Consider the following 72,089-nt stretch of genomic DNA (forward strand, 5'->3'; position numbering starts at 1 on the left):
CTTTTAACCACTCAATGCTTGAATTGTCTATAACGTGGCTGTCCGCTGTAATACAAAATTGTTATGTCTTATGTGGTGAACAAAATGGCACTGTAAGGGAGAAGCAATTGGACCAACATCTAAAGTGAAACTTCACTTTGTAATAACATTTTTCACTCTACTTCATTTCATATAAATAAATAGATGGTTTTACAAAATAATAATGTGGGGCCTGATAATTCGCGGCCCAGGCCCATTCTACATTTGGGCCCAAGGACTAAGCCAATGAGAGCTATTGTCGAGGACGCCTAATGAAAGCCCAAGAAGGGCACGAGGGCATGGCCGAGGATGATCTTATGCTCAGCACCTCATAAAATGCCTGGAGAGAAGGGCAAACTCGGTACTGGGGCAGGACAAGAGAGAAAGTTGCCAACATAGTAATATAGAATCCTGCCTCTGACAAGCCCATGCCCCAAACCATGCCCTTATACTTTTCCAACGACCCCCAACCACCCTAGGTATGGGTCGACAGGACAGGCCTGCACCCCAGAAAGTAAAATTTACACGTGGACACTAAAAAGGGAAATGAACACGAGTATAAAAGGGAAAGAAAGCAAAGAAGAGGGGGATCCCCCCCCGGGAGGAGAAAAAATCCTGCAAAGAGGGAAAGGGAAGGGTACAATGCTCCTCGGACGTCTGCCCATGCATAAGCTCCCATAAAAACTACGACTAAATCTCTCACCTGGGTCCAAGGTCCTGCCTTTCAAGCCCACTCTCTACAAATCATATTGTCAGGACCCTTTATTTACGAGCCCAATGTCCTACTTGGGCCCCAAAATAATCGTGACCCTACAATTGGCGCTGTCTGTGGGAAGGCTTGCGCGTTGGCACAGGTGGCGATGCAGTTAAGCCTCTGTCGAGCAAAGGCCTGCGAAGGTTCCTCCATTTTCGGTGACATGCTGTTGTTGCCCCGACATAAATTTTCACTAGGGGCTACGCCTCGCAGTGCCAATGGCATGGGCAACTCTAGGGGTTTCTAACATCAAGCTAACTCCCCCCACCCTAGTCAAGGGGTTAACTTTCGAAAAACATATAAATGAATAGAAGAAAAACACAAGTTTTGGACAGAACCAAGGCCTTGTATGGTCCTCGAACTCAAGCCTTTGGGGAAACCAGCAACTTAGAAGAAAAACGCAAGTTTCGGACAGAACCAAGGCCTTGTAGGGTCCTCGGACTCAAGCCTCTGGGGAAATCAACTACTTCGAAAAAGAAACACAAGTTTTGGATAGAACCAAGGCCTTGTATGGTCCTCGGACTCAAGCCTTTGGGGAAACCAACTACTTAGAAGAAAAACGCAAGTTTTGGACAGAACCAAGGCCTTGTATGGTCCTCGGACTCAAGCCTCTGGGGAAACCAACTACTTTGAAAAAGAAACACAAGTTTTGGACAGAACCAAGGCCTTGTATGGTCCTCATACTCAATCCTTTGGGGAAACCAACTACTTCGAAAAAGAAACACAAGTTTTGGACAGAACCAAGGCCTTGTATGGTCCTCGGACTCAAGCCTTTGGGGAAACCAACTACTTAGAAGAAAAATACAAGTTTTGGACAAAACCAAGGCCTTGTATGGTCCTCAGACTCAAGCCTCTGGGGAAACCAACTACTTCGAAAAAGAAACACAAGTTTTGGACAGAACCAAGGCCTTGTATGGTCCTCGGACTCAAGCCTTTGAGGAAACCAACTACTTAGAAGAAAAACACAAGTTTTGAACAAAACCAAGGCCTTGTATGGTCCTCGGACTCAAGCCTCTGGGGAAACCAACTACTTAGAAGAAAAACACAAGTTTTGGACAGAACCAAAGCCTTGTATGGTCCTCGGACTCAAGCCTTTGGGGAAACCAACTACTTAGAAGAAAAACACAAGTTTTGGACAGAACCAAGGCCTTGTAGGGTCCTCGAAGTCAAGCCTCTGGGGAAACCAACTACTTCGAAAAAGAAACACAAGTTTTGGACAGAACCAAGGCCTTGTATGGTCCTCGGACTCAAGCCTTTGGGGAAACCAACTACTTCGAAAAAGAAACACAAGTTTTGGACAGAACCAAGGTCTTGTATGGTCCTCGGACTCAAGCCTCTGGGGAAACCAACTACTTCGAAAAAGAAACACAAGTTTTGGACAGAATCAAGGCCTTGTATGGTCCTCAGACTCAAGCCTTTGGGGAAACCAACTACTTAGAAGAAAAACACAAGTTTTGGACTAAACCAAGGCCTTGTATGGTCCTCGGACTCAAGCCTTTGGGGAAACCAACTACTTAGAAGAAAAACGCAAGTTTTGGACAGAACCAAGGCCTTTTAGGGTCCTCGAACTCAAATCTCTGGGGAAACCAACTACTTCGAAAAAGAAACACAAGTTTTGGACAAAACCAAGACCTTGTATAGTCCTCAGACTCAAGCCTCTGGAGAAACCAACTACTTAGAAGAAAAACACAAGTTTTGGACAAATCCAAGGCCTTGTATGGTCTTCGGACTCAAGCCCCTGGGGAAACCAACGACTTAGACGGAACAACACAAGTTCTGGACACAACCTGGACATTATAGGGACCTTGGACTCTACCCGGAAGGGAGTTACCCATTAATAGTTGGGCTAGTCCCTAGATTGAATGGAATCCCCAGCCTACCCTCGGATCCTCAATACCAGGGGAACTGATGCGGTTATGATAGGGCCAGGTATTATCAACAATACGGCAGAGGACTCACACTACTCGGCAACCCTCTTGGATGGTTTGCTTTGAGTTTATTATGCTCGGACGGCTGCCTCACACACATTACGGAGCATTCGGCCGTTATCTAGGCTAGTCTCATAACTTTAATATGCTACAAGTTGGCACAGTTATATACGATAGTGTCGGCAAGTTCAAGTCAATAGCTTTTCGTTCTAGGGTTCCCTGCCCTAAGTATCATTAAAGGAAAATACATATGTAGTACACCTATTCACAAAGTAATTGCTTCAGAATAGAAAAATACATAGAAAGAAACATATTCCTCTTTTATTAAAGTAAAGAAAGGAGTACAATGTACAATGAAAGAGCTTGAATAAGCTTATGCTAGAAACTGACTACATAAGGAAAAAGAAAAGATACAATGGGGTGAACAGAAAACAGAGGAGAGATGCAGCAGTTCTAAAATGACGACCACGAGAACCATTCCTCAATACTTTTACATGCCTATAACTTAGGCAGCAAAAGAACCCAACTTGGGGCTAGTACCGTCGAAGAAAAGGTGCAAGGAGCCGAAAGTTGAGGAGCCTCTGTATAACCACGCCTGCGATATAGCAGACGGCGCTGATGGAGGAAAACCTTACTTCTGACGCACCAAGAATCTGATGCGCCCAGTACCTGCTTCGGATTTTGACCGAAAGAGGTAGAGATACCATCCCCACCTTATCAAGATGGAAGATTATCTTGAGTCTGTGTCTCCCCCATCCAGACCGTACCACCTGGAGTCTCGGAAGGATCCGGTGCCTCTGTGGCGAGTGTAGTCCCTTTACCCCTACCCGTGCCTTAAACATCTTGCACTAAGGGTGGATAGCATTGGAAATGGGGACTGTGATTATGGTTGAAGGATTACGATTTTGAAGGGAGCCAAAGGGTTTGTGTGTAAAGGGAATAACCTCCTGTCCTACTTATTTAAAGGGCAAGGAGGTGGTATTTAATTTACGCAGAGTTCCAAGGAACGCTACGGATAAGATGGTTTAAGTTCGATTTCCAACGCCATCTACAACCATAAAATTAAAGGACCCTCGTGAAGGCGCGCCTCGAGCACTGTAGCTTCAAAGGACACCGCATGACTAAAAGCTTAAGGGACGCCTCTTAATTCGGTGCATCTCCTATGCAAATGGAAAGGCGCAAACAGCGATGAAGTACAGAATCTGAGTGAGTCATGATGTGGGTCCAACATAATCAAAACCCTCCTCCCCAACTAAGAGTCAGGCAGCAGGATTTTAAGGGGCTATTGTGGGGCCTGATAATTCGCGGCCCAGGCCCATTCTACATTTGGGCCCAAGGACTAAGCCGATGAGAGTTATTGTCGAGGACGCCTAATGAAAGCCCAAGAAGGGCACGAGGGCATGGCCGAGGATGATCTTATACTCAGCACCTCATAAAATGCCTGGAGAGAAGGGCAAACTCGGTACTGGGGCAGGACAAGAGAGAAAGCTGCCAACATAGTAATACAGAATCCTGCCTTTGACAAGCCCATGCCCCAAACCATGCCCTTATACTTTTCCAACGACCCCCAACCACCCTAGGTATGGGTCGACAGGACAGGCCTGCACCCCAGAAAGTAAAATTTACACGTGGACACTAAGAAGAGAAATGAACACGAGTATAAAAGGGAAAGAAAGCAAAGAAGAGGGGGATCCCCCCCCCCCCCCCGGGAGGAGAAAAAATCCTGCAAAGAGGGAAAGGGAAGGGTACAATGCTCCTCGGACGCTACCCAAGGACGTAGAGCCTACAACCCGCAATAAGGTAGGGCTTGGCTAGTCAAGTTAAGTCCGCCCATGCATAAGCTCCCATAAAAACTACGACTAAATCTCTCACCTGGGTCCAAGGTCCTGTCTTTCAAGCCCATTTTCTACAAATCATATTGTTAGGGCCCTTTATTTAAGAGCCCAATGTCCTACATAGGCCCCAAAATAATCGTGACCCTACAAATAATAACATTCAAATTCAAAAGAAATCCATCTTTATTAAGATTTATTCAAATACTACCTTAACGATTTATTCCACAATTAACTATTTGACTCACCCCGAATAACAGAAAATACAATCTTCAAATGATAAATAACACAACGACTGGAAATTGCCACTAATCATCAAAAGGACTGCCATCTTAGTTATCAACGAGCTTCCGTTTCTTCTTTTGGATTTTCTCTTTAACTTCTCTCTCAGTTTCACCATCGTGTTTCCTCTTGAGAGAAGGTGATGGACTATTGGAGCGTGCTCTTGAATGGTATCGAGCTTTGCTTGTAGCCTGCGTTTCAGAGATTTTTTCGGGAGTTGGAAGCTCTGGGGAATCTTCCTTTTTGAAAACAGAATTTTCTGGGCTACCAACATTCTGTTTACTAGTGGACTGTTTTGTTTCCTTGTCATTGAGGCAAGTGCTTGATTTCTTGTATAGGCATTTTCCAGTAGCATTATCTTCATTTGGATTCATGCTGTCCGATTGTTTGCGTTTTCCATTTGTTTGACTCATGTATGTCTGGCCAGAAGTTATTGGATGTGCCTTGGTCTGAACATTTGTTGTGCGTAACTTTTGGTTACTTCTTCTTCCTGATGATGCAGAGTGTTTTCCACTCTTGGTTGATTTGCGTCCTTTTGGAGAATCTGAACGACCCATTGTGAACTTGGGTGGATTAATCTCCCCCGTCACTCCCCGAAAAAATGCTACCTTATGCATATCAACCTTGCCTTGCCCTTCCAAAATCAATAAGTCCAATTAGTCTAGCACAAACGACCAACGACACCGATGTTACGGGAGATTTCTCAAGAAATCAATAGAGACTGAATTCCCATCATCCCATGATGTCCTTTTGGAGTGGATTAAATTAAATCAATGGAAAAAATGTCCTATAAGCCCCTAAATTTTAGGATTTTAGCTAATTTACCTTTTGAACTTAAACACATGTGCCAAATTTATACTTTTAATCTAGCTTAGTCACATTTTCACATGTTTGAAGAGCAAACAGTTATTTTTTTCTTTTACGTACTTATCTTTTCAAATATACTTTCCAACCTATTCTGTATTATTTTTCTATCTCATTTAAATATTATTTATCAAATCTATGTTAGTTTTGAAATTGATCAAATCTAGGTTATTTGGAATTGGAATGAATTAATTCTTTAATTCTATAATTTTTGCTAGTTTTTATTTTTTATTGTTTAGATGATGATGATTATTATTATTATTATTATCATCATTATTATCTGTATATATTAAGAGGATTTAGAAAGTTAGTTATTGCTTTTTTTCCTGTTAAAAATATCCCTAAATTAATTAACCAACAACTTAAAAATAGGGTTGAAATAGTAAATTGGCAAAAGAAAGTTAGTTATTGCTTTTTTTTTACTATCAAAAATACTCCTACCTAAAACTTAAAAATGGGGTTAAAATAGTAAATTGACAAAAATAATAAATTCCTACTTCTACATTGAAATGCCTTCATGCTTCTAATAAACTCATACTTTTACGTTGATTTAAATTCCTTCTTCTACTCACTAACTTCCTACAAAATAGGATCACTCTTTTGTTAGTTTTAAAACTCTTCTAATCTAACCACCGCACACCCTTGGTGCGATGGTCACTCCATAAGTATAAGTACTTGTAGGGTGTGGGGGGCAAGGGCCGGGATTTAAGTCTCCAGGAGGGAGCTTCACACATATATACACTTAGATTAGGCTAGAATAGAATTTTGTCTTGTATTAAAAAAAAAAAAAAAAAAAACTCCTCTAATCTGCAAAACTCACCCCATGTATTTTTTTATGATTGGAAAAAGTAGAAATCCTAAATTATAATAAATGTAAATTATTAATCTTTACCAAAATAAAAATAAAAAAGCCTCTGAGCACACGCGTGAGTGCATGCTCAGAGGCTAGTTATTACTAGCCTCATCACACGCGCTTCGCACGTGCGATGAGGCTTTTTTTTTTAATGGTCCTATTTTGTAAAAAAAACTGTGTTTTTATATTATTTTTTTTATATATATAATTTTTATTTTGAAAATCTAATTTATAAGTGAATAAATCAATTTGAAAATTAATAGGAGGGTGGTCCTATTTTTTAGGCAATATTTTAGTAGGAGTTAGAGTTGCATTTTTACTGGATTGTCCTTTAATTTTGTCTCTACTTAAACATAAGGGTTTAGGGGCATTTTTGAACTAAAAAAATGAGGAATCCAAACAGAAAAAGCCCCTTAAATAATAGTATAGATATAGAAGATGATTCAGAAAGTTAGTTACTGCATTTTTCACTTCCAAAAATACCTATAATTTAATTAATTTATCCTTATTCCTAAATAAAAAAATGAGATTAAAATCGTAAATAGATAAAAATTAAAAGAAAAAAACCTAATGCTTACTGACTCCCCACTAAATAGTCATCGTTGATAAAAAGGAAAAAAAAAAAAAAAAAAAAAATTCTTCCCACTACCCATGTTTGAAAAAAAACAATTACCCCTCCCATAAAATAAGGAAAAATTATCCCACACTTAAAAAAAAAAAAGAAAAAAAAGAAAGAAAGAGTGTCAGATTAAACTATCGCACGTTACTTTTTTAAACTATTACATTATCTTTTTTTTTTTTTTTTTTTTTTTTAAGGATTTAGTACACACTACTATTATTATTATTTTTTATATAAGTATTACATTAACGATTGGATTTGGATAAACACGCAAAAGCTTCTAATTGAAAAATGAATCCTATGTATCAAAAAAAAAAAAAAAATGAATCCTATTCTCATCAAAAAAAAAATCCTATCTATTTTTTCAAATTGTGATGAAAACAAAATTATGATACTAAAAAAAAAGAAAAAAAAAGAGCCTTATCGCATGCGTGAAACACGTGTGATGAGGCTAGTTATTACTCCATCATTATTATTATTAGTCACTAACCCGTGTGATGCACAGGAAAGCTACCAATTTTTTCCAAATGATGTGACATTAACTATTGGAATTCAGCATCGATTCTCTGATAGCACATTCTTATTTTTCAATTTCATTTATTTGATGTCTTCCACTAAATATTCAATGCATTCATTATATTTAAAAAAACGTTGAAGTTTAGATATTGTTTTTCAATTCCTCTTGACACACAATGATACTATCTAAACTTCTCTTGAAGTAGTAAAAAAACTCTCGACACACAATGATACTATTTGATTTTTTTTTATTAAAAAAATATGGATTGGTATTTGGTACTACTTGAGACTATTATAGATTCAAAAGTAAAATGAAAATAGAACATTGGATCATGAATGTCTTGTTCTTCTTCATCACAAACGCAAATTACTTAGGACACAAATTCACTCAACCTCATTAATTTAAGACACATATTCTCCATACTCTATCCATTCAATAGATGGTTAATTCAATTTTACAACTCCTACTAAACCATACTAACTAAAAAAGAAAAAGGAAAAAATCCTATTGAAGTCTAAACATATATGCATTTTTTTAACCCATGACATACGTACCAACCAAAAAACTACACAAAGCATATTGTTTATAAACCAAATTATTAGTTGTATGTTAAAGGACAAAGAAAATGCTAATTTTGACTAAAAGCACAAATTTTGAAGAAAGAATCTTGTGCTCAATTTGAGCTCCACATCACAATGGTTTCCCCCTTAAAGCCATAGTGGTTCATACTTCTCTTTACACAGTTCCCATAGTTGCTTACCATGGGAGCAATCAACAAATTCATATGAAGTCCCCTAAAAAAGGATATAAAAGAGCTAGACTACAAAAAAAATTAATTTATACTAGCATGTGGAAGCATTTTCACTTATTTCAGAAAACTCTCTTGGTGGGAAGCAAACAATCTACCTGTGATTATAAATGCATACTTATAATTGAATGCCATAAGAGAGGAAAGACCATGGCTTATTAACCTTAGAAGATTTTACAGAAGAAAAAGCTATTAATATTGGATTAGAAATATATATTTTTTGATATGTTTGGCATGACCAACATGAAGATTTATTGAGTTTTTTTTATGCGTCTTAGAAGTGTTAAATATCCACTCTTAATATCAGTGCTTCTCCACCAAAAGTCTACGCATAGGCATATCCTAATAAATTCCTTAATGTATACCTGTACCAACTTGCCCAAGTTTAGAATTCACAGAAATATAGAGGACAAAACAAGGGTATGTTAAAGTTGTTGGTGATGGATAATGTCTATATTCTCATGTAAATTTTTTAAAAGTTCCTTTGACCCTTAAATGTGAAGAGAAAACAATTGAAGAGCAGTAATTGTCGTTGAACATTCCACTTGACAAAAGACAATTAATCCTATCCATGAAGAATAGATGATCATTCCACTTGACAAAAGACAATTAAACTTGAAGAATATATATATTACCTACCAATCACTCAACTCTTCTACAAAAATTCAACTTTCTTATCTAAGTTTTATTTGAATAAATTTTCATTGCTCCATTTAATTGTATACTTTGAAATAGATTTTCTATTTGCATTGAATGAAGGCCAAACACGACAAACATAATCTTTTGTGACTGAACAAATGATACTACAATTCCATTATCAAATTCCTCCCATTTCCTAAATTATTAAAGCAAAATTTAACAATTATTCAAGTTTTGAGATAAATTAAGGAGGGAATCCTAGAAAACAACATGAATGGACAACTAAGATCTATATAAATAGTAATCACAAACCTAATTGAAGAATCAAAGTCATGGATTTCACTTCCGAGATTTATTGGCAAAAAAATTCATATTATGACCATCCATTATAAGCCCATCATATTCATGGGCAGTAAAAGTAAAGAAATAATTTTTTTTAAGAACAAAGAAACCATAACGAATTAATAGCTTTATTGAAGTATTCACCTCATACCTCAAAGAATGTTCACAAATTCTTCACTTAGTTATCTCAGGCCTTGTGAAGAAGTAGAATGTTGAATGGAGGGAGAGGTATAGTGCAAAAGGCAAGAGTAAGTAATAAGCTCCACCACCACAGATGGAGACAAAGTTTCAAAGAATAATTGCATGATTTGGCAAGGTGAGATTTTATAAGGACACTTTAGTAGGACATATAAACATGACCATGTTCCTATAATTGAACTGAAAGATATATAAAACAATCCCTACAGTAACTAAATTTTATTTTATTTTATTTTAAAAAAAACCCATTAAAATAAATTGCATTGTTCAAACGTATTATGGTGCAAAGTCCTGCATCATACATACACATGCATTTATTTGTTGTTGAAAATGTAACTTGATCTAAAATATAACTCAGTTAAATATGATTATGCAGGATGAGAATGGTATTAGATATTATCTTAAAATAAGTAAGATTGCAAGATTAAATAATTTCTACTTGGCTCAAGACATACCAGCAATATTTCAAGATCAAAGAAGGTATTGTCGTTCATCTATTTGTAAGCTTATAAGATTCAAAGATAAAGTATGTATAGTGAGGCTAAACTGTCTACAATACAAAAATAAATATGAACATAGTGGCATAACTTTCATGAAAAAAAATAGGCTAATGCCTGAGCCTATCTAATGTATATCAAAAAGAGAAAAACATTTTGTTGTGGCATAAGAATGTCAACAAAGAAATCAATGACTCATGCTAGGTAATTAGCAAAACTGGGGAAAAAAAAAATAGTTATTTCACCAATATGAATTTCAGTCTCATACTATATGGTAGTTTTCCTCAGCCTTATTGAAAATAGATAGATACCCAAACCAATTTAATCCAAATACCCAAAAGGGGAAAGAGAGAGTTATTTTAGCAATATAAACTTAAGTCTCATTTCACTGCATAATTTGAACATGGTGGAAGAGAGTTCACTATTCTAATATGTTTTAACATCGTAGTAATTCTTTTAATGATATTACTCAAGAGTTGATCTTTTGTCTTAATGAATCTTATGTAAAGGTTTGGAATTTTGAAATAAGGAACCATACAATTCAACATGATCCAAAATCTACAAACTAAAAATGGCAATTGATGATTTAAACTATAAAATAATCATTATTTTATATATCCATGAAGAATATATAAACAAACAGGAATTAATCTCTTATATTAATTTTGGATGGCTGTAGGTAATATGTTGAATTTCAGTGATAAAAAAAAGTGAATTTCTCAAAAACTCTTCTCATGAAATAAAAAGGAAAAAGTTACTTTCCCACCAACAATGAAAACCCAACAGGAACTCAATATGCCACCAAAAAAAAAAGAAAAAAAGAAAAAAGAATCTTCATAACTATCAATGATGAAACAGAATAATAACAGAGCAAAACCACAACAACATTAAAACATTTTGTATTGCTTGCCTAATACATTAGGCATTCAGAATTCAACTATTAAGTTTTTGTTGACATTTTTCCCTAAGAATAACTTTTCTTTGATAAAGAGGTTGCAAACATTATCAATGTCGAAAATCCAAATGAAAACATGCACTCCAAAAATTAATATAAAAAACTAAAAGCATACCTTGCTCAGAAACTTCAAACATCAAAGAGTCTCAAGTATATAGAGTCCCTAAAACAATAGAGGTAAAAAACTATTATTGAGAGCATAATATATTCTTAGTTCCTTTCATAAATTAAAATAATGACCAAAATAACATAAAAATCACAATAACAAACCACAAAATTTGGACTAAAATTATAAACTTTGACACTTTCAAGAATATTAATAATAAATTACAAACTTACTATACGTGCAATAATTTATTAGTTGTGACGTTAAGAAAACATGCCTTCAAATTCCAATCTGCATAAAGCAATAATTTTTTCCAAAAAGATCTTCACCACTTATGTAATAAACAGCAACCATAAAACTCATTAATAGAAGACAAATATATATACAGCAACTTCTTCATCACAATGATAAAAGCAGATTTAAAATAGCAACCTTATGAACACTGTTTAGGAATTCTATCAAACTCTTGTGCGAAGCCAATAACAAAAACATATGTACAGCCAACAAACATCATTATTATGTACACATATATATAGCCAACCAAAAAAAAAAAAAAAAAAAAAAAACTCTTGACACACAATGATACTATTTGATTTAAAAAAAAAAATTCAAAAATTCAGTATGAACAATGTAATGAATAACTAACCTCAATGTACTCCACACCAATTTCGCTAAGATTATCAGGAAGCAAGTAGATAACTCCATATCGCTCAGTTTCCACTAAACAAATTCAAACCTGTGGCTCAGTTTCCACACAAAAACAATTCAAATTGACCAATAGAACTAAAATTCAAAAAAAAGTTAAATTGATTATCTAAGTGTGTGCACAAAAATTACAATTCAATCAACTATAGAATACAAAATAGGCTGGGGTAAGAAAATAATCTATAGCTCAGTTTCCACACAAATTGAATAGCCGTGAAAAAAAAAAAACATACCTAGAAATTGAATAGCCGTGAAAAAAAAAAAAAACATACCTAGAAACCGTGAATCTTGAAAGGTTTATATATATAATTATAGACTCCTAATCTATATAGAGTTCGGATTCAGAAAAAAAAAAAAAATATAAATATATATATATATATATATATATATAGGTTTATAAGATAATACCTTTGGGCCGGTCTCGACGGGCTAGGTCGGTTGCATTGCTGACCGACATAGTTGTTGGGCCATGGGCTATGGGTATGGTGGGATCTGTGGCCATGGGCTTGCCGTGGAAAGGAAGAGGCAGAGGATCGGTCTGTTGGGTTGGATCGGTATCGGGCTGTTGGGTCTTGTCGTGGAAAGGGAGAGGCAGAGGATCGGTCTGTTGGGTCGGATCGTTGGGTCTTGCCGTGGAAAGGAAGAGGCAGAGGATTGGTTTGTTGGGTCAGATCGTTGGGTCTTGTCGTGGAAAAGAAATGGCAGAGAATCGGCCTCGGTCTGTTGGGTAGGATTGTTGGGTCTTGCCGTGGAAAGGAAGGTAATGGCAGAGTATTCGTATGGGAGGAAGGTTTGGTATTGCTGTGGAATTGGGTCGGATTGTTGGGTCTTGCCGTGGAAAAGAAATGGTAGAGAATCGGCCTCGGTCTGTTGGGTTGTTGGGTCGGATTGTTGGGTCGGATTGTTGGGTCTTGCCATGGAAAAGAAATGGCAGAGAATCGGCCTCGGTCTGTTGGGTCAGATCGTTGGGTCTTGCCGTGGAAAGAAAGGTAATAGCAGAGTATTTGTGTGGGAGGAAGGTCTGGTATTGCCGTGGAAAGGAAAAGGTAGAGAAGAGCTCGTAGAGGAGGAATGGTATTCGTGAAAGGGAAAGGTATTCGTGAAAGGGAAAGAGAAGGAATTGTTTTATTTTGGCAGAGAAGAGCTCGTAGAGGAGGGATGGTATTCATGAAAGGGAAAGGTAATCGTGAAAGGGAAAGAGAAGGAATGGTTTTATTTTTTGTGTTTTATTATTTTTTATTATTTTTTTTGTTTTATTATTTGTTATTATTTTGTTAATTATTTTGTTATTATTTTTTTTTAATGATGTGCTGACATTGAAAATTGTGGAAGCTTGAAAAGCTTCGGTTTTTATACATATATATATATATATATATATATATATATATATATATATATATAGATTATTATTATATTCATTAACTTATCATTACCCTTTTTTAAAAAAAAAAAAAAAAAAAAAAAAAAAAAAAAAAAAAAAACCTTGTCATTATCCTTCCTATTTTTTCTATAAAAAATTTATATATTTACTCTAAGCATAGAACAATTTGTATCTAAACATTAAAATAGCTTGAATTTCTTATTAAAATAAAAAAGCTTCAATTCAATCTTGGAGTCCAATTAATTCCTTTTGATTACATTGTAAAACATATAAAAACAAAAGTTGTCATAAAAATAAATCTTTTCGTAATGTTAATATGATTATTTATAATCTTTTTAGTATTATGAGGTTTGAATACTCACTTAAACTTATTTATGTGCCTTGGATAAATTTTTAATAAATATTATGAGTTATTTTATTTTTGCTTTATTTTTTAAATTATTTAATTATTAATTGGTTTGACCGATGGCACCATACGAAAACCCTCTATGCCCTTTCTTTTGTTTCTACAAACTCTTTGTCTTCTAGGTATGTAAATTTCTCTTCGTAGCTTTTCTTTCTTTTGTCTTTTTTATTTTTACTTTTATAGCCCATGTGTTTGTTTGTGTTCTTTCTTTCATATAGTTAAATGATCATGATGATGAGTTTTGTTCATATTAATTTCAGAGATTATTTCATTAGCTATTTCTTGGCTTATATATATATATAATAAATTATAACTTTGTAATATGTAATTATATTAAAAATTTTGTATTTATATATTTCTCTCTTATTCACTTTTTTAAAAAAAATCTTTTTGGTGATTGATTTTATTTTTATCTTTATCGAAGGCAAGTAATCAAAAATAAAAACATAAACTTCTTCTAAAGAGACTTTCTAATAAATCTTTATATCTCTATAGCTTGCATGCTACATATCTTCCATCATTATTGCCTTGCGTTTAGGTATGTCATGCAACAAAATCACAATAATTGTTGAAAAAACAAATTGTTATTTTAACAATGCAACATCTATTGGATAATTGAGGATACTAAGGACTAGAATCATAATTTTTATTAATTGATATTTTTTGTTTAGCAACTGAATTTTTTATATTGAGGTTAGGAATTTTTGAGATTGAAATCCTACTTTGCAATCAAAGAGGAAGAAAAAAAATTAATTGTTTAAATATTCTTACAAAAATCAGCGAAAGTAATGTTTGCAAAAAATTCATATACGTCTTAGAAAAATAAATTAAAAATTGTGCTCACTTAACGTTCATTCCCACAAAAGTTACAATATTTGCCGGATAGTACTTAAAGAGTTAAAATATTTGCTAGATAGAAATTAATTTATTATATGAAATTTTATAAAATAATTATATAAAATAATTTGTATATTATTAATGTTACCTCATGTTTCTAAGTATACTATGCATTTATGATATTATGATTGTTGTAAATAAACCAAAATTAAAAAATATTTCATATACTCAATAGTTTTCCCGTGCTTTGCATGGGTCAGCGACTAGTGATTATTATTATTATTCATTAACTTATCATTACCCTTTTTTAAAAGTTAAAAAAAAAAAAAAAAAAAAAACCTTGTCATTATCCTTCCTATTTTTTCTATATCGGATCATTATCCACTAAGTTTCAACAGAGCAACCTCATTTTATAGATATATCATTGAAATTAACTTTTATTATTTACCTATTACCTACAAAGATGGAAAAAAAAAAAAAAATTGTGTCACTCAAAAAGCAAACGTCACCCGTTTACAAGTGGTATAAAGACCACATTTTTAACTTTAAAAAAAAAAAAAAGCCACACATTTTATATTGGACATGTAGGGGTATTGGGTCTGAGGCCCAATCCGGACGAGAGGTTGTCCAAAGAGGGGCAGACATTGACAAGGGAATTCATATTAGTAAATGAAGAAGTTAGTTTCGGTCATAATTGCCTTGGAGGGTGGGTTGAGGATGAATGTTTCCTCGGCTAATCAAGGCCGAGGTCAGAAGAAGTGGTCTACTATTCAGGGGAACGCTCCAAAAGGTTTTGCCAGTATGGATAGGCATTGCAAGAACATAGGGAAGGGGAAGTCCTAAAATATCTAAAGAGAAAGCTGCTACCTCCGCATTAAATGCACTGCAACTAACTCTCTAGCCGCATCAATGTGGAGGTGATACCTGAACAGTGGACGTCAGCCTTACAGCTACTATGTGAAGACTTATAGGAGGTGTTGATAGGACAAGTATCAACACCAATCACCCGACATGCACATGGAGGAAAAAGATGAAAGGGGAAGAGAATATAAAAGAAGGAGGAAGCGATGAAAGGGGGGGGGGTCGAGAAATCAAGAAAGAAATACTGTAGCAATCAGGAACTAAACTTGTAATCAAACTCAAGAGCAATATATAAGAACGGTTCTCGTTGGACTATGCTGAGAATGATTTTCTGTAGTCAAAACTTGTCCATCTTCGTTTTCTTGTAATTTGAATCCATCTTATTCGTTTTCCTACTCGTTTTAGTCCAGCTTTCCAACCTACTCTCTACAAATTCATTGTTTTGGGCTCTTTGGGAATAAGTCCATCTATCCTTTGGGCTAGGGACTTAAATCTGGTCCTTACAGGACAAATTACATAATTGGTTCATATCCTTTATGTCATGTGTCAATTTAGTTTTTGACCTTTTAATTTGGTCAATTTGTTCACTAACCTTTCAGTGCAGCGTCAATTTAGCCTCTGCTCTTATGTCTTGGATAGAAATATCTAATGTGTCTAATGAACTAATAAAAAAAAAATTATTTTCTACCACATCAATTACCAACGGTACAGTCACGCCATACTAAAATAAAAAAACAGAAAAACAAAAACAGAGAACAAACTTATGTTCTCATGTGAGTTAGATTGGGGAAAATTAAATCCCAAACTCCACTTCTTAAATTTTCATTTTCAGCATCTTCTTCTTTTAAAAATTCTACTGGGATATAGGGTAGGCTTCAGCTTCAACACTACAACAAAAGCACTACCACCATCATGAACAACAACAACAATGTCAAGAACATGAAAAGCTTCACTGGTTTCAAAGACATTATCGTCAAATGCACCATGGCACAACAAACACCAAATTAGAAGAAAAACAACAAGAAGAACAAGAAGCAGTTGGTTTTGATTATGAGGAGTTAGGGCAGGACTAATAAAGTCGTTGCTCTCTTAGATGAAAATTCTAAAGAAGGGCTAGTAGAATTAATTAGTGTGGGAATGGGCAGTGGTAGTTTCGTCACTCTTCTTCTGGGGTACAACTATGGTGGCCATGAAAGAAGTGAGAGTGAAAGTTAGGGATTTGATTTTCCCTTAATCTGGCTCACGTGAGAATAGAAGTTTGTTCTCTTTCTTTCTTTTCTTTTATTTATTTATTTTATTTTATAAATTTTAGTATATGATGTGGTTGTACAATTAGCAATTGATGTAGCAGAAAAAAAAAATTTATTAGTTTGTTAGACATGTTAGATATTTTCATTCTTTTTGAGTAGCAGGACCAGCAAACAATGATCCGAAACCGACATTGATACATTGTGAACCTTTGCTTCAGGAAAAATCTTCATCCATTCCTCATTTACAACCATTCTGTCCAGCCGAAGCAGCGTGCGCTGATCACCAAAACGCCCATTACACCAGGTAAACCTCGGACCAACAAAACCTAAATCAATCAAACCGCATCTGCTAAGTGACTCCCTAAAGTCCCTCATCTGATCCGCATCCCTTTCCTTCCACCCCATCTTCTCGTCTGGATGCAAGATTTCATTAAAGTCCCCGCAAACCAACCACGGCATCTTGCATTGGCCATACAGGGATTCTATCAATTGCCAGGAGCTTTGCCTCATACTTGTGGCGGGGTGACCATAAAACCCAGTGGTCCTCCACGGGCCTCCACTGCCTTCACCGTGAACCACCACATCGATATGGGAGTGAGAGCAACTCTTGAAACGGACATCTACGCCTTCCTTCCACAGCATTGCAAGGCCACTGCTTTTACCATCGCAAGGAACAATAATCCCTTGAGTAAAACCCAACTTATATTGAAATCCTTTCATCCTCTCCGTTGTTGCTTTTGTTTCTGCCAAGAACACCAAAATGGGATTTTTTTCTTTCACCTCTTCGGTGAGTGTACGAACTGCCGGAGGAGTCCCCAACCCCCCTCAATTCCATGCTAAGACGCTCATTGAGCTCGGCGGTGCTGCACAGCAGCCACCGCCTCTCCGCCATCCATATTCTTGTCTTCATCAATTTTTTCCCCTGTCTGAGTCTTACCTTTCTTCCGTTTGGTATTTAGAGCATTAGGATCCAACTCTTGTAAAGGGACCGGACCACTTCTTTTTAATTTTTCTGGGCTGTCTCTTTTAACTGGGCTGGGCTTATTATTTTGTCTTGCAAGCCTTTTCCAATGCCCACTTGTAGGGCCCAAAGTTTCAGCAACCCACCCCTTCTCTTTGTTAAAGCTCATTGCTAACGGGCTAGACACTTCTTCGGCCCATGGGATGGTCTGTAAAGTCTCCAGGCCCAATACATTCCCAGCATCGGTGTGCCCTTCCTTCTCTTTTTGTTTGCTGTCTTCCACCTTACTCTTTGTTTTCTCCCACTGCATATCTCTCTCAATTTCTGCTGTGGGAAGGTTGCTTGTCAGAGAGTTCATGCCTCTCATGTCTAATCCCCCATTCCCCTTTTCTTGTGGCAGGCTTGACTTTCCATTTTCATGATTGAATTCCTCATCTTCACACGCCACCCTCTTTTCCTCTGACTTGTAACACTGACTAGACCTTTGACTGGTCCTGCTCCCACTCACGTGACCTCCACCTGCTTCCTCCCTCACCTCTTGCCGGACCGCTTCTTGCACAAACATCCCAGCCGTCGACTCCTCCCTATTCTGCTTGAAGCTCATTTTATTAGAGCCTTCCGGTCTTCCCTGATCATTCCCCATCCGTCTTCCTGGTTCACCCCTTAACCACGCCCCGTATTGCATACAACCCCCATCCTCTCCATTCTCCAACCCCTATTTTTCTGCACATTCCTTTTCTCCATGATCCAGCTTTCCACACCGGTAGCAGAAGTTCGGCAGCCGCTCATATCTAAAAAATACCCATCTGCTCTCTCCGCCTTCAATCGAAACCCTTTTTCCCCTAACCAGTTTTCTAGTGGCATCAAACTGAATTCGTACCCTTAAACATTTTCCCCATTGTACTCCTTTTTCAGGCACATCAATGTCTAAAACTGTTCCGATCTTTGCCCCGATTTCCATCCCAGTTTCGCGTGTCATGCTCTTTAGCGGAAGGTTGTATATTTGAACCCAAAAAGGGGTCCATTTCAGGACTATTTCTTTTGGGACCAGCTCACCTTCAAATTCCTGCAAAAGTATAAGTTGCTTTTCAAAGCACCAAGGGCTCATCTCCATTACCCGTTTCTTATCTCTTCCATCGCCAAACTCCACAAGAAACATGTCATTTTCAATTTCAGAGATTTGGAGGCCCCTGTTTGGTTTCCACAACATTCTCATGTTCTTTCTTAAAGCTTCCAGAAAAATTATGCGTTTTGTAAGAATCTTCATCACCACACAATTTTTTCCAATCTCCCTCGCTAACTTCGTACTACTACTCCCTAACACAATATCTTCACCTTCTTCTTCTGTAAAACTTAGTTTACTCCACATAGCTTCCAGTTCATCCGCCATACTGCTATAACCCCACTCTCCCTTCCCCAGAGAAAGAGGTTACCAAGACTGACCTCACCTCACCAGGAGGTCACCAAAACTCTTGCAAGACTAAACTGCAAGACCAACACTGCTTCTACACGCACCAGGGCATGAGAGCACTAGTGGCTGTCGCCAGGGCACTAGAGACTAAATTAATATCATACTGAAAAGTATGAGATCAAATTAATACAATTGAAAGGTCGAAGACTTGTTGGCACAATATGTAAAAAATAAGGACCAATAATGTAATTTACCCATTTATATTTCATGAGAGACAGCTCTGTTTTTCAGTGATGCCATTAAGGAAGACCTGCCTCACTCAAGCTAGGATCATCTATTGCGAAAAACGGTGGAGATCATCCTCCTCTCCACCCCCAAGTGCATGTGGCCTAGATTGGGTAAGATTGGCTTCTCCTTCCCCATCTCTTTTTGTTCTTCCCTTGCTGTTTTGATTCCGTTTTGTTGTTCCAATTTGCTTGCTTTTACGAGAACAAGATTATGTTTTGTGTTTTGATTGTGACATTATATATATCTCTGTTTAGAGACATTTGGAGCATTTTGTGGTTTTAGAGAGACTGTTGTAAGTGTTAATTAAAATAAAGAATTAGTATTTTTAGGCAAAACAGGAAAAAAAAAATTCATTAAACAGATTTTTAGGCAAAACAGCATATTGAATTATAAGTGTTAATTAAAATAAAGAATTAGTATTTTTACATTGGGAAACAAGCTAGAACCTTCGCGTGAAGATGATCTTTTGGTAGCTCAAGCATGTAGTAATAGAGTTGGCTTTGAACTTTGAATTGATACATCTTGAAGAAAATTGCTATATGGCTCTCAACTCTAAAAACAAACCTAGATTGACGGCGGTTTAGATTTACTCATAATCCTCACTCTGTGTCCTAGGTTTTTCTCTCTCCCTCTAAACTAAACAGGTTTCTCTCTGTTCTTTCCACCGGTTTCTGTAGAGTTCATTAATTTTTGAGTTTCATACTTTCACGTGCTCTTCATGTGAATAATCCGTTAATTTATTAACGAAAAACTAATTGAAATACTAATTTAGCACATGTGTGAAGTTTAAGGACTAAATTGAATAAAATAAAAGTTTAGAGAGTATAATGATCCCTATTCTAAAATTTACAATGTGTCAAAGCATTTTTCCTTAAATTGTAAATCAATACATTTTTTTTCTTTTTTTGGGATAGAATTATATTGTATCCTAATCTAAGCGCGTGTGTGTGAAAATCTCTCTTAAAGACTTAAATTCTAGCCCTAACCCTAATCCTTGTCCCTTACACCCTACAAGTACTTATATTTGTGGAGTGTTCATCATGTTAAGAGTGCAAGGTGATTAAATCAATACATTTTAGACTTGTCTGAAAAATAAATAAACATTTTAGATAAAGAACTTCTATCATAAAATTAAAATATACAATTATGGAAATTGTTGCAACTATATCATAGAATATAATATTTTTGGGTAAATTATGCTTTACCTATATGATGCTTGAGTCATTTTAATATTCTTTATTGGTAGTTTAAAAAATGTTACTTTGCACGCTTAAGGTTGATTCCGTTGTGCAATGTTTAAAAAAAAAAAGAAAAAAAAAAGAAAAAAAAACCATTTAAAAAAAAATAAATAAAGAATAAGATTTGAGAGTAGTATTACTATAAATTGTGAAACTTTCATCAGAGCGGACGTCATAGCTTGAAACTCTCTCCAAAAAAAAAAAAAAAAAAAAAAAAAAAAAAGAACAAAACCCAGACCGGTCCAAGCATAAGCAAGTGAAATGAAAGACTCCTCATTTGGTCTTTATGTTAAAACATCCTCTCATTTCAATAAATAAATAATAAAAAAAGCAAGTAATTTTTTACAAAGCCAATTAAACACCGTGTGTGTCTATATATATATATATTTCCAGAACCCATCTTATTGAATGGCGCAAACCAACCCTTTGAGTGAAATGCTGCAAAAGAAATGAAAATTCATGGATTGACCCCATCATCTCCACCCCTTAAGTTATGAGATTACCCTAAGGACATTCAGCATCAAAGGGTTGAAATGCTACAAAAGAAATGAAAATTCATGGATTGACCCCATCATCTCCACCCCATAAGTTATGAGATTACCCTAAGGACACCTTCAACATCAAAGGGTTGCAAATCAACCATTGAACCTTGTTCAATAAGTGGAACGCATTAATTGACGGTCTGTTCCAAGGTTGGACAGTATGGGTCAAAGAAGAGGAATCACTCATTCTTAAAACCAACATTCTTAAGACCAAAGAATCAGAGAAAAGGATGGAGTTTTCCATCCACCAAACCAATATCACATATCTCCGTTGGGGACCTTGGCTTGTGGCACCCCCTATCTCTTAAAAGTTGTTCAAAAGTAATATCTTTTTCTTTCTTCTCCACACACACACATTTTGACTAACTCGACATTGTTTGCAATGGAATTAGAGCCTTCTTCAAAAAGATTGAAACCACATGTGGGTAAGTAAAGTATAAAAATCACATAACAGAGCCAATTTTAGGTAGGTAATGTCACACTTTTAAACCGCAAGTAATCAAAGTTAAAAAGTCTCAAACCACATTTGGGTAAAGTATATTCTAATATTTAAACTTAATTTTTTTTCATTTCTTCTCAAAATTTTTTTTTTTTTTTTTTCATTTCTTACTTTAATATAAATCTTTTTTTTTTTTTTTTTTTCCAGACAAATTGCCAAACTATTAATAAAAGCATTCTAAAAAGGTAGATAAGTAATTATGGGTATGGGAAGGAGCCTGAGCGTTTTTAGAAATGCTGTCCAGGTTAGACATTTAAAAAAAAAAAAAAAAAAAAAAAAAAAGACATTCACAGAAAACCTGCTAGATTTTTATTTTTTAGTTTTTCATATTTTTATAATTACAATGGGTAAGAGAAGATTCGAACCACGAAGTTTGGTGGCAAAGGCAAACCCACTAGATTTGATTATATTTTACGGCATCATATATATATATATATATATATATATATATATATATATGTTCTGATTAAAGTCTTAGATCGGTTTATCAGTTCATCGATTTGACAAGCTAGATCATTCTTGATTTAATAACTAGTAAGCCTAACTAATTCAGTCAATATATTAGTATAATATCTCGTCTGACTTCTTCTTCTTCCTTTATTTTTTATTTTTGTTGAGAAGATTTTTTTAAGTAAGTTAAGTCTTTATAATTCTCTTCTATGTTGTTATTAAAATTAATTGAAATAGAAAACTATAAACAATTTCTAAATAGTTTAATATAATAATTAATATAATAATATATCAAAGTAGAAGCTAAAGAAATGTTACGAAATATATTTTGATTACATTCGAGTTTTGTGCCAATTGTCATTCTAAATATAGATTTTGTATTATCTAATTTTGTGCAAATTATTCCTCCAAATTCAAACCACTTTTAAGTACATTTAAAATTACTTTGAATCTATGTAAAAGACTAAAACAACTTTCAGTTCATTGACTGCATTCCCCTTAGAACCTATTCAACCCATTAGAAATCAACCTAATTTTCTTATCAAAACTTATTATCAATTCGATCCAGTATAAATTTCATTAAACAATTTTATCAACTCCTGCAAAATTTCTTATTTCTTTTAATACTTTTTTCATAATAATTTAATTTTAATAACTTATTTGGAAATTTTAAACTTGAAATATATACATTATAGAACATTTATCGAAATAGAATTAGAAGTAAAAATTAAAAGCAAACACTGATATTTAAACTGCCACAATTAAAAGCACAACCACCATTCAAAATTTGAGAGATAATTAGGATAATTAATCTATATTTAGTTATAATAAAAAAGAAGACGAAATAGAAGAAGAGTTTGAAGAAGTTACCCATGACTGGATTAGACTATGTTGAGGTCTAGAAAAGATCACAGTGAGAGAAGCCCAAAAGAATAAGCCAAGCCCAAAAGAAGAACAAGCCAAGTCCAAAGAAGCAGGTACAAGGGGACCACGAAAGAAAAAAAGGCCTAGGAGGCTTGAAGCCCAAACGAAGAAACATCAAGAAGGAAAAAAAACCCACGGCAAGAGATTAAGTAGCCAGGATCCTCAGCAACCATCAAGGGGCGCGGATCCTTCCAGGCGCACAGTCAAAGAAGATTAAGACAGTTTGAAAGAAAAGGACAGGAAAAGAAAATAAGAAACAAAGCAAAGAAACATAAGCGCCAAAAGACCCAGCGACCTCTCATGACACAAGCAAGAAGCGTCTCGGGGAACCAGAACAGAGAAATACGAAAAAGAGAATGGCAACAGGCGACTTTCAAGTTGGCAGAATGGGATTCCGCCCAGATGGGAAAAAAGGGCAAACGGGGAATTGACAAATGGTGAGACCAAGAAGGGCATATCTCAGCACATCCCGAAGAAGGTAACCAACCAGATACTTTCAAAGGAATCAAAGCTGAAAGAAGGAAAGAATGAGAAAAACAGGAAACAGAACCTGCCGAGTGATAGGCACAGAATGGGCTTTGTTCAACATAAGACAAAACAGGGGAACCAATGGTTCCCCTAGGATGCCAGAACTTCATTATTAAAGGAAGGAGTAGGTTATGAAGATTGGGGGGGGGGGGGGAGGAGATTCTTAGAGAAAAGAACTATCAGTAAAGTTGCGGTGAAAAGAAAGGAAACACTAAGAGAAAAGTTAATATTGCTTCTCGGTATCCCTGTAAAAGCCACTATTGCACATACTCGGATTCAAAGAGAATCAAACTTTGCAAGTTTTGAAGACTGAAATAGCCATTCAAGACTGTAATTTTTGAGTTTGATTGAACCTTGTATTACGTCCCAGTGAGCCTTCTGTAACTTAACAAAGAACATATTAATGAAATATGTCTCAATAATTCAAGGATCCCTTTAACATTATTTTGTACCTCTTTGTTGATCCTGTTTTTTCCGAATTTACCTTGTTGTTTTGACATGTCTTTCAATACGAATATCCTTGCTTATCATTTTACTTGTATTGTAGGAAGCATTCCCTGTGCATCACTTCAATCTTAAACAGTCTGTTAGCTACGGTGAGTCAAGACTCGGTTCACCAAACCACTTATCAGCCCCAGGATCCTTGGGCCTGAGTGTCATGAAAAAAGGCACTCTCACAGACTATAACTAAATCAAGCGAAGAATGAACTTTGCCCATACACACAAATCATCTTAAAGTCCAATGTATCAAACACTTTCATCAAAGTCACACAAATTATATTATGATTTATATAGGACCTCAATAAACCTTTGTCTCACATAATTACATAAAGTTCAAGTGTCACTCCCACTGGTGAGCGTGTTTGTGCATATCTCCTTCTTGGTTGTACTAGGCGTGTAGGGGTTGTCCAGTCCCTTCCTATGCATTTTTTTCTTCCAAAAAAAAAAATCTTTTTTTATAAATTGGTAGTTGTTTTTATATTTCTTATGTTCAAGCAAAATAAAATTTCTGATATTTAAAATTTTCCTTATATAATTAAAAAACTTTATTGAAATGCATGTGCAAATAAATTAGTGTGTATATACACACACAATATTTTATATGGTTATAACTGGTGCTTACACATGAAAATATTCAATGGTAGTAATGATAAGGTGGTCATACCTTGGCAAGTGAAGTGGTCAACTCAACTTCAATTTGAATTCATCACTTGGCATCAAACCGAATTCAAATTAACTTTTAATTATAGTCTAATTTTATGCCAAGTGACTCATTACTAATACTTAGCATGAAAACCAAGATAACCACCTCACTCACTTACGTAAGACCATCTTATCATTACTATTGTTGAATGTTTTCATGCGTAAATTACAACCTAGTTATCTATTAAATTCTTGAACAAATTTTTATATGTAATTTTAGTGTCAAAGAAATATTCCATATTAAATAGGCGCTTCCATAACTACCTCCCTAGTTAAAGATTTTTTTTTTTCTTCTATTGATAAAAATTATTTAAAGAGTAATAAATTTTAGAGTCCATGATAGCTTTCCACTCTAAATTGTGAGATTTTAATTCGAGATTAATTTAAAATGTCTGCCACACCGTCCAAAATATGTGTCAATATAAGAAAATTAGTTAGCTATTTTTTTTTAAATAATTAAAAACAATAGTGTGTTGTATTAATACATATAGTGAGGTGTATCAGTATATAGTTAGCTAGTTGGATATATAGTAAGGTGTAATAATATGTCAAAATCAACCATGGCCATGATATATATATTTTTCCAAGAGTTTTGAGATTAATTGAAATCTTATAGGGTTTCTAACGAATACGTTTAGGGTTCAAATCTTCATCCCTCAAATATTGAATTGTCAAAAAAAAAAGTCAAAATTTACAAATTACCTCCCATCAATTTATAAATTAACACATCATAAATAATATGTTAAAGTTGAAGCACAATCATGATTTAGCTCGAATCCAAATTAACCTTGTCTAATTTTGCATCAAATATCCATCCTTATTTTTTTAATTAGTTTTGGTGTCAAGTGATTCATTCATAATACTCAAAATGAAAATTGAGATGACCACCTCACTCACCTAGTGAGACCACTTTATCATCACTACAGTTGAATATTTCCTTGCACAAGAACATGTTACAACTTCGTATAATATATAAAAACAGAAACTAAGAGAAAGTTCAATCAACTCTAAAATACTTTTAATTGCACTCAAATTTTGTGTCAAAAAGTATCATTCTCATTGCCCTAATATTTTATGCCAAATGTCTCTAGATTTTAAATGTATTTCAATCTCATGTCAAGAGTCCTTTTAATTATGCTTTGATTGTGTGTTAATTATGTTTCCATGCAAATTCATATATCTAAACTTAGAAAATATAAAAAGACTGAATTCGAATTTATTATAGTTATATGTGATACTATGAACGTGTACAATGTGTTCAGTCTATTAGTTATTAAGTAGAAATGCTATATATATGTATCACAACCCTGTATTTGAAATGGTTATAAACTAATTAGTTTGTCAATTTTAATACTAGTTTTAGGTGGTGGATGGAGATTGCAAATTTGGAGTAGAAGATGAATGAACACAGAGCAGCAGAGAAATGACGAGAATATGAGACAAACAAATACCTGGATGGTCAGACATGTTTGATAAGGATAATGATCAGCCAAGAATAAATAATAGGCTCACCAGAGAGGGAGACCCTTAACCTATCTATCCAAGCTTGAAGAATGGATTGCTGATTGTAATCGGATTTTGGGGATTTATAACATTTGCACATGCTTGCCCTGCCATAAGTTAAAATAAAATAAAACCATTACTTGTCTTGATGTGAAACTAAGTCAATAGGTGTGAATGAGTCAGTGGCGGTTCTAAGAATTTTTTCTAATGTGGTCGTTAAAATTTTTAAATTAAAAAATATAATAAAATAAGAACTTGAATATATGGACATTACAAAAATAAAAAATTACAAAAATAAAAAATAAAATAAAACACAAATACATGAAGATTTACAATGTCCTACTAGCAAAATTAGAAAGCAAAAAGGGGCCGAGGAGAGATAAAGTGAGAATTAATAATTATGAGATGAGAGTAATAAAGTGAGAGAATCTGAAATGATAATAGAGAAGAGAAAACTAGAGAGAGAGAGAGAGAGAGAAAGAAATAACAGATGAAACCTGTGTGACTATGAGTTGAATTTTTGAGGAGAGCAAAGCTATTGCGATTGCAAAAGCCAAGAAAAGCAGAGCTGCCAGTGCCATTGAAGAGAAATCACGGCCAAGGTATCTCTCTTGATACAATTTTTTTAAGAAAAATGAAATTAGGTGTTATTTTTACAAAATGAATTCAATGAATTACAAATCTGAATAATTAGGAGTTTTTATTTTTTGTTTTTCAAAGGGTTTTTTGTCGTTGAATATTTTGTTAATTTGTTCCTATTTGGGCTTATATTTAATTATTATTATTATTATTTTTTTTTTGTTTAAGGGGTTAATGATTATGTTTGGGAGGCCAAACTTATTTTTATAAGCAATGCCTAGGACACAAAAAATTGTCATAAGAATTTCATAACTTTCCTAAATTAGTGTACTAAAGAATTTAAATTAGAGATTGTGGTGGGTTCATATGTAAATTGACACAAATTTATGAATGTTGTAAAATTGTTATGACATTTTGTTGTATCTTTAGCATTATTCTTATTTTTGTTGAATCAAAATTCTTAAAATTATCAAGTCAGGATGTTTAATTTTTTATTAATTGGACAAAATAAATGTAAATATATAACAAGTTGATATTGATTTATAACAATTAGCAAGAGAGTCATATACCCTAATATTTGGGAACAATGTCATTCTGATAAACCTCAAGCGTGGGTGGTGTAGTTTACTCATTAAAATATATCCTAAAATTCATAAAGATGGTGATCAAACATTAACAAAGCCATAATGAATCTACATAAAATATGGTATCTGTCAAATTCCAAGGATTCATTAACATGAAATTCCTTCTTATTCGTGTGCTAATGAGTCCAATTCCATACCAATAAAAAAAAAAAAAATTGTAATTCAAGATTTTTAAAATATTAATCGAATAAAAAACTATTAAGTGATATGATGTTAGTTAACTTTAACCCAATTCTTTGGGTAATTGCATGTGATATGCTGCCAACTAATTAAGTCAACAGGTGTGAACTGAGTACATGAATGCTGGCCACCCAGGAACAATAATCAACCAAGAACAAATGAGGGTCACCGAAGAGGAAAAGCTTAACCAATCGGTCCAAATTTTTTTTTTTTTTTGGATAGAGAACATGAACTGTTCATTCAACTGAAAAGAGATACAACAAGGAAAGCAAACAAATAACTGGGAGAATACACCACAGACAACTACACCCCGCCCCCCCTAATGAACCCAAGAGTCCAGAGGTATCCTTGTGCTTGCCTATTAAAATTTTGGAATTTCTTTTCCTGGGCTCTAGCGACCCTTTTTAAAATCCCTCTCATTGGGCATAAAGGGATACTGATGGGCTCATATTTAGGGGAGTGCTTACTTGTGGGTTTCGGGCTTGATAATTTTCGAGCCACGGGGGATAGCAGTTGAAAGCCCAAACCCATCATTGAGAATCTTTGGGAAATACAAGAGTGCACAACAGAGGAGGGCACTGGGCTCAAGGGGCGAACCACTGACAGCATCTCTGACTAGCCACCTAGCCCTCGGTGATTTGATGAATCAATTGAGTGCTCCGTACCCAGACTCGCCAGACAAGCACCCATTGGAGCGTGTTGGACACCGGCGACTTCTTCCCTTCTTTTCTCCACCGACCCACCTCTGCAATCAGCTCCATGTTTCTCAAAAACCCCCAAAGGACCACTATTTTCACCGGTCCAGTCCCCAAAATGCCAATGACAATCAGACTTACTTTTAATCCCAGCACAATGATTCACACCAAGACCCAAAGCACCACAAATAAAGCAAAAGAAAGAAAGCCACTCCATTTGAAAAAAAGAACAGAACTTAAAATGGAAGACCCTTATTCTCAAATCTACAAACCTTAAAACCGGACCCATCTTCCAGGCAGTTCTTAGAGATGACTTGAAGGCTCGCATGCACTCCTCTGAAAGGTCCAATCTCCTGGTTGAAATGGAGAGATTTTAACTTCCTCCACTGAAGTGAGTTGAAGATACAAAAAACCACCAGTATCTGCTTGATCCATGTTGCTGAGAGGATTTAACCAAACCTTTGTAGGCTACAAAAACTTAGAGAGACCCGAAAATGGAAGAGGGAGAAGGACTTGCACAAAGCAAGAGAGAAAAACTCCTACTGAGGGAGAGAAAAACTCCTCCAGAGGGTCTCAAGTCTTGAGGGGCCTCCTGTTCGATCCAAAAATTAATGAATGCTTAGATCGATTGGTTAATTTATTGTACAGTACACTTGTGGTGCCACCTGTCATAAAGTGAAATCAATTAAGCCAGTGTCAACAAATTGCGCGAATACTGGCCCCGTAAGGACAGTAATAAATAATAGGGCCACCTAGCTTGGTGGAGACCCTAAACCAATCAATCCAAGCTTGTAGAATGGATTGTGATTGTATTCGGTGAATAATGTAATTATTGAAGTCTGCATTGTGAAAAAAAAAAAAAAAAAATTGTTAATATTCAAACTTTCCACATGCCTAGATAGTAATCGTGATTTGGAATAGTCACGGACATGGGATAAAAGGATACTCAATTACAATAGGCATTACAACAAACAACTCGGCTGAATTGTGGGCATGGATTAAATTTAGCGTGGTAGTTGGTTATAAAAAAAACATTAAATTTAGCATCTGATCCTCAACCTTAGATTAAAAAACGTGTTTTTAAAAGATTAAAAAAAGAAAAGAAAAAAAAAGGCTCCAATCGCCATCTCTTTTTTCAAATAAAGGAAATATGCACAATATGGATATGTTTTCAGGACAATAGTAGACGTTTTTCAAGACTTCCATTTCCCAACATGGAAAAAACCCTTAAGCTTGGACGCGAAAAAGTTAGGATTTATTTAAGAGAATCCCCACCCCACACCCCCCCAACTCCCGCACCACCAACCCCCCCCCCCCCCCCCCCAACACAAAAAAAAAAGAAAAAAAAAAGAAGATTCTTTTAACTACACTTTTATATTTATGTTTTTAAGATGAAGAAAAAAACTATGGATTTTTAAACTTAAAACCCCTTTTAAGAGAAAACTCATGGAAACCATTTTCTTAAAAATTGTTAAATTATTGATTGTCCTAAAAGTTTAACCTATTGAGATATTGTAAATTTAATAATTTAATCACATACTTCTAACACTTTCCTCACGTGTGAGTTGAAACTACCTTTTTATAGGTGAGGCTCAATACATGGGAATTTAAATGACAAGTAGAGTAGAGGAGACAACGATTGAACTCACGATCTCATGCTCTGATACCATGTCAAATTATGGATTGTCCTAAAAGTTTAAATTATTGGTATATGATAAATTTAATCATTTAACCATATACTTCTAACACTCCCTCTCACGTGTGGGTCGAAACTACCTATTAATAGGTAAGATCCAATAAGTGGGAATTTAAATGGAAGGTAGAGAGGAAGAGACAAAGATTAAACTCAGGATCTTATGTTTTGATATCATGTTAAATTACCGATTGGCCTAAATCTTAAACTATTAGGATATGGTAAATTTAATCATTTAACCATACAAAAATCAAATCCTTTTCTCTTGTTTTCACTAAGGTTCTAAAAATATTTTTTCCAAAAAAAAAAAAAAGTTTATTTCCCTTTGTTTTGAACTTTCGTTATTACAAATGATTTTTAAGCTTAAACTTTGCTTTCATGAAATCCTGTGGCTGCCCCATTTTTATAAAAAGAAACACAGTTTTTTCTTTTGAAACCTGGATAAAAAACCACAGCTTTGACTAAAACCATGGAAAACTTTTTCCTAAAATAAAATGGTGTTTAAATGTTTAAGCCATTCATCCTTTTAAAATACCTTTTTCTCAAAAAAAAAAAAAAAAAAAAATCCTTTTAAAACACCTTTTAACCAAGTTCTTTATATCGTAAAATATGAAGAAAACCTTAGTTTTTATTAAAACTAGTCGCTAACCCGTGCGATGCACGGGAAAGCACAAAGAATATCTACAAAATCTATATAACATTATTGTTATATTTGTTAGGTTCAAACACCCTCTTCTTGAATTATCAAATTATTAAAAAAAAATTAATCCTCTTCTTCACTTTTTACTCAAACTTGTTTTCATAGCTCATATTTAAACAATCGTAGTAGGAAATTTTCTATTAATAGTAAAATTTGTGTAAAAACAAATTACAGTTTCATGTAAAGTGTACATACCCATACTCTATACCTCTAAGGAAGGAAACATCACAAACTCTTTACATATGTAGGTTAGATTTAAAACAAACTACATATATTCCAAGTCTGATAAGCCAACTCAATGGTAGAAAAATGTTCTTTATAAAATTAGATAGTAACATATTTTACAAAAGGGGGCAATTTTTTGTAACTCTATCTTGCTACTCATATTCTGTAGTATATAACAAAGTAATTTATATATCTAGGTACAATGGGCAATAGCATTGGCTGTTCTTAAGCACAATTCAATATAGACAAATGAGATAGAAAAGAAAAAAAGTAACATAACAAATACAAAAAGTACCACTGTTCCAGCCCTCTATAACTCCATAAACAGAATCTTTTCCTAACCCAAAAAGACCACCAACAACTCTCCACAACAGTCAAACCAACCTCTCAAAGAAACCCAAGGAAAGCACGACCAAAAACGTATAAAGCTTCCTCCTTTTTCTTATTGAACCAAGAAACCCAACAAAGGTAGCTCCTTTTCCCATTCACCCTGCACAACCAACGGGAAGAACATATACAACAAAGCAAGCAGCAAGACATGGGAGCAAAATATAGAAAATAACTCTATCTCTACCTTTCCCAACATCCTTGATTGTAGGTCCTTACTTTCTCTTAGCTTCTGTTTTAACATATATATTATTAGATTAGATATTGATTTGAAATCACGTGAATAAACTGCTAGTTTTCCATCATTCTTTGGACAATATTCTCCCCCCTCCTTGCAATAGGATTTCCCAAAGAGCAATTAAGAATTTTGATTGAATGATTAAATTTATTAGTTTCTAACAATTTACAATTTTTAGATAAGTGGTAATTTATTTATAGTATCAAGGCAGATGGAATTGAGTATGAAATATCTTAAAATTTAAAGCCACACCATTGCCTGAAGGAAAAATGTTATACAGGTCTTGCATAATGAACTTATTTACTTCTTTGGATTACCAAAGCATGGTTGAAAAGAAATAATATTCATGATGGCTTATACGGTCTCAAAAGATAAATAAATTCATGATGGCTTATAATTGCCTAAAAAGTAGATCTTGGTACATAGTCTCAAGAGATGAGATTAAAAGGCTTAATTATATTATAAATTTCAATACCAGAAGACTTGAAAAAATAACCTGAAAAAATTAGCAAGGAGGAGAATCTTTCCAAACTTAGAATTTAAAAGTTTAGGGAACTGGAGGTAGAAAGCTCTAGTATGGATCTAGGAACTAAGTTATGTGGGAAAATAGATAACCAAAAATTAAAGAAAGAATCTTCCACCTCTAGAGGAAGAAGCTAGAGTTTGAAAACCCACTAAACTGTTCGAGTTCTACCACAATAAAACCAAAACAAAAAAAGCAAATACTTTACCGGTTACGGGGATACGGCCTATCTCTCTTTGCTTGTGGTTCCGACAAACCTTAACTGAACAATAGACCTAACTAAGATTAAAAAAGAAACGCAAATATCAGCACAACATTCAATCCTACACTTATTTGATCCCCAGGATTTCATTAAGATTAGTTACAGAAAATTGTTTTTACTTTGAAAAAAATTGTCAATAAGTCTAAACAATAAACCCATCTATTGTGACCAAAGCATCCAAATTAAATTACTAAACCCAGTTCCAAAGCAATAAATTCAACTTGTCACCATTTAGAGAGAACTGCGATTCCAAAGGAGCTTCAATTAGAAAGAAAAAAATAGAATAGGAAATATTTCCAAATTAAAAAATCCAGGCCCAATTGTCCACTGCCCTTTGCTCTTTGCCCTTTGCATCGTGTGTGTGGGTTTTGAGTTTGACTTGTGGTGATAGAGTCCTAAACCAAAACACGATGCAATTCCACAATAGTATACCCATCAATTAGCACTGTTTCTGGCAGGGATAGAATGGAAAAAATAAATTAAAAAAATTAAAAAAAAATCCAAGGGAAAAAAAAAAAACAATAAAGTCATCTATTTTTTAATAAGGGTGAAAGAAGAACCCTAGACAATTCAGAAGGGGAAATTTCTTTTAAAATATATACAGACGACTTTAAATTCAATTTTGAATTATAAAAAGAACCTCCCTACAGAAAATTTTAAAACGTTGCAATTACCTACATGAATAGTTATGTGTTTTTCTAAGCACCGATAAGAAGTTCCAGGGAAAAATTCATAACACATTGATAGATTTAACAGTAATAAACAATTAGAGTGAAAGATTTACAGAGAAAACAGCAAAGATCGTAACGTACCTCAGCGGAGCAACCACGAACCTCGCGGAGAATGACCTTAGGGAAGCCATTGACGTTTTCATCATCTTCTCTCTCTCGCTCTTTTCTTTTTTCCTGATTCTGGAATAGGGTAGGGACGGCCAGGTTTTGTTTTAGGTTTTGTTGTTTTTTTTTTTTTAATATATATATATATATATTTTTAAAGATAAGTATCCGGTGTTTTTGAGTGAATAGAGTTTTTAACGGAGTGAAAAGAGTTTTTAATTTTATTATTTAAATATTGTGCTGAAAAAATTATTATTTAATTTTTTAAATATTATGCTGACGTGGAAAATTGTGGGAGCTTCAAAGGCTTCGGTTTTATATATATATATAGATTATGGAAACCCTCTTATTGAAAAACCAATTTTTTTTTCCATATATAAATAATCTTGGTGTTAATTTATTTTCTCAAAAAAGTTTGGATTTTTTTTTTGAAATCCGTTTACTTAAAAAAAAAAAAAACATTTTCATGTAAATTCAAGGGAAGCCCCTTTTCCAAAAAAAAAAAGAGGTAAACATTAGTTTCAAAATAAAACTTTCCCAAAAGTCATGAGTATTCCCCAAATAAATTGCTCATCTTTCCAAAGGTAAGTTCTCTTTTTGTATATGCTTTGTTTTGAACCTTTTGAAATTGTTTTCTTTTTGAGGTTTGTGTCTATGGTTCATTTCCATTGAACCAATAGACACCAATCAAGCTAACATATTCCCCCCACCCCTTTGCGCTAATGTTTTGGTTCATTATGTTTGTGCAAGAGAATGAGATATTGAGGGATAAATTTACTAAAAGACGATTTCTCTCCTTCTCTCTCTTTTATTTTTTCTGTATGTATTCAAATGTCAAATATATAATAAATAATACTCACATGTTAAATTATATCTAATATTTTTGCAACTTAATAAACTCGCATATGTTATGTACATAGATCTCACATGCTTTGCTTGTGAATAATTCTTGGTAAAAAATATTCACATGATATATTATATGTAAATTAATATTCACATGTATATATAATGATTGTGCAAAATCTTTTTTTTTTTTTTTTCAAAAAAACCAAATGCCAGGTATCTATTCTTTTCACCAAAACATTAACATTGAAATTAAAATTAAAATAGAGTATTATCCTTGGGATAAGTAGTGTGGAGTGCTTAATACCTTCCCCACCCTTAACCGAACTTCCAAGTCCTAGATCTTTGGTTCAAGACTTTGGTTTACCTTAATTAATAAATTAACCTTGAATTGGTTTTAGTTAATTAGGTAATTAAAAAACAATTAGACAAATAAGTGACCAATTACACTTAATACAAAACTGATAGTTTGTGATGACTCTTAAAAATCAAATAAGTATGAGAGATTCATACACACAGCTCACTCTAGAAAAACATACACAAAAAAGAGTCACGTGACCGTGGATCCAATGTGCGGCATGCTTAGAATGAAAAAGCCATAAAAGCCTTCATTTTTTAAGCATCCACAGAGCAAGAGCGTCATATACACAAATATTTGCGAACAATGCCATTCTGATAAACTTCAAGGGTGGATGGTGTAGTTTTCTCATATTAAAATATATCCTAATATTCAGAAAGATGGTGATCACACATTCACAAATCAATAATAATGAATCTACATAAAATATGGACTCTGTCAAATTGCAAGGATTCATCAACATGCAATTCCTTCTTATTCATGTGCTAATGAGTCCAATTCCATACCAATAAAAAGAAATCATGTAATTCAAGATTTTTAAAATATTAATCTAATAAAAACTTATAAGTGATATGGTGTTAGTTAACTTTATCTCATTCTTTTTGGTAATTGCATGTGATATGCTGCCAAATAATTAAGTAAACAGGTGTGAACTAAGTACATGAATGCTGGGCACCTAGGAATAATAATCAGCAAAGAATAAATGAGGGTTGCCAAAGTGGAAAAGCTTAACCAATCGATCCAAAAATTAATGAAGGCTCAGATCGATTGATTAATTTGTTGTAAAGTACACTTGTGGTGCCATCTGTTATAAAGTTAAACCAATTAAGTCGGAGTCAACAAATTGCATGAATGCTGGCCCCATGAGGACAATAATTAGCCAGGAATAGACAAAAGGGTCACCTAGCTTGGTGGAGACCCTTAAAAAATCAATCCAAAAATTAATGAATGAACAGATTGATTGGTTAATTTGTAGTATAGTACACTTGTGCCATCTGTCACAAAGTGAAACCAATTAAGTCGGGGTCAAAGTTTTGCTTCTTTTGAAAGTTGGATAAAAAACCACAGCTTTGACTAAAACCATGGAAAACTTTTTCCTAAAATAAAATGGTTTTTAAATGTTTAAGCCTTTCATCCTTTTAAAATATCTTTTAACCAAGTTCTTTCTATCGTAATATATGAAGAAAAACTTTAGTTTTCATTAAAATTATCGAAAGCCTTTTATTGAAAAACCAATTTTTTTTTTCTATATATAAATAATCTTGGTGTTAATTTATTTTCTCAAAAAAGTTTGGATTTTTTTTTTTTGGAAATCCATTTACTTAAAAAAAAAAAAAATCATTTTTCATGTAAATTCAAGAGAAGCCCTTTTTCAACCAAAAAAAAAAAAAAAAAAGGTAAACCTTAGTTTCAAAATAAAACTTTCCCAAAAGTCATGAGTATTCCTAAAAGAAATTGCTCATCCTTCCGGTGGTAAATTTTCATTTTGTATATGCTTTGTTTTGAACCTTTTGAAATTGCATTCTTTTTGAGGTTTGTGTCTATGGTTCATTTCCATTGAACCAATACACAACAATCAAGCTAACATACTCCGCCCTCCCCTCTATGCTAATGATTTGGTTCATCATGTTTGTGCATAAGAATGAGATATTGGAGGATAAATTTGCTAAAAGATGATATCTCTACTTCTCTCTCTTTTATTTTTTATGTACGTATTTACATGTTAAATTTGTAATAAATAATACTCACATGTTAAATTATATTTATTATTTTTGAAACGTAATAAACACTCGTATGTTATGTACATAGATCTCACATGCTTTGCTTGTGAATAATTCTTGGTAAAAAATATTCACATGATATAGCATATGTAAATTAATGTTCACATGCATATATAATGACTGCGCAAAATCATGAATGCTCAGATCGATTGATTAATTTGTTGTAAAGTACGCCTGTGGTGCCATCCGTTATAAAGTTAAATCAATTAAGTCGGTGTCAACAAATTGCATGAATGCTGGCCCCATAAGGACAATAATCAGCCAGGAATAGACAAAATAGTCACCTAGCTTGGTGGAGACCCTTAAATGATCAATCCAAAAAATTAATGAATGCTCAGATTGATTGGTTAATTTGTAGTATAGTACACTTGTGGTGCCATCTGTCACAAAGTGAAACCAATTAAGTCGGGGTCAAAGTTTTGTTTCTTTTGAAAGTTGGATAAAAACAACAGCTTTGACTAAAACCATGGAAATCTTTTTCCTAACATAATTCTTTTGTCCATACTTACGTAGGTTTACTGGCATGAAAATCAAAATCTTCTGATTTTGATAAATAAAAAGATAACGAAAACCGAGTTCCAAAGACTCCGAACCCAATTGCTATAATTAAAAAAGAAAAAAAAAAACCCACTTGCTAGAATTGCATATATAATTACATCTCTTAGAGCATTCACAGCAGTAATACTAAATAGTTATATTGCTAAAAATATAGCTATTAATCACAAAAGGAGAGTTGCAGCATTAGAGGCAAAGCTAAAAAATTTAGCTTCTCAGCTACTTTAGATTTGCACTGTAACTCAAAGGTTAAAAAAAAAAAATTATATTTTAATTGATTTATTTCCCCTCTTTTATTAAATTAAGCTTTTATCTTTCTTGTTCACATTGACTCTTTCTTCTTCACCGAACCAAACCCAGCACTTCTCCCTTTCAATTTTTTTTTTGGGTTCCTTCCTCCAGCCATTTTTTCTCTACTTTTTCTTACTACTTCACCTTTCTTCTTCACTGAACCCAGCCCTTCTCTTCTCCACCTTCATTTTTTTATTTCTTTCTTCCTCCAACTCCTCACCACTCCTTAGCCACTGCCCGCCAAGCTGCCAACGACCCAAGTCCTAAGCCGTTGCTGACACAAGTCCCAAGTCGTCGGCGACCCAAACTTGGTGGTGGTGGTTTTTTTTTTTTTTTAATCAGAGTTGTGGGTGGTGGTTGTTGAGGTGGGTTTGTGGTGGTGGTGGTGGTGGGTTGTGTTTGTGGTTTGTGTTTGTCGTGGTGGTGGGTTGTCCCAAGCCATTACTGTGGGCAGTTGTTATTGACTGTGGCGGTCGTGTGGGTTTTTTTTGTTGGTTGTCCCTAGGTTTTGTTGTAGCTGGATTTGTGGGTTTGTTGAATTTTGGTTGTTTTTATGTGTGATTTTGGTTGGTTTTTGAGATGATTTTGTTGCAAATTTGATGGATTTAGGTTGTGTTAATGGTGGCCTGTGGACAGTGGAGGTGGTTGTGGGTTGTGGGTGGCAATGGAGGTGGCGAGGGTTTTGGGTTTGCTTGCTGTTCATTAGAATCTTCAGATGATTGGTTTTTTTTTTTTTTTTTTTTTTTTTTTTTTTTTTTTGGGGTGTATTATTTTATTGTGATGTTTGTATTATTTTATTGTGTTGAAAGCTAAAATAGATCCACTTGCTAGAATTGCATATATAATTACATCTCTTCTTTGTATAGTACTTTGCATTCTCTAATTTCATTTCCTTGGCAATTGGCATCCACCAAAATTGTTCTTCTGACATATCTATTTGTTTTGTGTTTTGATGGCTCTAGGTCTAAGTCTCCAACTTTTAGAAATTGGTCAATTTTTTTTTTTAAAGAAATTTAGGAAATTGTTATTGCTTATATTATAAATTTCCCATTAGTCAATCTGTTACCTACTTGGGGCCCACAAAAAAACTTAACCAGACTAGCTTATCACCCACTGCCAGACTTCTGTCAAAACTGTTGAACAAGTCAACACTCTAGCGCATCTACATAGCCATCCATAATCTTATCAACATGACCTTGCCCATGAATTATGCTAGGGACACAACTTTTGACATAATTTTATAACACAACTCACCACATGACGAGTTGTGATTGGTAAGGATATGTCCCCATATTACCCACTGATATACCTTTACCAGTCAGAACTCACTATGTGGTGAGTTGCGACACAAATTTGTGTCAAAAGTTGTGTCCCTAACCAAATTTCTTTGTCCATACTTACGTAGGTTTATTGACATGAGAATCAAAATCTTTAGATTTTGAAAAATTAAAAGATAATGAAAACCGAGGTCCAAAGAATCCGAACCCAATTGCTATAATTCAAAAAAAAAAAAAAAAAAAAACCACTTGCTAGAATTGCATATATATTTGCATCTCCTATTAGTATAGTACTTTGCATTCTCTAATTTCATCTCCTTGGCAATTGGCATGCACCTAAAATGTTCTTTCGACGTATCTGTTTGTTCTTTATGTTGATGGCTCTAGGTCTAGGTCTCCAACTTGTAGAAATTGGTTAAATTTTTTTTTTTTGATGAAATTTGGGAAATTGTTATTGCTTATATTATAAATTCCCCATTATTCAATCAATTTCCTACTTAGGGCCCACTTAAAAACTTAAGCAAACTTGCTTACCACCCACTTCCAGACTTCTGTGAAAACTGTTGAACAAGTCTACACTCTAGTGCATCTACATAGCCATCCATAATCTTATCGACATGACTTTGTCCATGAATTATGCTAGGGACACAACTTTTGACATAATTTTGTACCACAACTCGCCACATGACGAGTTGTGATTGGTAAGGATATGTCCCCACATAGCCCGCTGACATACCTTTACCGATCACCACCCACCATGTGGTGAGTTGTGGCACAAATTTGTGCCAAAAGTTGTGTCCCTAACATAATTCCTTTGTCCATACATACATAGGTTTATTGACACGAAAATCAAGGTCTTCTGATTTTGATAAATTAAAAGATAATGAAAACCGAGGTCTAAAGAGTCCAATCCCAATTGCTTTAGTTCCCCCCCCCCCAAAAAAAAAAAAAAAAAAAAAAAAAAAAAAAAAAAAAAACCACTTTCTAGATTTGCATATATAGTTGCATCTCTTCTTAGTATAGTACTTTGCATTCTCTAATTTCATGTCCATGGCAATTGGCATGCACCTAAAATGTTCTTCTGACGTATCTGTTTGTTCTTTGTTTTGATGGCTCTAGGTCTAAGTCCCCAACTTGTAGAAATTGGTTAAATTTTTTTTGAAGAAATTTGGGAAATTGTTATTGCTTATATTATAAATTGCCCATTAGTCAATCAATTACCTACTCAGGGCCCACTTAAAAACTTAACCAGACTTGCTTATCATCCACTTCCAGACTTTTACCAAAACTGTTGAACAATTCTACACTCTCGCGCATCTACATTGCCATCCATAATCTTATCAACATGACTTTGTTCATGAATTATGCTAGGGACACAAGCTTTGACATGATTTTGTACCATAACTCGCCACATGACGAGTTGTGATTAGTAAGGATATTTCCCCACATAGTTCATTGACATACCTTTACCAATCACAACTCACCATGTGGTGAGTTGTGGCACAAATTTGTGCCAAAAGTTGTGTCCCTAATATAATTCCTTTATCCATACTTACGTAGGTTTATTGGCCAGAAAATCAAAGTCTTTTGATTTTGATAAATTAAAAGATAATGAAAACCGAGGTCCGAAGACTCTGAACCCAATTGCTGTAATTCCAAAAAAAAAAAAAAAAAAAAAAAAAACACTTGCTGGAATTGCATGTTTAATTACATCTCTTCTTAGTATAGTACTTTGCATTCTCTAATTTCATCTCCTTGGCAATTGGCATCCCCCTAAATTGTTCTTCCGACATATCTGTTTGTTCTTTTTTTTGATGGCCCTAGGTCTAAGTCTCCAACTTGTAGAAATTGGTTAAATTTTTTTTGAAGAAATTTGGGAAATTGTTATTGCTTATTTTATAAATTGCCCATTAGTCAATCAATTACCTACTTAGGGCCCACTTAAAAACTTAGCCAGACTTGCTTATCACCCACTTCCAGATTTCTGTCAAAACTGTCGAACAATTCTACACTCTAGCGCATCTACATTGCCATCCATAATCTTATCAACTTGACTTTGTCCATGAACTGTTGAACAATTCTACACTCTAGCGCATCTACATTGCCATCCATAATCTTATCAACATGACTTTGTTCATGAATTATGCTAGGGACACAAGCTTTGAAATGATTTTGTACCGTAACTCGCCACATGACGAGTTGTGATTGGTAAGAATATGTCCCCACATAGTTCATTGACATACCTTTACCAATCACAACTCGCCATGTGGTGAGTTGTGATACAAAGTTGTGCCAAAAGTTATGGTCCTAACATAATTCCTTTGTCCATACTTATGTTTGTTTACTGCCACGAAAATTAAAGTCTTTAGATTTTGATAAATTAAAAGATAATGAAAACCAAGGTCCTAAGACTCCGAACCCAATTGCTATAATTAAAAAAAAAAAAAATCCACTTGCTAGAATTGCATATATATTAACATCTCTTATTAGTATAGTACTTTGCATTCTCTAATTTCTTCTCCTTGGCAATTGGTATCCACCTAAAATGTTCTTCCGACGTATCTGTTTGCTCTTTGTTTTGATGTTTCTAGGTCTAAGTCTCCAACTACCAAACCTGAATTCTGAGACACTGACATGCAATCCAGATGACTTGAGAGCCTTGAATGGTTTCTCCAATTGTTTAGTATCAACAATTCCAGGGTGGAACGGCACTGACTCTCCTGGTTGCTGCACTTGGACTGGTGTCACCTGTGATAATTCCACTGGTTTTGACAGAAGGGTAGTTGGCTTGGAACTTGGCAGCAAAATACTTTCTGGGAAGATTTGTGGATCCTTGGTAGGCTTGAATCAATTGAGAGTTCTAAACTTCTCTCATAATTTCCTTCAGGGTTCACTTCCTGATGAGTTGTTTAGTCTGCCAAACATAGAGATCATAGACATAAGCAACAATGGTTTTGTTGGGTCCATCAACAAAGGTATGTGTACAATATCTACAAAAATTCGAGTGCTTAATTTCTCTAATAACTATTTTTCTGGACAAGTTCCACAAGATTTGGCTAATTGTACTTCCTTGCAACATCTCTCTTTTGATGAAAATATTTTGTCAGGGAGTTTGCCTGAGAGTTTCTTCCAGCTAAAAAATCTTAGTGAACTGAATCTTCGGGGTAATAGCATATCTGGGTCACTAAGTAATGGAATTGGTAACCTCTCTAACCTTGTTAAACTGGAGATCTCCTCTAATTTGTTCTCTGGAGTTCTTCCAGACATTTTTATGAGACTAGCAAGGCTTAAGCTATTCTCAGCCAGGTCAAATTTATTCTCTGGTCATTTGCCTACTTCTTTGGTAAACTCCCCATCACTTCAAATGTTATATTTGAACAACAACTCTCTAAGTGGTCCAATCAACCTCAACTGTTCTGCAATGAAAAATCTTGTCTCCTTAGGTCTTGGTTCGAATCTGTTCCACAGCCCAATTCCTGATAGTCTTTTCTCCTGCAGAGGATTGAAAGCACTGGATCTTGCGCGCAACAACCTTGGCGGTGAACTCCCTAATAACTTCAAGAATTTGAAGTCTCTAACACAGCTCTCACTGTCAAACACTAGCCTTAGTAATATATTATCAGCTCTTACGATTCTACAACATTGTAGCAATTTAAGTATGTTGGTACTTTCAATGAATTTTCATGATGAACAAATGCCGAATGATGAGAATCTGCATTTCGAAAACCTCAACAGTCTACTTCTTTCCAATTGTCAACTCAGAGGTCCAATCCCGCAATGGTTGAGTCGTTGCCACAAGTTGCAGTTTTTGGAATTGTCTTGGAATCATTTGGGTGGAAACATACCATCATGGGTTGGAAAGTTTGACTCTCTCTTTTACTTGGATTTGTCAAATAACTCTCTCAAAGGTGAAATTCCAAAGAGTTTGACTGAACTTCAGAGCCTAATAAGTGGGAAGGTCACAATAGAAGGGCCTATCTCAGCCTTTGAATTTTACACTCGACAAGGTGGAAGTGTTTTGATTTATAGGCAACTTTCTAGTTTTCGACCAACTATAGACCTGAGTTGCAACATTCTCCATGGCCCAATCTGGCCAGGTTTTGGGAATTTGAAAAGGCTCCATGTTTTGAATCTTAATGAGAATAAATTTTCTGGCCCTATTCCAAATAATTTATCATGCATGACAGACTTGGAAAAACTTGATTTGTCTCACAATAAACTATCAGGAGAGATACCTTATTCCTTGATAAATCTTTGCTTTCTTTCAAATTTCAACATATCCTATAATCAGCTGTGGGGGGAAATTCCTCAAGGAGGCCAGTTCGATACTTTTCCAAACACGAGCTTTGAGGGAAACAATGGTCTTCATTATGCACAGTGTGCTTGCCAGTCTGAACAAATTCCCGTCCTTTCTATAACGGAGAGAAAAAGGACAATCATTGGTCTACCATTTAAAATTGGAGCTGCAACAGGTTTTGTTCTTACTGTCATATGTTGCTTCATGTCCGGATTGGCACTGCCAAAGCCGCACAAAAGGAAGTACATAAGATTTGTTACCTCTTAAGTGACAGTGAGACCAGATTTCCTTGTGTTCATATGGAAATTGGATGGGTACAGTAATATTTCTTTTTTAATCATACAGTTATATGTAGCTTCAATTGTGGCTGGAGCTTTAATTGTACTCTTTTGTTTAATCATACAGTTATATGTTTTCTTATTTTCTATGATATGAAAATGAATGTGTTTACTCTTTTATTAATAACTAGCTTGTAACTCGTGCATACGCACGAGAATTTGAACAATATTGAAAAAAAAAAAAAAAAAAAAAACATTGAAGAATTTTATCAGTTTTCTCTATGTCCTCATCAACTTAAAAAATTCTTGGAAATAATGTTCATTTGATGTGATATCATAATACCATTTTCGTCTTCCTACACATTTATATCTATGTTCATATCAACTTCAAATATGAGGATTTTAACACCTCAGCACAATCACCTAAATGTACAACCTGCCCTCAATATGAAAGATTTAAATAATTAAAAAAAACAACAAACAAACAAAAATTAGTGTCACGGTTTTCTTGAGAGAGAGAGAGAGAGAGAGAGAGAGAATGGGCTTCTGTTTATACTTAACATGTTTTAACTATTGCAAAATATTGAAACATATATTATATATAAGGAGAAAGAATCGATAAATCACAACCCAATCATGGATTTTGGCATTATTATTTTTATTTAGTCCTATGTGTTACAGTGGCTAAAACATTAAAACTCCACAGATCCTTAACAACATAAATTTGTTTACAATCAGGTTATAGAAGTATAGCTCTTATACTTCCAAATATGTGTCATGGAACTAAGGCATGGTGTTGCAAATATCACCTATGATGGAAAATTAGTAACAACAGAAAATATTATGGTCCGTAGATGCAGTTGCACATATTTAAGAGATTAAATTCTAAAAGGATGTGGTGTAAAACTCAAGTTTTACACCCTCCAATCCCAACATGCCACATCATCTATCACATATTAAACAATAGGCACAACCATACTCAATTAATTCAAATACCTATAAGAAAATCCAACTCAAGTAGGAGTTAATTGAGATGTTATTTAATGTGGCAGAATATATTGAGTTTTAAGTAAATAGTAAATGTAGCAATCTCTAATTGGATGTGTAAAACATGGATTTTACACCTCATTCTTATCAAATTCGGATTCATTCTTCAAACTACACGGTAAAAATAAGCTTTGTTTCCTTAAGAATGCATCGTGTTGTTACACTTTGGGTAAAGCAAGAGAAACATGATAGATATAATTAGATTGGATTACTAATTAGTAGATGGTGGAAATAGTCTAATAAGAGTTCCACTTTAAAATAAGTAAAAAGAGACAAAATAAAACAGTACTCACCTCATTGTCCTTCACTTTTAGCCCATTATTTCGGTTGAGATAGACTAATTAATGTCATGTTCTCCTTTGATATTAAAGACTTGAATCCAATTACTTTGTCCAACCCAATATATACTTATATTGGTACTCGCATTTAACATAATTTTTATTCTTCTTAATTCAAGCCAGCTTCAAATCCGAGACATCATTGATCATTCATTCCTTATTCTCCAACTTTAGCATGCTTGATGGGGATCAATTAACAGAAGTGAGCATTTGGAAATTTTCTATAGCTAGATTGATCTCTAATTGAAAATAAATGGAGACCCTAAATTAAGGGTTTGTTTGAGATTTGATTATTTAACTGAAACTGAAAATTTTTTGCTAAGAGTATCGTAAATAAAAGTAAAAGTTAGCTAAAATAGTATAGTGGAATTCATGAATAGTACCAAAAAGTGCAGTAAGACCCATGAATAGTAGCAAAAATAAACTGCATAGTAAAATAAGCTGGCTTTTTAATCTGGAGCCAAACGCACACTAAATGAATGGAGCAAAAGTAGCACTTGATCTTAGCATATTTAGAATTAGTTCTAAAGTTCTCTTCTAATGTCAAGAGAAGGGCTATCTAGTGCAACTTATAATTTTATAATCTTGCCACCATTCCTTTCCTAAGTTTCTTCTTGCAAGACTTTTGAGGCTTCTCTTCCTAGGAATTTGTAATTTTTCTGTCATATACCTAATTATATATTAAAGAATACACCCCAAATAAGAGTTTGGCAAAGACCAAGAAGTACTCATTCTTAGGGCATTCTCATCAGCTGTTTCATAAAAAATGTCATTTTAACACACTAAAAATCTACTTTATTATTTTACCACATCATTTTACAATATCCCATTCATCAGATGTTTTATCTTCCAATTCTGTACATTAAAATAATATTTACTACACATTAAAATAATATTTACTGCACATTAAAATAATATATTGACTCCTCCCTATCATCATCATCATCATCAACAACAACAACAGTATAACCACCACTGCTGCAACACCACCAACAATCACTGCCGCAACAACATCGACAACCACCACCGGTACAAACCCATATCCAACAACACCACCTTAAAAAAATAAAAAATAAAAAATAAATAAAAATAAAAATCCACAATAACCCACCACATTCACAAACCTCAAAACCCATCCCAAATCAAACAAACCCACAACCGCCACTACCGTAACAATGGCCACCAACAACCACTGGCACAACAACACCCACCAACAACCATTGCCACAACAACACCGACAACCACCACTGGCACAAACCCACATCCACCAACAACACCTTATAAAAAAATAATAATAATAAAACCACAACCAAAAAAAAAAAAAAAAATCCACAACAACCCAAAAAAACTCCACCACCCATAAAAGAGAGAGAGAGAGAGAGGCGCAAAGAAAGTGATTAAAAAAAAAAAAAAAAAACTAGAGAGGTGAAGCTTTTGGAGAAAGAAGAAGAAAAAAGGAAGAAGAAAAGAGGAAAAGAGAGTGACAAAGATGGAGGAGTGGCGGAGAAAGAAAGAAGAAAAAGAAAAAGAAAGAGAGAGAAGAGAGAGTCATAAAAGATGAAAGAGAAAATGAATAAAAAACTATATTTTTTTAGCATTTCAATCCGTACCGTTCCATCTTTGGAATGGTACTGTTCACATGTGGTAAAAATTATGGCATTTGAAACATCTCATAAAAGGGATTTTTTGGTGTTTGATGTGTCAAATGCCAAATATTTGGCATTTGACACACTTGATGAGAATGCTCTTAGCATGCTGGCAGCCGGCCCTTGTGTGACTATAGAGAATGTTCTAAAGTCATCTTCAGTAGGAGCTGTTAGTTAACAATTCAACCATGGATACCTTTATTTAAATTTTTTATGAACACATGGAAAAATAACAATTGATGCAGCCAAATGACAAACCAATTGAAACTTCTGGTTTTGTTGCTGATGCTGTAGTTAATGATTGTGGCTTCGATATTATGATGGTTTTATTATTCTAAAATGCTATGAAATTCACATGAAATAAAACAGAATTGTGATACAGTCCTCCACTCTATTTAGAGTTCTAGCTATCCAAAACAATTCCATTAAAATTTTATGGGTAGGAATAAAATAGACAATCTACCAATCCTAATCCATTTCAAAACACTCCAATAACACAGTGACTCAGTGTTCACTATTTCTGGTAGTTCCAATATTATGACACCAATAATTTGAATTACCACCACCCTTTTACCACTTTAGTACCAAATCCCAGACACAAATTTTATATTACCTCAATATAAATAAAAATAAACCATTGAAGTTGCAAAGATCAATAATTGAGACAAACTCATCACTATTTCAAATTGAGGGGATGAAAACTAAATGAGAGAAAGAGAGAGAGAGAGAGAGAGAGAGAGAGAGAGATGAACCTTAGTGAGAATGATATCGAAAAGATCCATCCTTGCTTTTGAACCCCCAATCATTGTTTGGTGCCTGAAATTTTCATAGGAAAAAAAAAAAAAAAGAGTTTGTAATGGTATGGCAGGGAATTGGGTAAGATGATGGACCGTTTGAGTGAGGAAAAAAAACCTACTTTGATTATGTATGGCTAGTCTACAAACTCTATCTATCTCTGTTTTTATTGTGGCTAATAAGAGTAACATATAGGAGAGAGAGAGAGAGAGAGAGAGAGAGAGAGAGAGAGAGAGAGAGAGAGAGAGAGAGAGAGGATTTACACTTACATGATGGACCACCAAAGCTTGTTTGATGATGTATCTCTCTATTCTTTGAATAGAATCTTGTCAAAGGATGGTTAGTCAAGTCATTATTAGCGTCTATGGAAGTGAAATTTAGTATTTTGTGATATTTGGAAGAAACAAATATTGCATAAAAGATTAAGTTTGAACCCAAAGTTTAGAGAGAGAGGAGTACCAGTGGAGTTGAAATTTGTTACTGCGTTCATCATTATCTGCTACTATCTGTTGTTGTGTTGATCATTAACAGATGGTTCCATAGTTGTAGGACTTTTAATTTGTAGATGAGGTCTATCCTTGACACATTGCCATTAATTTCCTCTACATTGAGTTTCCTTTTGTGTGGAAATAAAGGGTGGGAAGCCAAGGCAGAGGGGGAGTGGGTCGACCATCTCTCTTATCCCTCTCTGTTTCTTCCCTCCAGAATTTTCTCTCTTCTTTAGAGCACCATTTAACGCTTGCTTCATTTGACTCCTCAGTATTTGCATTGCTGTAAATACAATGAATATTTGGATGGATATTTATAATGTGATTTTAGTTTTGGCACCAAAATTATGAAATTTTTTGAAACATATGGCACAAAATTGGACTCTAATTTCATATTTGAATTGAACAATTGGAAGGATAATTATGATGTGGTCCTCATATAAATCTAGACACATGGCAAAAAATTGAAACTCTAATTTAGAATTTTAATTTGAGTTTCTCTCAGTTTCACCTATTATTATTACTAGGGGTCATGCTAGCGAGTGCCCTTAGGGCACTCATTAGTAATCCATTTTAAGAAAGTTTTGGTACCACTTTTATGGGAAATGAAAAAACTGTCAAAATATTAATTGCTCTATTTTCATTTCCTATAAAAACTTTCTTTAAATAGATTATTAATCAGTGCCCTAAGGGCACTCGTTAGCATTTCCCTATTACTAATATGTAACCCATACTACTGCATGGAAATGGTTAATTGTAGTGATGCTATTGGTATTTTTTTTTATGGGTTTATCACACGAAGGATAGAATTAGATAAAACAATGAAAAGAAATATTGCATTTTATTATTTAAGTGATGCTATTGGTCTTTTCTTTTTCTATTTCTTTTTTTTGGTTTATCTTATGGAGGATAGCATTAGATAAAACAATAAATAAAAAAAGAGAATATTGCGTTTTATTATTTAAGTGATGCTACAATGGAAAAAGAAAGAGAATACTGCATTTATTATTAAAAATATATAAAGGGACATTAATATATATATATATATATATTTTTATGTTTGTCAAACTTAAAAAACCCTATTCACCAACTTAAACATTTCAAGGTTGATGGAGCATCTCTTGCACATAACCACAAATTCTTCATAACGATAAGGATAAGGTTCATCACGGTTCCAATGTCCCATTCTAGTTTTTTGGCAAGCTTGAAAGTTTGGACTTTGATACATGGCAGTTCCTGTAGAAAGTGGTCAAAGTATTCTTTGTCATTTTAGAAGCCTATGCTTCCCATGTTCATCATTCAAAACTTTCAAAAAGTTACCTTTGCCTGTAGGATTTGATTGACAAAGTAGCATGACTCCATGAATAAGCATTGCAATAAAATCGCCACATGCAACAGCTTCTTCAATCAATATTTTTCCTTCAATGACTTCTTCATTCAAGAAGTATTTGTATGTTCCCATTATGAGTACTGCATGGGGATTCTTTGCTTCATAACATGAAAAAATCTTTTTTTTTTTTTTTTTGCTTTGTCATCTAGTAGGGCTGGGTGACTGAAATATGGAGTGAGTCGAATTCTTTTGAGGACCAATCTATTTTCTATTAATTCGTTGAAGCTTTTGCAATTGATTAAGAAAAAGGAAAGAATTGAATTTAAAGATTTCATAACTTATATAAAGGGAAATAATTTAGTGTATATACATTGAAAAAGTTGTTTTGTTATACCTTAACTTGATTTTTCTCAATTATAGTGTTGCTAAATCATTTCCCACCTTTGAAAATATTTCCACCAACATGTCATTAGGAAGATTTTGTAAAGTATTCATAATTTTTTTTTGTTGTTGAAATAGTGTTCTAATATTTCATTCGCTAGCTATTTATAATAAAATGATTTTTAAAGATTCATAGGATCATATTAAATTACAATAAATGATAATAATGTGTTTTTAGACTTTTTAAATGAATATACATGAATTTTGATAGTCAAATGGTTAAACTTATCTAGATTCTTGTGTTGAAAATGGTTCTTAATGAATTTGGACATGTGAAGTGTTTGGTTAGATCAAATCGTGGAATTGAATTGTGGTGATGCTATTAATGTTAAGCTTGAGTTATTTAATAATTTTCATGATATTATTTCGCATGGAAATATTCAATTGCTCCTATTCATGTTAAGAATGGATTATTAAACATATAGGATATTAGTTTTTGTCCTATGGGTAATTATGTTTTATAACAAAATATGAGAATGTACTTAAAAAGATTAAAAAATATTTTTAATTACATATGTACACAACGAAAGTAATTCATTATCTTGTTTCTTTGATAATTCTTCTCAATCCTTTAAAAGATTAAATCCGTAAATAAAACTTAATTATTATTTTACCTTTTTTTAGCGGAAAAAATTGGCCTTTGCCCTTTTTAAAAAAAAGTTTCAACATTTTGCCCCCTTTCTTAAACTAATTAGGGAAATGCCCTTATTTTGAAACTTGATTTTCTCAAAATCGAGTTAAGCCCTACAGTAGCGTTTTTAAGGAGCCTATAGTGATGTTTTAAGGACCTATAGTGGCATTTTTAATTGAGCTCCTTGAACTTGAGTTATAGATAAAAAAAAAATCGCATGTAACTCAACTTCATGGAGCTCGAGTTACAAAATGCCACTATAGGTCCTTAAAACGTTACAATAGGCTCCTTAAAACGCCACTATAGGGCTCCAGAATTTTTTTATTTTTTTTAAACTCGATTTTGAGAAAATCGAGTTTCAAAGGAAGGGCATTTCCCTAATTAGTTTGGGAAATGGGGCAAAATGCTAGATTTTTTTATTTTTTATTTTTAAAAAGGGGCATTTGCCTATTTTCTCCTTTTTTTTAGCTGTTAATTGTTTGACATCCTAAAAGACCTAAACATTCTCTATAATTTCATAATCCATTGACTAAGAGCATTTTCATCCAATAATATGTAGACAATTAAATTACGTAAATGCCAAGGTTGAAGAGATAGGATAAAAAGTATAAAAACCCTCTTTAAAAAAAAAAAGGCAGTTATTAGTTGGTTAAACTAATTGAGATCCAACTGAATTTCAATCAATTTTTGTATGCAATGAAAAATATTTTGAACATATGTCATGCAATTTAAGCAAGTTCACTTACAATCAGTAAGTAAAAAATATATATATATATATATACAAAAAGTTAGGAAAATGAAATGATCAAAATTAGTTGACTACATCTAAGCCCTTTGGTAAGCAAAATTAAGCTTGAATAATCACCCATTAAAAAAATTCAATAATCATCAATTTTTTTCAAGCATATAATAGTGAACCTTCACTGTGCTGCATAACCTAAGTCTTTTTGTTTCAGCCAAAGTTTAGTGTACCAAAACCAGTAATAAAGGACGCACACCCTATCAAATATTACACAAGCTTATTAGTGAACTTGAACTTACTAAAACCTGGCTCATAAATCATGTGACAAATCCATTAAACTAATATGAATATATTGACTTTTCAGATTACCTTTTAAATATTCAGATATCATAAAATACATAAAATAGAACTTGACAATGTAATAAACCACATAAAATGGTTATAGACAATGTCATAAACCAAATAATTTAAACTAAAAATTCCTGATAATGTTTTCTTTTTTCTTGAATGCCATGAGCTTTCTCTTTGTCCCATTCTCAACAACTTTTAGGCATTTGGGATACCTTTAGGATCCATAATGCAACAATTCACGTTAACTTATATTACTGATCAAAAATTGGCCATCCCAATTGCAATTATCAATACAATAATGGAAGGTGAAATTGTCAAAAGTAAGGTGGAGTACAATTGATAAGTTTATTACTGGCCTCATTCTAGTGCAATTAGACCTTCCCAGTGTGCTGCCTAAACAGTTTATTGTGAATTTTTTTTTTTTTTTTTGCTTATTCTCATAATTTAATTTCCTAGGCTTGTCATTAGAATTTTTCATTCTTAAGTTGAGAGTTAAAGAACATAAAGATGTTTTATGGTTAGTGTTATTTGGTTTGTTAGTTTTATGACTCTAGATAGTATTTGGATAGTTTGTTAGTTCTCATAACAAACAACTCAAGCCTTTCAATTGCCTTTTTGACAATATGTAAATCACCCAAGCTCCACAATCGAGCAAAGCATTTTCTATCTCATACATGGTTCATGTAATAGTTATAAAAATTTAGACCAAAAAGGAAGAATATGCAAATGAAGTCTTGAAATACCTAATTGGCATATCTGTGTAGAAATTTAGACCAAAAAGAGTTCTAAGAGCACCTAGATTAGAGGGGAAAAAAAGGAGCAATAATTACTTCACTGCAAGGACAATGAAGAAAATGAGAAATAAGTATAACATCCAAACTGAGGTGAATGGTGCTTAATAGAAAGCTAAATTTAAAAGTGTAGATTTAATATTCTAATAAATGCAGAATCATTATCTTTTTGCCAATTGAGAAAATGAGGGAGCCAAGGAAGACAAGGACAAACTCATGTAATTTTTCAATTTACTATTATAGAGGAAAGGGCAAATGATAAAAATGATAATATTAGATATTACACGGCCTAAGGCATTACCTGATGGCTGTGTCGTCAAATTGTACCTAGTTGTTTCACACTTTAGTGCAACAGCAACAACCAATTAAGGATTATTCCAAAAAAAAAAAAAAAAATCAGCAATTAAATGCACAAACAACAAAAATTAGACAATGGAATAAGAGGAAATTGATATTTTCATAACTGTTCTATCTAATTAGTTAAGCGCATGCAAAGAGAAAATGATTGTACCCAAGATCCAAGATGTTTTCTCGCTTGTGTGCATAACACACACTGCCTTCCAACACCTGAAGTGGTTGAACATAAGTTTAGTTATTCACATTATTTTTATTTAAGATTAGGCGCTTAACAGAGCTATTTGTAAGGGAAAAAAAAAGTACACACACATATATATATATATATATATATATAAAATATCATGCCGCAGTAAATTTAACTGATCATCCATTTCTTTTAGAGTTGTGGTCACACAGTTTTAGAAGTGAATTGTACAAACCCATACCCTTTTGATCTCCCACTAATGTGGTCACATATAATTTTCATTGCCAAATATGATAACATAAAACCCTCAAGTAAATCTAAGGTCATCTAAACCTAAAAGTATAAGTTACAAAACCTAAATAATCTACTACAATACCTTCAATTATCTCACCATATTGTCCAAAAGCATCCTCTAGAATAACTTCATCAGTATCATAAGAAAGCTCTATAATCCAAAACACAACATATAAACCGAGTCTATCTTTATGAGAGCAAGGTCTGAAATGTTTTTCTAGGATGTCCATGCTGGGTTCTTCCAGTCACTATTATCAAAAAAATGTTAACATAAGGGAAACAACTATCAGCATATATAACATTAGAGAACTTGATAAATAATTGAGACTAAAGTCTCATATCTCATATGATATGACTTAATTGAACTATGCCCATAACATGAACAAGTAAGAAAGTTAATTCGGAAAAACAATTGTGGGATAGGAGGCTACAACCACTATGAAATCAAAACATCTTTAGCAAGATCTAATGACCAAGCATTTAGTCAAACATGTAGAGGACACTTCAATTCACCCAAATAAATCATCATGATCCGATGTTCAATGAGATTTATCCAACTGATGTAATTGAATTAACAATATGTGGTTTAGATTTTTTATTTTTTATTTTTTTTGGGGGGGGGGGGGGGGGGAGGAATGTGGTTTAGGAATTAAATGCATAAAGTAAAATACAAAAACTAAGTTGAACAGTTAAATAACTGTATATAATAACACTTCATATAGAATCCTATTCATAATTTTTTAAGAAAACAATGAACGAAATCCAAAGCGGCCAACTTGTTTCATTGTTTCTCATTAGTGTTGCTATTTCCTATATTTTAATAATATGGATGCTTTAAGTTGGCAATTGGCTGCCAAACACAAAATCTGCATGTACAAAATAGGGTAGAAATAGACCTTTGCAAGAGTTCTGCTATATGTATGGGGTGCCTCGTTCTTGTCCCCTGTAGATAAATAGAAAAATAAAAGAACACAATTTTACATTCCAAACAGCAATCATAATTATAATAAGAAAAGGGCAATACAAATCAAATAGTTGGCGTGCAATAGTCAACCCAATTTGGAGTATTCATCAAACCTAGAAAGTTAACATTGACACCCAAACCAGTAGATATGAAAATTTGAAGAAAAAAAAAATGATACCAAAATCAAAAGGAATTAATGATAAAAAATAAAAATAAAAACTAAATATAATTCAGAGAATGAAATTGAAATAAGAAGAAGAAGAGAATTGAAATTGAAAACTAAATACAATTCAGAGAATAAAATTGAAATGATACCAATTTTTATTGTTTAAAGATACTTGTACCGGTAGTGGTTTAGGCAATATATATTGGAGGCAAGAGGCTAGGTTGAAGGTGGCAGATGGTCTGACATGGTGGTGGTCCTCAATCTCTCCTTCACAGTGCCTTACAACTCTCTCCCTCCCCCTGTCTCTTGTGAAATTAGTGATTTCATCGAGTATAAGAATAACCTCTTTGATTTTCATGTTTGACAACAAAATCAAGAAAATACTTAATTAGCACAGTAACTCACTTGACCTGATACATAAAAGTAGTTTTAATGAGAAGGGACCCACATACATTCAGTTGGAGCAAATTCATCTTCAATTTCAGATTCTAATTGAATAATTGGAAGGAAAATTATGATTTGGTCCTCATATAAATGTAGATAAATGGCACAGAATTAGAATTCTAATTTGAGTTTCTCTCAGTTTCACCTATTATTATTACTAGTATGTAGCCCGTGCTACCTCACGGGAATAGATATATTATTAATCATGAGTTTATTCATGTTTAAAAGGCTCAGTTAAGTCTAAATTCATATTATTAACCAGAAAATTTCATTACCAAAACATAGAAATATATATATATATATATATATATATATATATTTATATATATATATATATATTTGTTGATGAGAATGAGTGGTGGGGTAAGATAGAACAAATGAAAGGAGGAGGGGAAGAGGAGATGATAATTAAGCACAATTTCAGTCGAGCAGGCCAGCAAACCTTATATGATATGACTTATCAACTAGGGCTTTAGTTGTAAGTGCTTATAAATAATTGGCATAAGAGTGGTTTGTGTGCATAGGTGAATTGTGAGTTGGGCGTATAGGAAATTCTGTTTGTATTGTCTATCTTCTAGCTTAGATGAGTATAGTTTGATTGGATTTGTATAATTTATTTGTGGGAGCTATGTGATGTGTCATCAGTGGATGGTTTACTTTTATTTTATTATATTGTGTACTTCCACATGAGTATGATTCACTCTCATCACAATGACATAAAATATGCTTTGGACAAGAAAGATTGTGCTTTATTATTTAGCAGGTATTGTTTGGTAGATTGGATGTAGAAATGCGGGGATTTAGAAAGAGCTTACCAAACAGGTGCGGGGATTTAGCATGTATTGTGCTTACCAAACACCACTTTATCTACTTTACCAACCCATTTTTAGAAAGAGCTTGTAACTCGTGCAAATGCACGGGATTTTTATTTAAAATTTTTTAATAATTTTTTTGTTGTATTTTTGTAGCATCTCAAAAGTATTTTTCTTTTTTATATAACATCATCAAAAGTAAATCAAATCATACTTCATTATAGTAACATATATTAACACACTTTGAATAAGGGGGAAAAAATTAAACTTAAAAAAGTGGAAAAACAAATAGTTTTCTTCATAACGTCATAAAAATTTAGGTACATAGCTCAAAATAACATTTATAACCTTAAAATGAACCGAAAGTCAAATAGTTTAACCCCCTTAAAAGTTTATGGGTCTAATGTTGTGAGCAACCAAGCCATTGATGATCTTTTTGCATACCTAGACATATCAGAACTTTAAAAAAAAAATATGTTAAATTGATTCCAAATGAAGAACACATACAGATGCGAAATTAGTTCTACCATCCCAAATCTAAATCACATGAATCAGTGTTAGATAGCTTACCATTTCTCTTTCCTTTCAACACGACTAATAAAAATCTCTAAATCGAAAAAAAATAAATAAATATTTTTATGGTAAGCATTAATCCCTTGGACAATAGTATCATTAAAAGTACATAATCTAAGCATGAATCTCCATTAAGACACTAAAGAAACCATGCATAGATTATGCAGTCCTCTCCAGTCATCTTAAGGGTCACATTTATATAAAAAAATCCTCTCATTTCCTTTTAAGTTATAAACTTATAGTTATTTCTTTCTGCAGATTATGCATGTGTGATCCTAACAAAAATTAAAGGTTTAGAGATTAATCCAGAGAGATCCTAAACCTTCCTACTTTTTGAAAGGTATTAGAAATAATGCATCGAAATACTGAAGGAAAAAAAGGGCACAATATTATAGTGGGTAAATAGACATTCCTCACTATGGTTAAAAAAGCATCACATGGTCCAAAATAACGCTGAGGCACCCTAGCCAATAATTTTCCTTCAAATTAAAGTTTTGACTATTTGCAATCCACACAACATAACCCAAAAAAAAAACACAATTAAATAGTAATAATCAAGCTGTATCTCTCTTCAATAACTACCTAAAATCTAAAAGATAGAACAGGAAGGAAACATCTTAAAGAAACAAACTTAACTTACCTTCTTCTTTTTTTCCAAACAGTTGCATGATTTTTTAGTGGTGCATTGGTCAGATCCAAGGCAAACTTCACATATGCCACAAAATCTCTTTCTCGTGATTTGGCTTAGTTGCCCTCAGTTCCTACACATAAATCAAGTGCACTCAATTTGCATAGAGTAAGAAAATGTAAACATTAAGTATTCAAAATGACACAATGGATTCTACATAGCCACCTTCTCTAATCATATCAAAATATGCCCAAAGGATACAAAAGGCAAGACAAAGTATTCAAATTAAAAACTTTCACCCCTAACCATAACACTATTTGCCTTATAAACAACTTTTGCATGTCAATTCCCAATTATTAAGACTACGAATTTTGGAGCAAAGCAAATGAGGATGACTATTTTTCAATTACTGATATACGTCTTAAGACAATTGCAGGTTTTGTTTTATCAAATTTTATTGTTTCTCTTTCTCCTAATCTCCCACTAAGTTATGCATTAAAATATGAACTTTGATAGTTTTAGTGACATGTAATGCAGCGTCAAAATTGATTAAGAAATTTAATTGATTTTAAAAAATTACGTGTCCTGTTTTATTCAGGTCCAATTTCTTTGTCATATTTGTTCCCTTTAAGAACAAAGAATGGTTTTGGGAAATGTTTATAGATTTTATTTATCAAAATCTATATTTGTTCTACGTATTCATTGAAAAATTTAAACAAACACACAGAAAAAACACAAAGATAACCAAGAAAAAAGTTATTTAAAAAAAGTGTAGAAAGTTATTCAAAACAGAGCAAATTTAATGAAATAGTGCAGTGCAGTGCAGAATTTTTATGAATCAGTGCAGTGTAGATTTTGTGAAACAATGTAGTGAAGATTTTAGTTGCAAAGAAAAGCAGATTTTAGATGTGTAACAGTGCAGATTCTTTGTAGAAGAATAGTACAGAAAAAAAACAGTTTGAAGAAGAAATCTTTTTAACAAATTGGATCCATAGACCAAATTTTATTCACTGAGAAATTTAAACAAACAAATAGAGAACAAACACAAAGATAACCAAAAACAGAACCTTCAAACTCACATTGCTCATTTTATAGAACTTGGCAAATGAAACAAAAATCCCAAAGCCAAAGCTTATTAGTAAAATCACATACCAAATAAAATGGAGGTTATAACATGGTTTTGGAGAAGGAGATGGGTAGAGAAAAAAGAGCGGATAGACTAACAGAACACAACTTATTCAAGGCCTAGTGATACTCATTGAGAAGCTTCAAATAGGGCAAAAAAAATCCTTTGAAAAACCTTTCTTTTAAAGGTATAGATAATAGGTTATACAATATCAATTGATTTTTTTATATTCTAGATAAAATTTGATTTGTGGTAAATTATGATAAAATAAGCTTCAAGACCCCTTTATTTATAAACCACTTAAGTCAGAATGTAAATTCCCAAAGTCATAATCTATTCATTCTATAGATAAACCACACACAAAGACATTTAATGTTCTTTCAAACATTACCCTAACAAAAACATGAGAGAGAAAGAGAGACAGAGATAGAGACAAAAATGGGGTAATTATAGAGAGACAATGTGAGAAAACTGATGAATCTATTGGACAAAATTCTGTTTTGATTAGTATATTAAAGCCAATGAGTGTTTTAGAAACCAAAGAATGTTGAAGGCTGATAGCAAAGGGGTTTTGAAGAGACCATTGTTGATTTATGAAAGTTCAAAAACGTGTACAAAAACACCTTTGAACGTTTAGACCCCCAAATAACAACTTAATCAATTCAAGCAATATGTCAAACAACTAGTGTGCGGAAACTTAACATATGCTATCAAACGAAATTGATTAAATACTATCTAAGCCATAACAGATTAATATCCACATCAGATAAATAAAAAGGCAAAGATAGATAGGAAGGAAGATGCAAACACAAAGACAACACGCGATGTGTTATCGAAGAGGAAACCGAAGCTCTCGGCGAAAAACCTCTCCGCCGCCCTCCAAGCGGTAATCAATCCACTAGAAAATATAGTTGGGATACAAGGACAGCAATAGACCCTCCAAGCCTAATCTACCCAGTGCACCTAAGCCCTCCAAGCTTCTTGCTCCAACGAGGTTACGCCGAACCTTTTTCTTTTCTAGCTTCCCGGATTCCGCTACTAGACCGTAGCATCAACCAATGAAGATTGGTTCCTTCCTAACTGCTTCCCAGAAATCCAAACAGCAGTCTCACAATGATGATGATGGTGAGAACCTGGTTTGGTATAAAGCCTCTCAAGGATTTGACAATGGAGAGGAAGAGAGTTGAGGAATTTGAAGAGTCTCTAAGGTATAGATTGTGTGTGAATCAATCTAGTTTTTCTCTAGGGTTTCTCTCTCAAAATTCTCTCTGGAAGCTCTCTTTCAATCGTGGGTAAAAGGGGTATTTATACTGGAGTGGAGAGGAATGTGAAACGTCAGGTTTTTACAAAACAGGGGTGGCTCGCGGCTTGACCTCGCGGCTTGACTAAGTCGCGAGATCCAGTCGCGAGATAACCGTATGGCCAGTTGTCCTGTTTTGTCCTGTAGTGCTCCAGCTAGCATGACTATTCATCTTCCAGCATGCTTGGCACGTGTGCAGCTTCTGGCGGCTTGCAGCCGCGAGTCACCCACGAGTCCCAGCCGCGACACTCTATTTTCTTGCACACTCTTGAGCAAACTTCACTCTATCTCACTCACTACCCTTACATCAAACCCACCTAAATACAGGGTTACTAAATGCTGAATTACAAGCAAATTTGGCACGGAATAAAGCCAATAAGATGGTTGAATAAATTCAACCTTACAATTTATTTAAGTTTTAATTTTCTTTAAGAATACCTTACAAATTGGCTCCTTGACTAACTCTTCTCCCTTGCTTGGTTGAGTAACTATTCTTGCTAAAAGAAACTATTGAACAGCCAAAATTGATGATATAAACTTTGCAACATTTTCTAATATTGCAAAGCAATAAAACAAAAAAATAAACCAAAGAAAACTTAATTTTGCAGAGAACTATCCCAAATACATCAATTGGCAAAATGTAATCCAATGGATGAATCCAACGATATTGATATTGAGATAGAAAAGAGAAGAAGTCCATTGGAGAAACAACGGAATCAACCTAATGGAAGTCATAGGATAGAGAATGAGAAGAATGATAGTTAGAATGTCCTAACCTGCCAGTTTTATCCAGCAATGTTTCTTGAAAATACCTGGTGAACATCATAAATCTGTCTAAATAGAGGTAATTCAAACAACAAATACATAATGGATAGAATCTATTACAAAGTATAAGATAAACGAAAGAGAAATTAGTCTTTCATCAACAATGTTGACCTAATCTCCAAGTATGTTTGATCATATCTAAAACAAAATAATAAAGTACCAATATACCTCATTGTCATAGTCAATCTTTCTTTAAAAGATTGATTTTCAAATGGTAATCTTATCACTTCTATGATACCAATTCTATTAAATGCTCTTCAATTGGCATATCTCATCCATATATGTAAAGAAATCACACTGGGATAATTTGCATATTTTAGCAAGTAACAAATATTGATTTCGGAGTTTAATCAAACAAATTGGAATCAAAGATAGACTATATACCAATTATGAATAGCTACCACATTGAATTCAAACCCACAATCCCATTGATTAAATAGTACAAAAAAATTAATATTTTTTGGTCAAAATAAATTCTCTTTCATGAACAGCTTTTGTTATATTTTTTTGGAACATATCTTTTTATTTATAACGAAAACATATAAACATTGTAAATACCAAGACAAAGAAGAATGTACACTAGAGGGAAAATGTGAAGTTACTGGCTATAGATTAAATCAGACAGATATCACAATTTTACAGGTCAATTCAATCCAAATACTTGAGGAAAAAAAATTAAAATATGGAAAATAATTATACAACAAAAAAGGGCATGAGTAACAATAAAGAAAACCCAATAGGATAGCAAAGCAAAAAACCAATCCCTGATACGCAAACAACACTGGTTACAAAACATATAACATGGAAAAATAAATAAATAAATGCAACTTATGCACAGGTTAGTGCTTTTAAATTAACTTTCGTCTTTATTTGTTTCTAATTTTAGTACAAATGAAAGTCAATTATAAAGTCATCAAAGGATAAATGTAATTTACGAATTAGTGAATAACAGAATACTGGAATTGTTCTTCCATGATATCTAAAGACCAAAACCAACAAACACCAAAAAAGAATGAATGCTATAGAGACCACAAACCAAATATAAAACCTGATTTGAAATTGAAATTAATGATTACATAATCATCACTAATAGAAAACTCAAATCCTTCAAAACCAACACAATGTAATCATTGAGCTACACTGAATAGTAAAATTGCACAAAAACAAATAAGCCAAATTGATTGCAAAGCAGAGCAAACATAAAAATAAAGATCCATGGACTAATCAAAAACATTAATGTGTTCACAAGGTTTTAGTTTCAAGTTTAACACTTTTACTACTGCTTTGGTATCAATTTGGTAAAACTTCCATTATTTCCGATTGCTCAAAAAATAAATCATAGCAGTTTTAAATTGCAGCAGAGAAAAGTGAAAGAAATACTGCGAAAAAAGCCTAAGAAATCATTGAACATATGGGTTGAATTGTCAACAACACACCATTTAATCAAATCTATGTCATTTATTTCTATGTTTCTATTTCAAAGAAGGCAGTAAATAAACAAAGAAAACAATAATTTCAATTTGGAAAAGATTGTAATGTTACTAAAATAGGAAAAACAAATATTATAATCTGAGACCAAATCATTCAAAGAGAGAGAGTAAACAGTCGGATTTTGATTCAAATTTGAATAAGAAAAAGTACCAGTGAGGAGTTCCTGAGAAATTAGTGCACACCTTCTGAATACACTGGGTTTTAATATGCAATAACACCAATCGAGCAGCGACAACCAAGAAAGAAAGAATACCACCTTTTAAGCTCGTGAAAAGAAAAAGAAAACACAGACACACACTGTTGTTTAGAGAATGACCAACCTGGCATCAACACATGATCTAGAAAAAATTATAATTGAAATCTCATAAGCTATAACTAATGCAGATTTGAAATAAGTAGAAGGGAAAATTGGCTAAAAAAATCAATTTATAAAGAAAAAAGCTTGCTAAAGCATGCAAATCAGAGCCAATTGAAACACAAATACAATAAATTGACAAAATTTAATACGAAGTATGAGATAAGTAGAAGGGAAATTAGACTATCCTAACCTATCAGTTTGTTCCAACAACGTTTCTTACAAAAATGCTTGGTGAACATTATAAATCAATCTAAACAGGACATTCAACATGTCACTTTTGATATATAACTTAAGTATTAAGCATATGTCAAAGCATAAAAAGGAATCTTCCACTCAAACCTGAGGCATTTAGTAATTTAAGATGCCCAATAAAAACTCACACACCATGACTGTTGGGTCGATTAGTATCTCTTAATGTCCCTAACTTACACATTTAGGATTTGCACCTCCTCTCCTCCTCTCTTAGCTTAATGCAGAAAAGGAAAAAAAAAAAAAGTTCAAATCCCACATGGAAAAAGATAATCCAATCTCTCTCTATTAGTTAATGAACCACCAACCTCTCCTTCAATTTCACATACATTGTCTATGGAAGACACTAACAAAAACTTCATAGACACAAAGGAACTATTTGGGTTTAATTAATATTAGATCAAAAAAAAAAGGAGGGAAAGATTTGCTCTGATTTAATCAAATAAAATATATGGCACTTGCGATTTGCAAATAAAACAGTAAAAGAGAGACCAGAGAAAAGAGAAAAGAGTTTGAAATAATGGTTGTAAAAAACAGCACCTAAAAATCTGTTGCAAAGTGTACAACATACTTTGGTTATCAATCTGTTTATTTGTTATTTTAAAATGCAGTAATTAACCCAAAAAATCCCATAATCCCACTTACAAAGAACTTAAAATTACTATACACTCTGAAGCATCCATATTGAAATCTGTTTATAATCCCTAATGTATAATACAATTGACCAAAGAAAAATAACAGTTTATACCTTGTACAAAAGAGAAAGTGTATAATACAATAGTCAAATTTTGGCCGAATGGCTTTCACAAATGGTTTAATTATTCATAGCCCGTTGACCTCATGTAAACATTCCCGGCAGAATTCCATTCAAGCAAACTATAATAAACTGTAAAATGGTTTTATTTTTCAATAATCTTCTCAATGTTCCCCTTAAATTAAGAGGTTGGTCTGATTTTTCAAGAATCACCATATCTAGAGGTCAGTCTGATTTATATATAGCCATTATTATATATGTCCGTTGGAGATGGCCTCTCGTGATTCTAGGGTTTTGCCATTCTTGTCCATGCTGTAAGAATTAATATTGACAACAAAGCAACTAAAGAAAGAGAATAAACATCCAAATTTCAATTCAAATTCAACACATAGAGAAGTGATGCGTAATTTCATCAGTCTGTGTTTAGTTCCAATTATATTGGTCACGGAGTAGTGCCGATCCTCAATCTCAATCCCTATTGCTTACGGATTGTATCTATCTCTCTCTATTTTTGTTTCTCCATTTCTCTATATCTGCCTATCTCTATTACCGGAGCCAGTTAAGAGAAAAACCCAGAAAATTTGCAGCAACCACTGGTTCAATATTTCAGGATAGTTAACAAACTTTAACAACAAAAATTATTCAATTATCCTAACCAGGTAAATATCATAAAATTAGTATTTTAAAAAACTATCTCATTGGACCCATTATAATAGCTTGACATATCAATGGCCAAAAGTATCATTCAAATGCAATTAATAACATATCAAACAAACATAAACACACAAATAATAATAATAATAATAATAATAATAATAATAATAATAATAATAATAATAATAATAAACAAACAAACAAACAAACAAACAAACAAAAAAAAAAATTCTTCTTCTTTTTTTAATTTCCCAAATAGTTTTAGCCATGAAACTAAATCATGGTTTGAGCACTATTACAATATTAAAAAAAATTATTTAAAAAAACTCTTAAAAACCGCCAATCTAAGAACTAAACACAGAGGCAATTGTTTGATAGAGCCATCCGTAAATGGGTTAGGGGAAACGATGGGGAGACTAAGAAAATAAGGAGATTGAACAATGTGAAGAAGAAGAAGAAGGTCATGGGAGTGCATTAGAAAGAGAGAGAGTTTGATCGGGTGGTTTTGTTATCCAAAAGAAAAACCAAATCTAACACAGATATCTGATATTAAAAACCATTCTATCCCAAATTCCATACTCAAAACTGAATCTAAGCCAAAACCTAAATGCAATCCAATACATTCCAATCCAATCCAATACAATCAAAATACCCAGACCTAAATCATATTTAAACCCAAATTTAAAGAACCAAAAAACAGAGACTAATCGATGGAGGATAAGGATCTGATGGTCTTTTATAGTGAAGAACCCTAATTTCTTGTCTGCCATTGACAGAGAGAGAGAGCTGTCAAGGATTTTAGAAAGAACCCACCTCGTGGCGCAAGGTTTTCTTTTTTCTCCTTCCCTTTCTTTGTATCGCAGTGTCGCTAGGGTTTTCTAGTTGAAACGCTTTTTTATTTTATTTTAACCAACCGAATGTTTTATTCAGTCAAATCCCAAAAAAAGAAAAAAGAAAAAAAAGAAGCACAACATTAATTGACTTTAATTTCATATTGAAATTGGTGTGTATACGTGACACACAATTAGAGTTCTAATTTGGAATTGCAATTTCACATTCTCTCAGCTTCACCTATTATTTTATATATAGATATATAAATATATAAACTATTATTATTATTATTATAATTTATATAAATATATAGATTATTATTATTATTATTATTATTATTATTATTATTATTATTATTATTATTATTATTATTATTATATAGACTAGTAGTGAATCTCGCACGTTACACGTGATAATTTTTTTAGGGTGGTTTTATTAAATTTATTTATTATTTCATTTTCAACTAATTTAATAAATAGTAATGTAATTTATAATTATATTTTAATTTATTATAGGGAAAATCACAAATGTAATATATATATATATATATATATATATATAATTTTTGTTGTACCAAAAGGTAAGTTAGCAAAAATATTAATTTTTTAATAAAAATTATTTATAATATTTTGTGTATCATTAAAAATTATATAAAATTTGAAAATTTTTCTTTTAGTTTTAAACAAACTTTCTCAAACCAGAAATTTTCTACTATACAATAAAAAAACACCGAGAAACCTATCTAAAAAATAAATAAAAATCAACAAAACTATAATTCCAAAAATCAAAATAAAAGATTGCAACTGTTTTTCCTTAAATATAAAAAAATAAAAAATAAAAACCGAAGAGTACAAATCTAAAGGGGAAAAAGTAGAGAAGTTTGTTTGAAAAAAGAAGTATTGTGTTAATGTTGTCATAATCTAATCTAACATCTAATCCAACATATGAAAAATGAATAGATAAATAAATATTTTTAAACACAAAATAGAATTTGTTTTCTTAAAAATCTCAAAGAACACAATAATGAAATAAAGAAGATAATATATATATATATATATATATATATTCGTAAACGATTAAAACAATTATTTAAGCATCTAAGAACATCATATAATAAAGACATAACAATTTGCTGCTAATATATTTAACATAATATTTACAAACAGTGAAAATATACTGCATAAAGACCATTGTCTTTAACTGCACTAACTGTTATTCATCAGTTTGTCTAGATTATTCTATAGTTTTTCAAATAAACTAAAATCTGACAACACAAAATATGACATATTATACTATGATTTTTCCCCAATGTAGATCAACATCAAACATCATTCATTAAAAGTATTTAGTGTTGTAAATAAAATGATTAAAAAAATACTTGCATCAAGGAACACATATGAATTAGTTAATAATAGGACAATAAGGGAACAAATCTCTAGTAGGAGAACCTCCTATGGGTAGTGAATATCTTTTTATAGAAATTTTTTAAAAAGTTGAATTCTATAAAACAAATATTCATCAATCAAAGGTAAAGATATAGGGAAAATAAATAAAAAATAAAAAAATTCCAACAAAAAATTTAAAAAAAAAAATGAGGGAGAGAGAGAGAGAAATTACCTTTTTTGTATCAGAAAAATATGCATAGAATGGGAGAGAGTGACAAATTTATAGTAAGATGATGGAAATAAGAAGAGCCAAAATAAAGTAAGATGAAGGGGCAAAATAATATGTAAAGTTAAAACTGCTCAAGATGAATATATATAGACAATACTTTTATTTGATTATCCATTTATTTATTATAAAGATCATAACATCAAAATTAAAGTAGATGAACATGTAAAGTTAAAACCGCTTAAGATGAATTTGTAAAGCCAATATATTTATATATATTTAATATTGTAAAAAAATTAAAGGTAAAAAATAAATATGAAAAAGACTAATTATGTGGCCAATGACGTGGCGATGAGGTCGCTTAATAGGAGCGTAATAGTAATAAATGTTATGCTTTAGTTTTTAGATATATATATATATATATATATATATATATATATAACTAGCAATGGCCCCATGCAATGCGCGGATAATGTTGTAAGCTATTTTGTGAAAAGCTTATATAGAATGTTCAAAATATTTTTTAAACACTAACATGAATTAATGTTGTGATAACGTGAAGAAGTTTTTGTTAAAATTAATGATGTAATACAAAATTAAGGAGATGAAGAATTTAGACTATAGAGAAAATGTTAACTAAATTAGAAAATAGTTTTTATGTGGTGTAATATCTTCGAAAAAAAAAAAGTGGTGTAATAAGTTGATTGTTTGTTTAATCCTTTTTTTTTTTTAATATAATTTTTAACCAGAATTTTTGTTTCTTCATTGGCTTGGAGTTAGCACAAAAAAATTTGTAATTTCATGTTATTGTTTAGTTGGTGTGGAGGGATGAGCATGAACTCAGGCCGAGAGCCAGATGCCCAACAGATCATTTCTAAAAAGATGGGTCCAGCCCAAAGATGTGGATGTAAACGAAGAGGCCTGGGGAATCAAAGATAATTCCCTAGGGTGAATCCCATAGAGATCTAGGCTGATTACCATTACTAAGGTTAGCTATTGAGGTAATTAGCAGAGCCTTTCCTATAGCAGATATAGAGGGAACCACATGAAGAGATAAAAACCACTAGAGCAGTCACCTCTGCATTAATAAGATGTTTTCACCTAATCTCTTCCACATTAAATGCTAATTGACTAGCCTGAACAATGAAAACACCCCCACAAGTCCTATTTCATGATGAAAGAGTGGCAAAACAGAGGAGTGATGGGACAAGTATCCCCCAAATCCAGTTGGGAACAGGCTAGCTGGGGAGAGAGGGAAGGAGAAAATGTCTATAAAATGAGGGAGGTGCAATAGGTGAGGGGATTCTGAAAAAAATTGAGAGAAAAGACTTAGAGAAGAACAAGAGAGAGAAAGTTGTAATAGCATAATAGGACTAAGAGTTTTTAGCTTTCAATCCTATCCCTTGTACCTCGAGAAAGTTGTTCTTACATCAATAAAAGCCTTTTTGTTCATTATTACAATCTGTTATTTACATCTTCCATTGTGGAATTTCTTACGTTTTTCCTTTCATAAATTAATTATGTAAATCATCTTCGTTGTTGCTATCTTCATAGTGGTTGTTATTGACCCCCACAATTGGCTTATTGAAATATCATTCCAAAATTTATGATGCCACGTTTATTTTATTGAACCTTAGTAGTGATAGGTTAAACACTCAGTGAAAATAGTAATATCCTATTATTAGAATTTTATTATAATCCAAAATATGTAAAGAAGTTGAGGTGGAAAGGCAAATGAAAAATTACTCTAACAAAGCGACACATGATAGAACTGCATGGTCTCCCATATAAGGTTTTTACTTTCTTATATAATTAAAAAAAAACATATAAAATACTTATATAATATATATATATATATATATATATATATATAGTGCATACCTATAGATATTTAATGTGTATTTACTCCATTGACACATTCAATGAACTAAATGTTTTTCATAAATGCAAACTTTGATGAGGTGGAAGCTTAAATGAAAGTCTTAAAGAATGTGTCACTTAGCATAACCTCATACTCTTCCACATGAGGTAGCTGCTTATATATATATAAATATTGACTAGATGATGTCCCATACTTTACATTTTTTTTTTTTTGGAGAATCCTTTACAATTTCATTTGAAATTATTTTTAGGTATATTCAAACTTACATTTATTACTTTTGTTGTTGAATGGCATTTATGTTTGCCTACAATATTATTAAATACTTTGAATTTTGATTTTCTTAATTCATATTTGTTTTAATTAAAAAAATTGTATAACACTATCAGATTATAACATATTATAATATTTACTAATTAAATAATTAAATAGGGGGATTATAACTAATTAAATAATTTTTAAATCTATAAATAAGAATTTAAAGTATAAAATACTTTTGGTACGCTAAATGGTGAAACCCAAAATAGGGGGATTGTTAAAATAAATGGTGAACATTTTATTTTATACTTTTGGATGATAATTGTTAAAGGCCTCTATATAAAGGATTTATTTGAATTGTTAAGAAAAATCTTGGTTAATTCAAATTTTGAGCTAAAAACATATCCAAGATTTATACTTTCAAGGGGGAATTGGTAATGAAATGTCTAGACTATAGAATGCATGTATTGTGCTCGTTAAAGTTAAATATTCACGTACCGCACAGTTTTGAAAGTCGTTACATGTTCACTATTTATGTATTACACATTTTAATTGTCCTTGGAGATCTATTGAAGAAAAAAAAAAAATTTAAAGTACTTTCTAACTCTACTATACTAATGTTTTGGTTTTTAATTTAAGTACATAAAATTAATTATTATTTGATGAAATTGCAAATATGCTCATGTTAATTTTTTTAATGGAAGTTGTAGCTTTAGATTGCAAATCTTTGTCCATAATTTTATTTGACACTATATTTGTGGTTTCAAATTAAAATCCTTTTTTTTTTTTTACATTTAAAACAGTGGTCATTATCCAAAAGACAAAACTTAGATATAATTTTTTATGTATTGTTCGTTAGATTCCCCAATTAAATCATTCCATGTGGTTACTTAATCCAAATAAGCACAAACGGTGTCAACTCTAATGTGGTGGACTATTTTTTTTTTTTTTTTTTTTAAAAAAACAACAAAAATGTGATGGCAAGAGTACCTGAGCAAAAATCTATATCTATATATTACTAAAAGTTGAAGCATAATGTTTAATGCTGCTACTCTCACGGTATGCCACATCGGTTGTCATGTCATTTTTTTTTCTTTTCTTTTTTAAAATATAATTTTTCCTACAATTTTGAAATAGTTTCTACAATTTTCAGTCCTATAAATGCAGCCCACTACTTATTTATTTACTTCCACTATTACGCTATAATAAATCTAGCCCACTACTTATTATTTACTTCCACTATCACCCTAAAATATATCTGTATAATTAATCCAGCCCACCTCTTATTTATTTAGTTCCACTATCAAGCCCAACCCAAAGTCTTTTCAGTTCAAATTTAGGGTTTTGTGTGAGCCTTTTCAGCTTAAAGGAAGAGAGAGAGAGAGAGAAAAAAAAAAAAAAAAAACATTGAAGCCTTTCAAGCTTTAGGGTTTTTTTTTTTTTTTTTTTTTTTTCAATTTTCTTATAATTGTTTTTGACATTTTTTTTTTTTTAATATTTACACTTCTCTAACATTTCTCTCTACCTTACCATTTTATTTCCCCACTTCTTCTTTAATCTTTCTCCCTTCCTTACCTTTTCATCTCGCCACTACCCTCTACATTAATATCATTCTTCCTCTTTCCATTCATCTTCCTTTATTTTTGTCTCTTCTTATTCACACCCTCTTGCTATAAATTTGTCACTATCTCTTCTATTCTATGCATAATTTTCCCTCACAAAAAAAAAAAAAGGTTCCCTCTCTCTCTCTAAATTTTTTGGTAGATTTTTTTTTATTTTTCTTGCATCTCTACTTTAGGTTGATAATATTTTATATTCTTTAAAACTCTATTTTGGGTTAATGTGATTTAGTTTTGTTTTTTAAATTGTTTTTTTTTTTTTTTTTTAAATTCTCTTTGATTGTTAAATGTTATCCTATTGCGTTCTAAAGAATTAAATATAGTATATAAAAATATAATATTATTCTATTACATAGCATGATTTGGATAATTTGATATTTATTCTGTTACATCGCATGATTTCTTATAGTGCTCAATTTAGATGTTAAACTATGAGACTTTACTAATTTTTGTTTATTTTCCAATCCTTTGTGGTGGACAAAGTACTCTTAATAGTTGTATTAGAAGTACTCTATAATGCCATTTATTTAAAGAAAAACAAAGTTTGGCCAAACGAAAATAATTGGATAGGTGATAAATTTTAACTTTTGTAATTTTTTTTTTATTATTATTTTATAACAATGCATGTATAGAAATTTAATTATTAGATTTTGCTAATAATTGTTTATTTGATAATATGTTTTGGGCGGCCGAAATTATAATTTCTACAAAGAAAATAACCTTAATAGATTATCAAAAACAAAATTTTATCCTAATATTGGTTCAATTAATCATTGTTAAGTTTTATTAATTTTTTTTAGTTTACATTTTTTTGGTGTTTTGGATTGTTCCTATATTACATTTATGATTTTTTTTATAATAAATATCTATATCTATATCTATATCATATCATATCATATACTATATATAATAGCAGAAGCTAAGAGAAAGTGGATTCCTACAATTAAGAAGACACTGACAAATAGGATAACTGCTTATCTAAAATTCAGACACATATAAATTAAAAAGCAATATATTATATTGTTTGGCAATGCTACGCACCGTTTAAAAGCCTCTTATTATAAATATAAAAAAAATAACCGGTTAATATTAAAAGATACACGGAAATAGAAATAGAGAGGCGATGAGGAAATGGGGAGAAAAAAAGAAAGAAAAAGAAAGATTACTACACGGTGAAAGGAGGAAGAGAGATTGTGAGAAAAGAGAGACAGAGAAATAGAGAGGCAGAGATAGAGAGACATCACCATAAGGGCGCCTTCCGTTTCTCCTATTCGGATACTTTCTTTTCGCTTCCTTTTCAATTTTCTTAACACCGATGCTTGCGATCCAAAGATAGAGAAGGAGGAAAAAATAAACCTTGCGATACAAAGTTGAGAAGGAGACAGACATTGAGAGAACTACCACCGGTAAGTTTTTCTTCTTTTCATTCTTTTCGAGATTTGGGTATGGGTATGAAATATGAATTAGTTTTGAGAAATTTGGTTGGATTGATTTTTATTTAGGAATATGGGTAACATTAGGTTTTGATTTGATTTTTTGAAATTTGGGGTTATATATGATTTAGGTTTGGAGAGGGCAAAAACAGAGAAATAAGAGAGAAGGAGAGAGTTCTCTTTCCCTCTTTAGACTTAGAGCACTGCTGCAAGCACATGGGGAAAGAAAAATCTATGGGCATCGACACCGTTAGGCTACATATCTACCACCATCAGATCGTTGGAACCAGCTCCGGTACGTTTTCCTTCATTTTTTTTTTTTTTTTTAGATTTGGGAATGAAACATTACTTTCTATTGAGTTTTTTTTTTTGTTGTATAGGTTTAGATTTGATATTGGTTTTGATATTTTTTTGTTTCGGGCTTTTGGGTTCTCCATGAAAATGTTTGTTTTCTCAAATTTTCAATTTTTTCCTTATTTTGGATTACAGAAATCACTAAGCCTTTCCCTGTTTTCTAATATCTGCGTTCATAGTTTTGTTTTTTTTTTTTTCCTTGGGGTTTTGATTTGGAAAACCGGTTTTGTTGTTGATTCATCACCAACAGAAAAACTTTTATCCCTATTGAAAAATATATGGGTTTAGTAGAAGGTAGGCACGGTTTTTTTTTTTTTTTTTTCCCCTTTTTTTCCCTATTCAATTACTGTTTCAAATTGTATAAAACTATTCCCTTTTTTGATTTGGGAAATTATGATTCATTCATTCATTCTGTTCTTTCTTTTCTGAATTTATTTGTATTAAGGAACTGTCATTTTGTATGTGAATGTTCTGCTTTATGAAATGGGCAGTACTTTTATGATTTCTTCTTTTCATTTTGCTTTGTTACAGTGTGAAACTTGGAAAAAATTTGTTTGTTTATATGTGAATTTGATTTGGTATTTCATGTTTACTATTAATTAAAGCCAAATTCTTCTTTATTTTATTTTATTTATGAATTCATGGTGTTGAATGGGAAGCCAAGTCCAAAGAAGAAGAAGAAATTGTCAATTCTTCGCCTTCATCGTATCTCTTATTTGGTGTTTTTACTTTTCTATTGATTTCAATATTTGTTTTATATTGAAATATTAAGTGCTTTTTCTTCTCTCTCTTTTACTATGGATTGCCTGCAATGCCATTAATTTTGTTACTGATAATAATTCCAATTTTTTTATCTTTATGGTTTCATACGTTTGAATCAATTTTCCCAGATTATCTCCTATTGAACAATCTCAAAATTGGGACTTCTTGCCAAGTGCCAAATCAAGTTCAAAGGTCTGCACTTCTCATTTTACAACACCTTTTTACCGTTTTGATCATTCTAGAATAGAGTTTTTACATTGTTAGTGGTATCCAATTGAGTTTTTTCTCTCACTACCCATTTCTACTTTGCAGTCTCTACTGATAGTGTTTTGCAAAACTTTTCAAAAGAACATAAACCATTTTGGCCCCCAAACTCTCCCTATAATGTTTTTTAAAGATAAGATTATCATCCTGTATAGTGATAAACTTTGTATATCCCACAAAAAAAAAAAAAAAATTAAATTAAATGGGCATTCAAAAAAAATAGGATGCATACAAATTTTTTTTGAACAAACTTACATTGGAGAGTTGGAGTTGACCATGAAAGGAGACCCATTTCTTGGTCTCTCTCTCTGACTCCTTAGTATTTGGCATCTAGACTCACTATTTAGTCTGGTTTTTCTTTCCTTCTTCTTCGTCCTTACTTCTTTGTCCCTTTTACAATTTTTTACTTATGAATCTCTAAGTCGAAGGTTTCTTTTTTCACGTTACAATTTGCTAGA

The 72,089-nt window shown here is 32.8% G+C and overlaps 2 protein-coding genes and 1 long non-coding RNA gene across 8 annotated transcripts; 1 reads left to right on the forward strand and 2 right to left on the reverse strand.

Annotated features, from left to right (window-relative positions):
• Positions 1–4,726: 4,726 nt before the first annotated feature.
• On the reverse strand, positions 4,727–28,886 carry LOC115967452. 6 transcript variants are annotated; one of them, XM_031086548.1, is made up of 5 exons: positions 28,570–28,886; positions 26,209–26,306; positions 11,859–11,932; positions 11,222–11,269; positions 4,727–5,448 (listed from the first exon to the last, which is right to left on the reverse strand). In XM_031086548.1, the coding sequence occupies exons 4-5, from the start codon at positions 11,241–11,243 to the stop codon at positions 4,865–4,867; spliced, it is 606 nt and encodes a 201-aa protein (XP_030942408.1). In that variant the 5' UTR covers positions 11,244–11,269; positions 11,859–11,932; positions 26,209–26,306; positions 28,570–28,886; the 3' UTR covers positions 4,727–4,864. The 6 variants fall into 5 exon arrangements, with proteins under 6 accessions (XP_030942408.1, XP_030942412.1, XP_030942410.1 ...); XM_031086550.1 differs by lacking the exons at positions 26,209–26,306; positions 28,570–28,886 and adding an exon at positions 22,912–23,192; XM_031086547.1 differs by lacking the exons at positions 26,209–26,306; positions 28,570–28,886 and adding an exon at positions 12,326–12,415.
• A 2,349-nt stretch (positions 28,887–31,235) lies between these two features.
• On the reverse strand, positions 31,236–33,288 carry LOC115969280. The gene is made up of 3 exons (XR_004086919.1): positions 33,138–33,288; positions 32,272–32,338; positions 31,236–31,534 (listed from the first exon to the last, which is right to left on the reverse strand). It is a non-coding gene; the product is annotated as an uncharacterized LOC115969280 (long non-coding RNA).
• A 7,411-nt stretch (positions 33,289–40,699) lies between these two features.
• LOC115967716 (phytosulfokine receptor 1-like) lies at positions 40,700–42,988 on the forward strand. The gene is made up of 2 exons (XM_031086850.1): positions 40,700–41,241; positions 41,374–42,988. The coding sequence occupies exons 1-2, from the start codon at positions 40,812–40,814 to the stop codon at positions 42,828–42,830; spliced, it is 1,887 nt and encodes a 628-aa protein (XP_030942710.1). The 5' UTR covers positions 40,700–40,811; the 3' UTR covers positions 42,831–42,988.
• The last annotated feature ends 29,101 nt before the right edge of the window (positions 42,989–72,089 follow it).

The sequence above is a fragment of the Quercus lobata genome, chromosome 11 (genome assembly GCF_001633185.2).
Source record: "Quercus lobata isolate SW786 chromosome 11, ValleyOak3.0 Primary Assembly, whole genome shotgun sequence".
Lineage (NCBI taxonomy): Eukaryota > Viridiplantae > Streptophyta > Magnoliopsida > Fagales > Fagaceae > Quercus > Quercus lobata.

Coding starts and splice junctions, on each gene's coding strand:
- LOC115967452 (XM_031086548.1), bottom strand. CDS start 11,243: ATGTTTGAAGTTTCTGAGCAAG. Junction 5,449..11,221: donor GTTTGAAGTTTCTGAGCAAG/GTATGCTTTTAG, acceptor TGATTTTGGAAG/GGCAAGGCAAGGTTGATATG.
- LOC115967716 (XM_031086850.1), top strand. CDS start 40,812: ATGTTCTTCCGACGTATCTGTTTGCTCTTTGTTTTGATGTTTCTAGGT. Junction 41,242..41,373: donor TGTTGGGTCCATCAACAAAG/GTATGTGTACAA, acceptor ATATTTTGTCAG/GGAGTTTGCCTGAGAGTTTC.